We start from the raw sequence: 64,528 nt of genomic DNA on the forward strand, positions 1-64,528 counted from the left end.
GGAATGCTTTTTCAAAGGTTAATCGATGCATTCCCTATGATTCATAAGGAGAGGGGCGGTGCTAAGCGCTGGCTACAACTCTATCGATTACAACTCCAGGGCTTCCAAGCCCTAACTCTCCAGACGCCACAGGGCGGGTAGGCGGGGCTTGTGATTTCTCCGGCCCCTGCGCGCGGCCGCCTCGCCCCGCCCCTCGTGACTTTCGAACCCCCTCCTACGACGGCCCCTCCCCTCAAGCCAAGCCTCAGCTTGGCTTTCCCGCAATAAACTCGGGCTTCGCCGCTGCGAACTTCGCAGGCTCCGCCCCATCCCACCAACTCCATAGGCTCCGCCCCATTCCGCCACGGCCTCCCAGAGGGGAGGGAAGGGCTGGTCGAATCAGCTCCGCGCGAAGGTGTCGGGACTCCGCCTGCTGCCCGCGTCCGAGTGAACGTTACCTCTGGGAGACGAGCCAATCAGAGCCGTCGCCCTCAACTCCTCGCGAGAGGTGAGGCTGAAGCTGCCTCCGCCATCTTGGAGATGGGAGCAGACGGGCGATGGCTGTGGTCCTGTTAATGCAAACAACAATACAGGCGTATTAAAAGCGCCCTGGAGTGAGCCGAACTTCCTCCGCTCCGACCGGCTGGCGCTAAAGAGGGAAGCAGGGTGTCTAAGTCAGGTGCGTGGTGGCGGCGGCAGCAGCTGCTCCTGCCCGCCCCTACGGCCCAAAGCCGGAAGGATGGTGCAGTCCTGCTCAGCCTATGGCTGCAGAAACCGCTACGACAAGGATAAACCCGTTTCCTTTCACAAGTGAGTTTCCGGAGCGCGGCTCGGGAACGGGATCGGGATCGGGATCGGGATCAGCCTTAGCCCCACCGGGGGCTAGGGGGCGCGCGGAGGGTCAGGCAGGGGGGCGGAGCCGGGCGCGTGTCCTGGCGAGCGCGCGGCGGCGGCAGCAGCAGGGCGAGCGCGTGCGCCTATGAGGGGGCGGGCCCACCGAGGGGGCGGGGCGGGGTCGGCATGGCTCCGGGAGGCGCGACGCGCGATCCGTGAAGACACTATACCGGCTTGTTTTTGCTCTGCCGGAGTCTGCGCCAGTCGGGAGTTGAAGGGCTGGTGACCGCTTCACGCGTTAGAGGCTACAGCTCCGGCGAGCGGGGCAGGACGTACCCGTCCGACGGCTTCCGAGGCCGACGTCACCTCCCGAGAGGATGGAAGTAGTCGGCCCAGGGACCGTGGCCCCCCGGGTCTTCGACCCGGTTCTCCACGTCTTCCTCGCCTGTGAGGGCTTCCAGACGGCTCGGAGCCCCCCTCCGGGGAAATGACCTGAGCCGCCCGACCTATTCCAAACGAGCCCCAAGCTGGACCCTTGACCGGAAGGCGACGACGCAGATGATGCTGGGCCCTCGCGCCACGCAGGTGCCGATGTCCGTCGAGAGCACCGGGCCTGGAGTCAGCAAGACCCGAGTTCAAATGTGGCCCCAGACACTTACTGCCTGTGTGACTCGGGGCAAGTCACTTGTAGCCTCCGCTGGCCTAGGCTCCTTATCTGTAACATGGGGGTATGGTTAGCACCTACTTTCCAGGGTTGTCGTGAGCATCAGATGAGAGACTGTTTGTAAAGCGCTTTGCAGACCTTGAAGTGCCGTGTAAATCCTAGCTGGCCTTGTTATTGTTATTATTAGACTTAATAGGTGGCTGGTAAGGCCAGGCAAGCATTTATCAAGCGCTTCCAATGTGCTAAACACTGGGGTACAATAATAAATATTTTTCATTTGCTCTGTGTGACCTTGGTGACCCAGCCCAGGGTTGGAGCCGGTGGATTTCTTTTAAAGACCAGTGTGCATTCAGCCCTTTGCTTATAATTTATTGGGAGCCGGGAGTTAGGTTGGACTTTGAGTGGAAAACCTTGGTTTCCCTCCTGCCTCCACACTGGCTCTGAAGCCCTGGGTGTATTACTCTCTGTGAATCTCAGTATTTTCATCTGTAAAATGGTGCTATGAATGTAGACTTGTTTAACTGTTAGTTTCTCTTCACCTCCCCCCCCCCCCCCCCCCGCCCCCACCAAAGAAAAAAAAATATTTAGTATTCTAAAACCTCTGTGCCTGGTGCTTTGATAGGCCTTGGAGATAGACAGACAAAGAAACCACCCTTGCCTTGAAGGAGATTCCATCCTATTGGGGTGTCAACATGTACTTCTGTGTGCGTGTGTGTATAGATGTATGTATATACACACACACACAATCATTTGGAAGAGGGGTAGGCATTAGTAGCTTCTGGGATCTAGAAAGGCTTCGTGTGATCTGATTGAGGTTCATTTTAAAAGGAAACCAGGGATTCCAGGGGGTGGAGATGAAGGGCATTCCAGGAATTTGCCAATGCACAGGTTCTGAATAAGAAAACGGATTGTCATGTGTAAGGGACAGTCACAAAGCCCTTTCAGTCGAATCAGAGAGTGTGGGAAGGGGAGTGGTGTTTTGTAAGGCCGGAAAGGTAGATAGGTTGTGGCAGGTTTAAAAGCCCAGAGAGTTTCTATTTGGTCCTGGCAAAACCATGAGTTGACAAGGTGGTGACACAAAGTTAGGGATGTAGTAGGTCAGTGTGCTGGAACGGTGAGAGACTGGAGGCCAGGAGACCTATTTGTAGGTGATGCAACCCCAGAGTAGGGTGGTAGTACTGTAAATAGACCGAGATTGGCATGAAAGATGTGGTAGAGGTAGAGAGGACAAGATTTGGGAACTGATTTGAGTAGAGGATAGCATAGTTTGTGGATGATGGTGGTGCCCTCCACAAAGATAGGGAAGGGCCGATGTGAGAGGTTCAAATGAGATCATGTATTTTCCTTGCGAACCTTAAGTACTATATAAACTTCACCTGTTGTTATTATTGGGAGCGGAGGGGCTGAGGTAACGTAAGCAGCCTGCCAGGGGTCACTGAATATCACTGGGCAGCAGCCAGAGGTACATAGGCTGACAGTGTTTTGCTCAGGAATGCTGAGTGTTTTCCTGTAAAACAAGTCTTCTTAATTCTGAACCATTTTTTGTGTAGTGGACCTCTGTGGCAGTCTGGTGAAACCTGAAGACCCCTTTTTAGAATGTTTTTAAATGCATAAAGTACATAAGATTACAAAGGAAACCAATGATAGTGAAATACCATTACCTTCTTTCCACCTGGGAAAGTTTGCTTCCTTGAAAGGCATTTTCCCTAATGGTTGGGATTTTTTTATTTAGATTTTTATCCTCACTATATCAGAAAACTAAATTTGATTTGACCATTAAGTTCTAAAGAAGAGGAGTGTTGTCACAGGTGACTTCAAATAATTCAAAAGACTGTCCTGTGAAATGAGAATTAGGCTTATTATTGATTGGCCCAACTAGACAGAACTGGAAGCAGTGGTTGTGCAAGAGGGGAGGGGGAAATCCAGAGAGACAGGTTTCTAGATGGCAGAGTGGAAAGAGCTCCAGACCTGGAGTCCAAGGAGACCCAAGTTCAAATTTGACCTCAGACATTAGGTGTTTGACTCTGGGCAAATTACTTAACCTCTGTTTGCCTTGTCTGTTAAATGGGGATAATGATAGTACCTAACTCCCCTGGTTGTTGTCAAGAGCAGATTTTATAGTACTTGGCACAATAGTTGTCCAAAAGTACATTGGATATCTTGGGAAGTAGTGAGTTCCTCAAGATATCCAAAGAATGATAATAATAATAATAGCATTTATATTGTATTTTACATATATCATCTCATTTCATCCCTGGAGGCCTTCAAGAAAAGGTTAAATAATCACTTGTTGGAGTCATTGTAGAAGGGATTCTAGTTTACTGAGTGATTCCTCCAGTCCCTTCCAAGTGTGACTAACTTTCTGAGAATTATTAATAAAAATTTTCACTTGAAAAAAATGGATTGGAACCATTCTAGGTAGTCTTCATTTTTAAACAGCAACTGAAAAGCTGTCTATAGTCATATGAAAAAATATTCTAAATTATTATTGATTAGAGAAATGCAAATTAAAACAACTCTGAGGTACTACCTCACAGCTATCAGATTGGCTAATATGACAGAAAAGGAAAATGTTGGCTGTTGGAGAGGATGTGGGAAAACTGGGACACTAATGCACTGTTGGAGTTTTGAACTGATCCAGCCATTCTGGAGAGCAATTTGGAACTATGCCCAAAGGCTATAAAACTGTGCATACCCTTTGATCCAGCAATACCACTGCTAGGTCTATATCCCAAAGAGATCCCTGCCCCCTCCAAAAGGGAAAAGTACCTATTTGTACAAAAATATTTATAGCAGCTCTTTTTTATGGTGGCTAAGAATTGGAAATCAAAGGGATGCCCATCAATTGGAGAATGGCTAAACAAGCTTATGGTATGTGATTGTAATGAAATATTATTGTGCTATAAGAAATGACAAGCAGGGTGATTTCAGAAAAACTTAAGACTCACATGAACTAATGCATAGTGAAGTGAATAGAACCAGTAGAATGCCATACACAGTAGCAGCAATATTGTTCAATTAAGAACTGTGAGTGACTTAGCTATTCTCAGTAATACAATGGTCCAAGACCGTCCCAAAAGACTAATGATGAAGCGTATATTCTCTGCCTCCTGAGAAAGAACCGATACTGTTTGAATACAGACTGAAGCATGCTATTTTCCACTATCTTTCTTTCATTTTTTTCTTTTATTCTAGTCTTCTTGTACAAAATGACTAATATGGAAATGTTTTACATAATTGTACATGTATAACCTATATCTGATTGTTTACCATCTCAGGGAGGGGGGAGGGGAGAGAGAGAGGGAAAGACAGAATTTGGAACTCAAAACTTCAAATAAAAATGTTAAAGAATTACCTTAAAGTATTTCATTTTGCTATTTAAAAAATCAACTGAGAATTGTAAAATTAAAGAAGTGTAAGATTTAAAACTTGAAGAAGCCTGAGAATGCAGTAGCCCCCTCATTTTATAATTCACTTTAAAAGAACACCATATATACTTAAGAGTTTCAGAAGGGGGTCCTGCCCCCTATACCTTCCCTCCAAGGATGTGTTTTGGCTAGTGTTCAGAAATCAGTGGTTTCATTGCCTGTCCAAATTCACTAATTTGCAAAATTGCTGTTTGGCTAGGATTGCATACAAGTACATGTGCCACTTAGTTAAACAGTGGACACTCCATTAGTAAGAAAGTCCAAGTGATGAAATCAACCATCCAGCATGCATTGGTTGAACTCCTGCTATATGTTGAGCATTATGAAGGATATAGAGAAGTATAAGCTTTCAAGGGTTTTCAAATCTATTTGGAAAGGTGACTGACACTTGTGAAACAACAGTAAGACACTTTAAGGATGTAAATCATTGTGTATACTGACACTTCTGTAGAAATTTAGAGGTGAAGGTTAATGAGGTATTTATTGGAGTCATTGGGACTTCATGTGGGGAAAAGAACATGGTTTTCCTTGGCTATCAAGAGTGAAGGAAATTTGAGGCAGGCATTATTTGCTAAAGCTTTACTGATAGTTACCCCCATAAAGAGAGGAAAACAAGCATTACCAGAATTTCAGGGGACTCTTACAAACTTTTTGTTTTAAGGATTTTTCTTTTGTGATAGGGGTACAGCATACTATTACTGTTAATATTTTGAGTAATGTTATTGACAGTTTAATAAAATAAAATGAACTTTTCCTTTTGATTATGTAATTTCTAAAAGTTGACTAAAATTCTTAAGTGTAATTAAGTCAAAACATTTTTGTAGTAAATCACATAGCTGGTTTGGTATGGAGCTGCATGATAGTGAATGTTTACCTAACATCTAAAGGTTTGCAGAGTGTTTTATGTATATTACACATTTGATTCTCATCACAGTCCTAGGAAGTAGGTGCTATTATTATCCTTTATTTATTTATCCATCTGTTTATTTTTAAAGACTGGATCTCTCCATCTCACCCAAGCTGGAAGTGCACGTCCCACAATGATCAGCACAGGAGCTTTGGCCTCTATTTCCAACCGAATGGTTTGCCCTTCTTAGGCAACTTAGACCCTTCCTTTCTCTTCTCCTCTTCCCTTTCTCTCCACATTATTGCCAAACCTTACAGGTGTCTTAGCCTGGTGCAGCTTAGAACTCAGCTCAGGACACCCTCTCTTCCCCACCAAATCTTAAGCCTCCCTGGTAACTGGGATTACAGGTGTATGCCACCACACCAACCATATTATTTCCATTTTACAGATGAGGGAATTGAGACAGGCAATAAGTGACTTGCCCAGAATCACACATCTATTAAGTGTCTGAGGCAATACTTACATTCAAGGTCTTCCTGACTCTAATTCTGGCACTGTCCATTGGACAACCCAGCTAATCCTTATATACAATGGTAATTTAAGTTTTACAAAGCACTTTACATGATGCCATTTAGTCCTGACAACAGTCCACTGAGTTAGATATTAAAATTTAGGCTTAGAGTAGTGACGTGTCCCAAGCTGGATTTGAATTGGGTCCCAAGTGACTTCAGAATCCTGTTGGAAAGAACATGTGGAGGAGAGGCAGCCTGATGGAGTCAGTAATGGAGGCAGGAAGACTTAGGCTTGCTGGCTCTGTGACTGTGAGCAAATCCTTTTTTTGTGCCTGTTGTCTGTCAGATGGAGATGGTACTTATTACCTGTACTGCTTCTCTCACAGGAGTGGTTCAGGTGTCCAGCAACACTCAATGAAAATTGAAAGCATTAGATGGCGATCAGCTGTTACCTTGTTATCCAAGACTTAGGCTGTTCAGCCTTCTCATTTTGCATACAAGAACACTGAGGCTTGGGAAGGGGAATGGATTTGGCAGATAGAATGGCTGGACTTCCTCAGCCACATTCAGGGCTATTCCTGCCATCCTGGCAAGTGCCAGTCTTTGTCAAGATATGCCAATTATGTGCAAATTCACATGTGATACCCCTAATAGCCTAAAAGGAAGTTCTAATGGGGCTAATCCATGAGCACAGCAGAGAAGTCCAAAAATGTAGTCTGGGCAGTGCTGGTATTTTAGCAGATGATCTTGCTCTCCAGTTCTTTCACTGGGCCTCAGTGACCTCATCATTAAAATAAAGGTGATCTCCAAGATTGATTTCATTCTTTTCTTAGGAAGGATCATAAAATTATGAAACTTGATGGATTGAAGAGAACTTTAAAGGTTAATGGTATGCTAGAAATAATGCTGCATTTGGCAGAGGACCTGGATTTGAATCTTGACTTGACTGGATCTTCTCTGTAATCCTGGGCACATCACTTACCTCTCTGGCCTTCAGTCCTTCCTCTAAAATGGAAGGGCTCAGGGGCAGGTTTTGAACCCAAGTTTTTGGGTTAAACTCTAGGTCCAGGAGTTTATCTTCTCCACCAAAATGCCTCTCAAGTCCAGCCCCCCTCATTTTACACATGAGGAAATTGATTTGTCACTAGATGTTTTATTTTGGATCTAGACAATATTAAATTGTCAACAAATTGCCAGCTGAATAAAGTCTAATCTAAGGCTTTGTTGATAACATGCTGACATCAATGTCCAAAAAAACTTTGATACCCTTTAAATACCAGCATAGATTTCTAAAGCAAGCTCTTCCTTCACATAGACACAAACCTTTAGATTTTTGTGGGAAAATCTCTATTTCAAAAAACAAACTTTTAAATTTGAAAAAGCAAATAAGAGTAAAGAAACATTCTTCAGCCAATTTATATTCATTTTAAAGGACCGTTTCAACTTCTTTGTACTTCCCAAGAATGATTTTCTGGTTGGGGAAATAGAAACTAAACTGGAAGGGCCTCAGAAAAACAGGCAGTCTTAAAGTACCTTCCTAGGAGCCCTACTGGTAGCTAGGCCAGGAAGGAAGGAGAGAAGGGCATGGAGTGGGGGATGGGGAAGAGTTTCTTAGGCAAAGGAGTTGTGTTGACTTGGTTTAGTCCTACTCCTCTCCTGTTGGAGCAGCAGTAGGGCGCAAAATGATTCCAAAAGGCTTTCACTCTCTTCTTGTGGATTAGGAATTAATTAGGAGGCAAAACACCAGTGTTGTTCTTTTCCCATTTTAAAAATTTACATAATCAAGGAGAGAGCCTTAGATTGGTTCTAGTCATGCCTTACAGGGTGATGATCTTGAGCAAATCACTGCCTCTTGATTCAGTTTCATCATGTTTAAAAAGATCCCTCTCTACTCCAAAAAGAATGTTTGTTTGTTTTGTCTAGCTTTGGAATAGTCAGAGAGGCATCTGTTAATACATAGGCAGGCATTGTATGTTCATTTCCATAATTCCTTTCCATAAGATGTCTCCCAGCTTCGTCCTAATGTTGTCCTGGTTAGGTGGTAACTAGGGATGGTTGAAAGTTGACTAGCATAAATCCTTGTACAGAAACTTGTTAAGAAACGAGTTCTTTCTTATTTGTAGATCTTTTCCCTGCATCAGGAGTCCAAATATAAATTATTTTTAGTTCTCTGCATTCTTGAGTTCATGTTCTATAAGTCTTTAAAGAGTAACATGGAATATGAGTATTGAAAAATTATATAATTTGGGAATAATGTTGCATTATTTTCTTGGCTGCTGTGGGTCATTGTCCTGGGTGGAATGTAACTGAGCCAGAAAATTGTTTGCTACGTTGCCAATCTATGCATCTAATTACCAAGTTAAGTACAGTCAGTGATATCCTAAAATACTTACTTTTTAAGTTTTCAGTGCTTTTTCTGTGTTTATAATTTTTTTTTAATTAAACCAAATGTTTTACAATATGTTGTAGTCTAAGGGTTACTTTAGAATAAGATAAAAACCAATTTTTACGGTAATTTTGGTAAATGAAACTGCTGGTGGTTTCCTGCTTCATGGGTTATTTATTTTTTCCTGTTCTTTTACTAGGTTAGGCTCTATCACTAATAATTCCACATGTTTAGTTCTTTGGAGAAAGTTTAGTTTTTGAGTTGGGACTTTTTTAATCCTTGAAAAGGAGATTGTTAAATAATAATTCTTTTTTCCCTGAAAGGTGCTTTACTTCAGATTCTCACCTTTTCACCATCTGTAAGATAATTACATTCCTTCAGGAATGAAATTTAACTATGACTTATTCAAATGCAGTTTGATTCAGTTCTTATGCAAGATGTGTTTTGGGTGTCTTTCCTCTGTGAACCTTTTAGAATGTTGTTAAACAATAAAACCTAGCCTTTAAAAGGCCTCGTAGATAAATGGAGCTTTTCTCTATACAAAGTTGCATTCTGCATTTAGACTATCTACCTTCCAAGGTAATAGCTCTTGGCTTTGTGTAAGCTAGCTATTTTCTTCCTCCCTGAAACCCTACTCCTGTTGGCTTTCTCTTGGCTTGTAGGTGACTGACTCCTGGTACTTGTAGACTCTGATGGTGGAGCATAAACTAGGGTAGTTATGGCATTCAATAATAGACAATATATGTGTTCAAGGGCAGACCTAGATAAGTGCATACTAGATCATCTTGTTTTCAACTTTATGAAATGTTGGCGATCTCTATCAGTGGACAGAAAGTATCCTCAATGATGAAATCTTGGAGCTTTCAAAATTTAAAGGATAATAATTTTCATAATTACTTTAAAAATTTCACAGGCATGACAAGATGACAGAATTGAATTATTCTTTTGTAGGTTTCCTCTTACACGACCTGATCTTTGTAAAAAATGGGAAGCTGCTGTCAGAAGAAAAAACTTTAAACCCAGCAAATACAGCAGTATTTGTTCAGAACACTTTACTCCAGACTGCTTTAAGAGAGAGTGCAACAATAAACTACTGAAGGAGAATGCTGTGCCCACGATATTTTGTTTTACTGAACCACATGACAAGGTGATAATGATTTTTTAACTTAAAAAATGGTCTTATTAATTTTAAATGGTTTCATGCATAGTCACTCCACTTTTGTTTATTACTCCAAGGTTAGAGCCTAAACAAATATGATGCTACACTTTGTTTTTCTGTTAATCATCTGAAAGTTCAGTCTCTGTGTTTTTCTTCTTAAATGATTGCCACAAATCTTTATACTCCCCTTTACACAAAAACAAAGTTAAAATTTTTAGAACTTCAGTGCCTTTAAGAGTAAAGTCTTTTAACTATGCTTCATAATGGCATTTAGCTTATTCATGCCGGTTATTGAGGTCACTTTTATTTTGAATGACTAAATTACTTTGCTTTATTGTTTTAGAATGAGGACCTTCTGGAGCAACAGGAACAGCTCCCGCCCCCTCCTCTAACGCCTCCTGTTTCCCAAGTTGATGCTGCTCTTGGATTATTGATGCCACCTCTTCACACCCCTAATAATCTTGCAGTTTTCTGTGACCACAACTACACTGTAGAAGATACAGTGCATCAAAGGAAAAGGATTCAGCAGCTCGAAGAACAAGTGGAAAAACTTAGGAAGAAGCTCAAGACTGCGCAGCAGCGATGCCGAAGACAAGAACGGCAGCTTGAGAAGCTCAAGGAGGTCGTCCAGTTTCAGAAAGAAAAGGATGCATTATCTGGAAGGGGCTATGTCATTCTGCCCAATGACTACTATGAAATAGTAGAAGTTCCAGCATGAAGACATCTCCTCACTTTGTTGGGCCAGGATTACAAGGCCTTATCAGATGAACAGGAGATTCATTTGAAAAATTAAACATTCTTAATTCTTTATGTAAAAGCACTTCAGGACTTTAAAACAATAAAATTGATATGTAATGTTAAAATGTAAATTTTTTTGTCCATAGTAATTTTAGTTTTTTTACAATTTGACAAATTTTAAAAGTTATAGACTAACCTCAGAGTGACATAAGTTTATAATACCTGTTGTAAGATAGAGGATTTTTTTTTCTATTTTCAGTATTTATAGAAATAGTATAAAATCTGAAGTGAAAAAAAATTTAATACAGTAAAAATGATGTAAGTAAAATGAAAAATTATTGGAATCTGTTGGTTGCAAGAACTGGTGTGGATTTAAATGGAAAGTATGGGTCAGGTCATGGAACGTACCTTGTCAGCATAAATTGACAATATTTTAAAATTAGACAGTTTATTCATCCCTCTGCATCAATTGGTCAGGCTGTTTTTTTGTGTCAGAGATTTAGTCGTCTCTGGGAAGGAAAATATTAAAATGCTTTCAGATTTGACAGTTAATTCTGTTTTCCATTCTCTGCATCTTTTTGCCTAAAATGTTTTCATTGTAATTACTCAAGAATTTTTCAATATTGGTAACCTTTGCTCTACACAGTATATACATTATAGCTCTATAAAATGAATTTCTGTAAGGATTCTACTTACCTTCTCCATCCCTCAACCCCATTGCTGTTATAATACGTTTCCGCAACAGGAAAAAAAAAAACTTTAAGTGAATTGTTAATTTTTTGGCAGGGAAGGGATATAAAGATGATACCTACATACATGGCATACTCTTGGATCACTTCTCCTCATCCCTTTTGGGCTGAGTTTTATAATGTGTTAATAGTGCTGGTCAGTAATATCATACTTCAGTAAGTATTCCATCTTTATGGACTACAACCTAAAATTCCCTTAGGTTCTTTTCAAACAGAAGAAAAAATTAGTTTTTTAAATTCCCTACTTTATCATAATAATAGTAATAATAATAATAGCTCACTTTCTTACCTAGCACTTTAAGGTTTACAAAGCATATGTTTTCTCAGCTAAATTCTTTATACCAGATTTTCTAAATAAGTGAGGGGAAATAGATTTTTAAAATAATCTGATTAACACTTCATTTACCTTTTTGTCAAATGTGGTTTAACCACAAAGATTCTTAGTAGAACTTTTAACAATTGGATTCCAACTTAGGTTTGCCCGTAAAGGAGACTGGTGAAACAAGACAGTGCACCATTCCATAAGAAGAGTGGGACGTGCATTCCTGGACGGCGAGATCAGTCAGCAAGTATTTACCAAGTACCTGCTATGTGCCTGGCACTGTGCTGGCAATGTAAAAACAGAAATGAAATCTCCACCCTACAAGAGCTTACATTTTATTTGGGAAGGACTTAATACATGCTAAGCATATAAGAGACACAACGAAGTAAAAAAATTTGAGAATCCTTCCTCAACTTTACCATCCTTTCCCAGGGCTACCCACTTCCCTGACAGGTAAATTACAGCGATAATCTCTGGCATTTTATCTAGCTAGAGTATTACCTTATGCCAGATATGCCAATGTTTGAAACCAAAATGTTTTCCAAACTACTGCCCGTATGGAGAAGTTTAAGCATTAGACTTTCCATGTTTAACACACAAGAATATTTTCAAAGTACATTGAAAAATGACCCTATTATTGGTAGAGTTGGATTGGATAGAGGTTAAAGCTGTGAATCCATTAGCGTAGGGAACTTCGAAGTTGAGGGAACTACCTGTGCACCTTGGCACCTTCTCTACAACTTAAAGTCTAAGTTGTCCAGAGTACTGGGAAGTTAAATGACTTATCTAGGATCACACAGGCAGGCCAACTCTGTTCACTCAACCATACTACCCAGTTGAAATACAGGAATTGCAGGTTCTAAGTGACTTCCCCAGGCCTAGCCTTTTGGACTTGGATTCATGGTGGCTTAATTTTTCTAAGGAATTGTTGAAAAAACTAGAAGTATTAAAAATTAATTATTTGAACCACATTCATTCCTCGTTAATAGCTATGACCTCAGCACTAGTTTCGAATTGAAATTAGGAAACTATCTCTAGCCATGCCTGGACCTTAGGCCACTGATGAGGTAAAAACTATTGTTAAGCATTATTATGCTTTTGTGTGTTCCCCTCAGCACTTGTTAAGAATATGTATGGGTAAATGATTTCTTCTTTACATCATCAACTTGAGGTTGTTTCTATGCAAAAATCTGTCACTGTTTTCAATCAGTATTTTCTCTCAAACTTCACTTTGAATTAGGACTAAATATTCAACTTAAGATAGAGATAAAAATAATGACATAGCATTTTATTTTTAACTCTCTTGCCTTATCAGAAATAAGCACCAATTTAGAGAGAACTGAACCATTTACACCTACTTATCTTTAAAATCTGTTAATGCTTCATTGCAGGGATTCTTAACTTTTTTTTTAAAAATATGGACCCCTTTGGCAGTCTGGTGAAGCCTATGTACCTCTTCTCAGAATAACGTTTCTAAATGCATGAAATAAAATACATAGGATCACAGAGGAAACCAATTATATTGACACACTGTTATAAAAAACATTTTCTAGCCTAACAAGTTCATGGATCCCAGGTTAATCTCTGATTTATAGGATGAATTTGGAGTTCAGCTGATTGTTTCTGATTTGAGATACCTAACTTTTAAAATGCAAATTGTTGATTTAAACTTTGTTATATTGATGTCAAAAAGAATAGGTAAGAGTTTTAGTTTGAAAATGTTTCTGTAAAAGTACAGTAAAACTTCTGTAAAAATACAGTAAAACTTCATTAATTTGGACAATTTGAGGAGATCAATATGAATTGCAGAATGTTTTAAAAATAGATGCAGTTGCCCATAGTGGTAGAACATACCTGTAATCCAGGCTACCAGAGGAGGCTGATTCAGGTGGATCACTTGAGTCTGGGAGTTAAACTGCAGTGGGGCTAAAGTCAATCAGGTGTTCACACTAAGTCCAGTACCAGTACTGGGAGAGGAGGGGGTCCACCAGTCTGCCTAGGGTAGGCAGGCTTAGGTCAGGAATGAGTCAAAATTCTCATATTGATCAATAGGTGGATCAGCTCATCAGTGGACACTACCGTTCCATCTGGATGAGACAGGAGGACTCAGCCTCAAAAACTGTAGTCTTAAAAACTTTAAGTACACACTATTTCCGTTATGTTCCATGGGCCCTGTATCCTAGAAAGGGCCTATTGGATCTGTCTCATTGAACATATGGTTGATTTATGTCAATATCATTTGTAGGTAAACAGTTTAATGAAATTTTTAACAATTCATTTGAGTTAAACTTACCCTTTATAATCTTACATAACTTTTGCTAGTAGACCCTTTCATATTATAATGCAAAGCTCATATGAATATGTTCCAGATTAGTCCAAATCAAGGAGGTTTTACTGTACTGCAATTTAGAAAAGTATTTTAGCTCTTTACTTACTGAATTCATGTTATATGTACTAAAACTTAACTATAGGGAAGCATGATGTTTACAGATTGTCAGCTGATTGGCCAGTCCTTTTTATTTGATGGAAAAAAGGAAATTGTTTATGTTAAAAAAATTGTTTAACAAGGTACTTGTGTGATTCCTTTCCCCATGGTGCCATGAATGATGGTGAAGCCAGATTGAGATTTTATTTGGTTTGATAGTTTACATTTCTGGGAATATTTAATTAATTCCTTAGTTCCCCTCACCCCTATTCACTTTGCTGTAATTCTCATTTTGACATAAATCACACAAAAAGTGATTTACTTAAAAATGTGTAAGGCATTCCAGAATTTTTAAAGGAAAGATGTCATTAACTGGTAACATCAGCATTTATAAGACAAAACCCAAGCTGACTGCCCATCAGGCTTTTTCTAGGGGCCTTGTGAAAGTCAACAATTTTTGAAGGTTCCTGCCTTTAGTTAAACTGTATTGTTTCAGGTCAGTATTGTGTACAATGCTATGTTTAAATATTTTAAAATGTTCATGTGAAAATAAAAATGCCAAAGAACTTGTACAACGGTTTAAGAAGTGAAGATGGACTATACAAAAAGCAAAGATAATTGCACTTCAGTAATAAATATCCTTTTCTAGGACTATGTGGGATTTGACCATGAAAGATTTTATTCACGTGGAGGACTCATAAATATTTTAAAGCTGTAACAACCTGCTGACAATCTTAATTTTACTAATTATTCTACCATCTTGAAATTTTATACTTCCTGTCTTAGTTCTTAAGCCAAGATTTCATAATTAATAAACACTGTTAGAGTTGTGCCAGGATCAGTGATACTCGGTGAATAAAGGTGTTTTAGGTGGTAAAACAAATTGTTGCTGACAAATTTCAGACTTGATACTTACATTGTTCTCAAAAACAAAATTTCACCGAATGAAATACTTGCTTATACTCAAACTACTTTAATAGCAAATTAAATATTTTAATAAAAAAGTTTTAAAGTATTTGGCTACAAGTATTCACCTAGTCATTTCCTACGTAGGTTGAATTGCAGCACCATTACTCTCTGATAGTGCTTTATTTTTAGAACAGAAAACATCCCAAAGTGCCTTTGTACCAGGCACTAAAGAAACTTAATGATAGGAAAAGTATAAATGCATCAGGAAATCTGAATTCATTTGGCTGCTCTGTCACCTGCTAGCTCTATAAGCTTAAGCCAGTTATTAAACCTCTAAATCTATTACAGATGAGGAAACAGGCCTAAAAGAGGTTAGTGACTTCTAAGTTTCCTTCAAACTCTAAAGTGATACCAACAATTTCCCTGTGGCATCTAGAATTTGCATCTGTAAGAAGAAAGGAAAAATCAGAATGTGTGTGTGATGTTTATTTTGTTTCTGCCAGGGTACCCCAACTGTAAAAGAGGAATTATACTTTATGTAAGAGAGGGGGATATATATTTGAGGTGGAAGGATGGACCTGCCCCTGGGCGGGGAAGTGGCTAGTAAGAGTACCTATCCCAGCTGCAAAGAGGGAGGATGTTGTAGAGATATTAACTTAGTAGGGCTAGGCAGACAATAGCTCACACACAGCATGGGGTAGAAAACACTGGGCTGGGAAGAAGACCTTGCTCTTAATAACCTTGTTCACTAACCATCCCTCCCATATGCTCACTGCAGATTTTTGCTAAGCTTACTGGCCTGTGCGATTTGCAGACTATTGCTTATTCCCCCTTTTTTTAGAGAGACAACCTTTTTTCCAGCTCTGGAGTACCTCTCCTGTTCCAAGATCACTGACCCCATATCGTAGCTCAGGAGTCACTTCTGCCAGCTCTTTTAGAACCCTAGAACAGAATCTGGCTTGATCTGGTAACTAGAACTTAGTACAGATGAGTTCTCTCTTTATATCAAATTGATAGTTCTTCCTAAAACCCAGATAAGATACTCCCCTGTGTAAGAAACTTCTTTAGCTTATCCTCTAGGATAAAATAAGAAATGCTTTCAAAAGTATTTAAATTCATTTATTTCTGCCTTCAACCAGACTGCTCTCCCTCATTCCTCATGCATTCTATTCCAGCCAGCCTGGCCTGTTCTCTATTCTCCATTCAAGGTATTTTGACTCTCACTTCAGTGCCTTTGCTGGATGCACTGCCTCCTCACCTTTACCTCTTAGAATCCCTACCTCTCTTCTAGGCTCAACTCAAGCCTGGCAGCCTACAGAAGGACTTTCCAGATTTCCTCGTGTTAGTGCTCCAGCACTCCAAATTATTTTGTGTACATTTTGCATTACTTTCTCTGTACACGTCTTGGTTTTTTCCAGGAGGTTGGAAATTGTGTTATGTATTTTTAAAGTATTTTCCAATTACATTCTAATATGGTTCAGTGCTTACTGGGGAGTGTTGCAGGCAGCAATGCCCTTGTCTGACACTTCTCATACATACTTTAATTCTGCCCTACAAATGTTTCACTTCTATAATGCACAGATTTGAAGTTCCATTGTCTGGCCATAACCTCTTTAAAGTCCTAAAATAAATCAAAGTCATGAGTTGAGGAACAAAGCATCTTTAAGTGAGATAACACGGCAGCAAACCTGCCACCTGGGGGATGTCCTGTGAATTTCCCAACCAAAGAGACCCATGAAAAAGTTTTTATAATTTTAGGAGGAGACAGGGAGAAGATGGTATGAGGTAGCAAGACCTGGTCATGAGACCCCAGTTGGCAATTCGGGCAAGGAGAGTTACTTCATTCTGGCTGTTTGCCCTTCATACTATGAATCCGGGTGGAAGGGGGCAAGGACATCAAAGGCCTACAACCAGCTTGATCCAGGTTCCTTCACAGGGCAAGATCTTAGGATTGGGGGAACTAGGGTATGGGTTGGCTCTACCAATTCGAGAGTAAATATCTTCAGTAGGAATGCAAGGACATTACTGAAATTCTGACATTACAAAGAACATTTAAAGGAGTGGCAATCCATAGTACATTTAGTATTAATTTCTTTCATTAATGATTTTTTCACCTATCCTTTCATCTCTGCTGGTGCCTCAACCTTCCTAAACTTCTATATCCTCACCACAACCTCCAGGCACATCATTACTGCTTTTCCAGACTGGTATGTGGATAGAGAGCTGGCCTAGAATCTAGGAAGAACCAGGTTCAAGCCCTGCCTCTGACACCCACTCGCTGTGTGACACTTTGCAAATCACTTAACCTCTTCATCAAATCATCTAGCACTTATTAAACACTTACTATGTATTAGGCATTGTTCTGAGCACACAGGCAAAACAAAACAAATCCAGTCCTTGCTCTCAAGGAGATCACAGTCTAATGAGGGAGGCAACAGGCGAGCAACTACGTGCAAATGATATATGTATGTACGCTGGATAAATGGAGGGGTGGTCTCGAGGAAAGGCACTAAGATTAAGGAGAACTAGGAAAGGTTGCTTGGCCAAAGTAGGACTTTAGCTTGAACAAGCCAAGAGTCAAGAAACAGAGTTGATTTCAGTCATGGAGAACAGCCAGTGAAAATGTTCCAAGTAGGTTGTGAAGGTAGGAAGGGCAAGATTTGACAACAGATTTTACATGTAGGATGAGTGTAAGCAATCAGGGATGACACTGTGAGGTAAAAAAAAAAAGTGAAGACTTCACAGGGAAGATATGTATAAATATATATCTATACTTAGAAATGTTTAAAAGTCAAGAAATAGGGAAGTGGAAAAATTCTGTTGAGGCTGTGAGAGTCTGATTGCTTAGCCTCTGGGAAAGTTTACCCTGAAACTTTTTGTTCTTTCTTCTGGTTCTGGTTTAAAGATTTGCTTAGTAAGGGTAGGGTCACTGTGACCTGCTTTCCTTTACTGTAAAAGTACTGTAGAAGAATGGAGAGGGTCTCCCCCTCCCCTTATTCTATTCTCCTTCAGATTTATAGATGTCACCTCAGTTATAATCATTAACTAAGGGAATGGGAATTGGAGTTTCTGTGCCTTGATTTCCCAGTTCTTTGTCTAGTTTTTTATGCTCAGACTGTAAGCCCGCCTCCCAGCAATGGTGGGAAGGGTCAGAGGTGGGTGGGAATTCTCTTGTGTTAGGTATAATTATTGGTGCTTTGCCGCTTGCACTTTGCCTCCCTTGCTGGTTCTGTTCTGTGCTGGCAGAGGACGCCCTATTCTTGAGAGAATTGAATAAAATTCAATTTCTATTCCCACCTTGAGATGGCTCCTTATTAGTATTATTTGGGGAGGGTCAAATATTCCACACAACACCAAGATTTGGAGCCTGGGTGCCTACATAGATTTTCTGAAGAGTAATAGGAAAATTGAAGAGGGTCTAGGGGAAAAAATCTGACTTGGATTTAAGACCCACAGAGTTGAGTGACCTTGTCTGCATATGAAAAGGCCAGGAATAGACTGAACCATTAGCAGAGACAACTGTTTCCTAGAAATTGGTTACCTTTGGTCCACCCAGTATATATTTAGCTTAGAAACTTAAATACCTGGGGAATCCTGAACACTTGAACATAGAAGTTATTTTGTGATTATTGTGCTTTAAGAAGGTGGCCTTGTTTATTGTCTAACCTACAGAGATGCAAATTTATGTATTGATTTGGATTGACACCATTTGCCCTAATGAGGCCTCTTACCCTGGGGACCCAACCTGAACCAAGAAAGAAGATGGAGAGAAATGGGCATTGACTTTCTGCATCCTGTTCTTTGTTTCCAGAGAGGTTGACCCCGGGGCTGAAAATCTTTGCTTTGGAAGTAAAGAGCCAGCCAGGCTTCTACTGGGCCTTGAGTAAATTAGCTAACCAAAAGGATTGGGTGATACCCTAACTGAAGTCTAATGCCTTTCCCCGTTGATTTTTTTTTTCACTTTATCCTGTATGTTTTTTTTTTTTGGTACATAGTTATTTGCATATTGTCTCAATAAGACTGTGAATGAGCTCCTTGAAAACAAGGACTCTTTTGCCCAGTAACCCCAGTGCTTAGCACAGTGCCTGATGACTGTCTTGGGAGGGACTATCGTGATGGAGTCCAAAGGAGTACAACCAGGTAGGATATGCATGTTATTGAGAAAAGGCAGGAAGGCATTAGGTTGTAGACCCAGGGGTCACAAGTTTATTGCAAAAGAGTGGAAAACATTCAGCTTGCTTAACCAGAATTATTTGAAGTGGTGGATGGTCCCTGTCAATCCATTTTGGTAAAAATGGTGGTTCTTACTCACACAGAACATTTCTAAAATGCTGCTGTTCTCCCTCCACACAGAAAATCTAGGCATGATGAAAGCCTAGATCAGTTGTGCCAAATTCTTGTCATTTTCTCTTTGTCCTGTCATTATATACCATTTCTAGTGATTCTCCTATTAGATATTCTTTTATTACACAGAACAGATGAAACAATCAGAAACATCTAAAACCTTATTTATTATCTGGACACTCATCATCCTCTGAGATGGTGCTCACAACTCATCCTCTGTCCCTCTAATTAAAGGACTGTATCTTCAGAACTTAGCACAGTGCCTGGCTCCTTGTAGGCAAAAAAAAAAAAATGTTTATTGACTGACTAACCTTGTGACCACCAGGTTTTCAAGGTGCTTAGGTTCCAGTTATAACCCTTCCAAGTATGAGAACTTAACACATCATTGGTTAATTAAGCTTTACCTACCTGCCACGGGATGCTGCTCATTGGCTATGTACTTACTCGAAGTCGGCCTTAAAAGGTATATAAAGTGAATCTATACACTAGGAAGAGGGACTACCAGAAGGCAGTCTCCTTCTGGCATTGTAACGGGAATTTTTTATTTCCTTTATTAATGTTTATTATTTGGGGCTTAGGGCTATTCCTTCTGCAACTTTTGGTTAGCTGAAAGCCCATCTTCTGTTAATATTAACCTCACCTGACCAAAAACCTGTCCCTTGGGATGTGAACATTTACTTAAGGCCTTAAACATTCCTTAGAGAAGAAACCAGAGGAAGAATCTCAACTATCTCTGATTCTATGCTGACTTGTAAATCTTCTCCCTCAATCAGCCTCTTTATGAACCCTCTAAATGTAGTTTAATCTATAAACTTATAGCGTCTATTTAACTAGGTTTGTTAGTTATGAGATTATGACTCTTTAGGTTTGTTCAACTTTTACAACATTGGAGGAAGTATGGGATTGTCGATGTCTTTTCTTGAACTTTCATGGCCCAAGGGGAATGTATAAAATTGCAATATGTAAAATAATTATTTCTCTGTCACTCTGACATAATTCTGCCAATAAGTGGCCTTGATAGAATCCTATCTTGGTTGTTCAGGTTTCTTGTTTTCTCTGTGGCCCAAACCTACGCTTGAATGTTATATTAAAAATGTAAGTTTTTACCTCTATAATTTCTGCCTTGCGGTAAGTATATTTCTTTAGCAGTTGTAGGTAGATGTACCACATGAACTCGGAGAGGAGATATTTCTCTCTTAACAGCACTAACCAATTTCTTTCCTCATCAGTTTGACTGCTTACTTTGTTTGACCACCAGTCTTGGAGACCCACTGGTGAGTGAGGTTCTTCCTGTGTTCTCTAGGGATTCAGGCTAAAAATTTCTCTCCTCCCCTATCCATCTTGCTGTTGAATAGTGTTTGGCAAGCTGTCTTCATTCATAGTGTTACTTCCTCTGCTCTAACAGCTCTTGACTCCCTTTCCTACTGCATTGTCTAAACTCCTTTACTAGACGAAGAGTATTTATTAAGTGCTTACTGTGTGCCAGGTGTTGTGCCAAGCACTGGAGATACAAAAGCAAGCAAAAAGGCAGCGTCTGCTTTCAAAGGGCTTACTTACATTCTGGTTAGGGAAGATGACACAGCTATGTGCTGCCCCCAATGGAGAACCCTGGAAAGAACTCACCAGTAGAGTGGAGGGAAGAGACCATGATCTAGGGTTGCTATCAGGAGGTGGAGGGGGATCAAGAAATGGTCCAGGGAGCCTCCCTGAGGTCTACCTGGTCCAGGTGTTAGCAGAGAAGCTGTACAGAATGATGTGCCCGAGCTTGAGTTCAACTTCAGCTACGGGAAAAGCTTGATTCGAAGGTGCTGTTGTACTAGGAAGGGCAATGACAATGGATAATTATTTGGTTTGCTTAAAACTATGTTCAAATGCTAGAAGATAGATTTCTTTAAAAGGTGGTCCTAATGTTGACTGTGTATATAGCATGAGATATCCAGAACACATGGAGTTCATCTAGTAGGAGGAACAGTGTACACGGGAGTGCCAAACTTGGAAACCATGGAAAGAAATGTGGAAAATGCCTTATTATACTGTTCAGAAAATTTATTTTTATACTTTTAAAATCTAATTTTATGCGACTTTTCTTTGAACTTAGACTGTTATCCTGTCCTCAGGAATTCTTCAAGAATGTTAGAGATGGATACAGGGAATTTTGGGTTTCCTCAGGTCCTGGATCCACTCAAAACATCTGTGGTTTGGGCCCACTCACCCAGATCTCCCAGACCTTTGTTTTGGGTTCCCTTGTGTTTTGACTTTGCCTAAATTTTATTATATGTTTAACATTTACTGATATCCATCTCAATCTGTCTTGTTTTCAAGATGCCCTCTTCATAAAATTGCTTAACAGTGTATGTTTGATTCAGGTTTGGGTTCCCTTGTCTAAAGCCTATGAAATGTAAACTTTCCGAGCCTGGAAGAGAGGGAGTCACACCTTCTTCCAGCTCACTCTCCTCTACCAAACAACCTAATAAATTTCTTTCTAAAGCTATTTCAGATTTGGAGGTTCATTCTCATTGACTAACAGAAGGAAGGTAGGAAACAAGCATTGTGTCTACTATATGCACTGTGTTAAGCACTTTACAAATATTCTTTGGTCCTCACAACAGCTGTGGGAGGTAGGTGCTATTATCCCCATCTTACAGTTGAAGAAACTAAGGCACACAGAGGTTAAATCACTTGCTCTGGGTCACACAGCTAGTGAGCACCTATGACCAGATTTGAACCCCATTCTTCCTCACTCAAGCCCAGCGCTTCATCCGCTGAGCCACCTAGCCACTTCATGGGCAGCTCACGAGAATCTGATTGATTTTGAATCTCTGCTCTGATGCTTGCTACCTGTGTGACCTTGGGCAAGTCACTTAATTTGTCTAGGCTTTATTTCCTAATATATAAAATGAGGAGGTTGTATGAGAGGCCCTTCCTATAACCTGTCACTTTTCTGCTCAAGAAACTCAAATGGCTCTGGTAGCCCGGTGGAGTGGATAGGGATCTGGCCTTAGAGTCAAGGTCAAGTCTTGTCTTGGACGCACACAGGCTGTGTGACTCTGGGCCGATCATTTAACCTCTCAGCACCCCAGGCAGATCTGAGATATCCTTCTCTGTACTATGTGTGTACCTTGTATGTACATGTTGTTTCCTTACTTATTTACATGTTGTCCTCCACCCCCAGCCCCATTCGATTATGAACTCCTTGAGGGGAGGGACCATTTTTATTCTTAAAATGCCTGGTAGTTGTAAGTGCTTAATAAATAATATAATATAATAATAAATAATAATAAAATTTTTGATTGATTAAAGTAGAGACGATTCAATAAAACACAAACTCCTTTAGAACGTTGACCTTTCTACTTCCCACATACATTTTTGTCTTTTTCTCTTGAGTATCTTGTGCATAGCAGGTACTGAAAAAATGCTTATTGAACTTAATTGAACTGATGCTCTATAGTGGTGGCAAACCATTATGCTCAAAAACAGAGAAAGTTTAATACTATGGAGCAGCTTACAAAAATTGACACACCTAGTGATACCATAGAAAGGGTTGAGTTAGAGGGCAACTCATCAGGATGCTTAATGCCTGGTGCTTTCTGCTGGGAGCAATAATTCTAGGAAACAATCAATAAACATTTATTAAGCTCATCCACCTTCGGTGTCTACCTGGCACTCAGCTCTCACTCACGTGTGGTTCCAAGAAGCTGTAGCATGTGCAGCGGCCACACTCTAGTAAACCATTTTGGCTGATGGGCTAAACCAGGTTGAGGGTAACCTACCGGCTTCAGATCTGTTGGTGAGTTAGGGGGGTGTCTACCCCAACCGTATGAAGACTTTCCCTGGCAGGATGGGTAGATGAGAACAGTTTGTTCCAAAGGCCATCAAGGTGGCTGAAGCAGGCACTGTGGCATGCTTAGAGCTTGGTCCGACATCAATGATGCCAAAGTCATCCGCTGCATCCCAGGCCATCACCAGTCCTGTGACTTTTGTCTTGCTGTAGGACTTCGCTGACTCAGGGAGAGGGTGAGGCTGATGACTTTGTGTAATTCTGCCTCACTCTAATCTAGTTCACTCATGAGTCAAGATATCACCCAGTGGTCCTCTTCAAAAATGAAGGACAACAACTGAGTAGCTTCTATATGTCAAGGAGTTTGCTAGACACTGGAGATAAAAAACAAAAATTAAACAGTCTCTGCCCTCAAGGAGTTTATTTTCTAGTAGCGGAAAACTATATCCACATTCAAAGATAAGTAAATTCACAGATAAAAATGTAGGATATATATATGTGTGTGTATATAAATTAAACATATATATGTATGTATGTATATGTGTGTATATATGTACACATATATATACTTGTGTGTGTGTGTGTGTGCACAGACAGAGAGATAGAATCATCAGAGTTTTTAATCTCTTTTCTATTTGGCTCCAGCATGGCCATTTTAATTATAAGGAAAATCACATAGGCGACTGAGGCTTTCCTTATGGTATAATTTAGCTGAGACTTCCAGTTCTTTTAACCCAGTTAGGAAACTGGTCAGGGGTAAAAGATTTTCTGTCTTAGCTTCATAATAGCCATTTGCTAATTGTAAATCCTAGACTATTCCCCTCCATGTTTATTGACCAATTTATCTGATATAATTTTTCTTTCTATTATCTTTTGACATGTAAGCCCCCTTCCTCTCCATAAGTTTTCTATAAATTTTACAAGTTTATCTTTGAAATGTAAGATTTTATCTATTTTTTTTTGCAAATGTAAATCCTAATTGTATTTTTTTCCCTCTGAATTAACTAGAAACTACATAGGCCTTAGAAAAAACTTTGTCTATTATCTAAAGGACATTTAGAAACTCTGAGCCTATAATCTTTGGGTGGGGGCACGAGAAAAAAAGGGAAAAAAAGAAAGGTAGATGATAACTTTATTATATATTTAAAAGGAATATCAAGTTGTATGTAACAGATTTGCAGTTGTATGTACAATCAAAGCTATCTATCTTGTTTTGCTGACTTCCAAATTTGGATCTTGAACTAGATATCTAGTAGATATTTTTTCTTTGTAGGAGGGAAGGCAGGGCAATTGGGGTTAAGTGACTTGCCCAAGGTCACACAGCTAGTAAATGTGTCAAGTGTCTCAGGCTGGATTTGAACTCAGGTACTCTTGACTCCAGGGCAAGTGCTCTACTCACTGCGCCACCTAGCTGCCCCTCCAGTAGATATCTTAAACTCAACAGGTCCAAAATGGAATTCATTTTCTTTCCCCTAAATCCTCCCACTCCAAACTTCTCTACCATTGTAGGGAACACTATTCTCCCAGTCACCCAAACTCACAACCTAGGAATAACCCTAGTTTCCTCACTATCTCTCACCCCGTGCCCCCCACCCCAGCCCCTATATCCACACTGTTGCCAGGTCTGCCTGCCTCAAGTCTCTCCACATTTCACTCCATTCAGCCATTAAAGTGATTTTCCTAAAACACAAGTCTGATCATGTCACTGTCCCCCCAAATAAACTCCAGTGCCCTCCTACTTACTGCCTCCAGGAGCAAATACAAAATACTCTGTTTGGCATTCAGAGCCTTTCATAACCTCGCTCCCTCCTATCTCTCCAGTCTCCTTACTCTTTATTCTTTCAGTGTATTCTTCAACCTAGTGACGTTGGCCTTGTGGCTGCTCCATGAACTCCATCTCTTGTGTACTCCATCTCTTGGCTCTGAGCATTTTCTCTTGTCTCCCATCCTTGGAACGCTCTCCTTCCTCCTCTGGCTTCCTTTAAGTCCCAACTAAAATCTCATCTTCTTCAGGAAGTCTTTCCCAACCTCTCTTAACTCTAGCGCACCCCCTCTGTTAATTTTTTCCATTTATCCTGTATATGACTTGTTTGCGTATATTTGTTTCCTTGTCTCCCCATTAGATTGTGAGCTCCCTGAGTACAGGGACTACCTTTTGCCTCTTTTTGTATCTCCAGTATTTAGCACAGTGCCTGGCACATAGGAGGCAGTTAATTAAGACTTATTGACTTACTGTTACAGGAAAAAAAAAAAACAGAAGTGGTTGAGACTAATTTAGGACCAGAAGGGGCAGGGGGAGGAAGAAGGAAGAGGGTTCAGAGTTGGTAATTCTAGGTGGATATTTATGAAGATATTTACTCTATTCAAGCAGATCAACACTTTTACAATATATGTCTTATTTGCCTGGGATCACATTGACAGTTGGGCAGAGAAAGCACTTCAACTTAGATCCCCCTGACTCAAAGTCTGTCTACCTACTAGGCCAGGGCTTCATGGTTCTATTACAATTTCCATTTCACTTTTTATTTCTTAAAGTGGAATCCACTAAAACCTCCTCATACTTGGGATAAGGATAGGATTCAGAAGTTTGATTTTTCTCAGAAGAGTAAGCTATTTGGTGAAAAAACTCCCCCTACTGAGCCATGCTTGGACAGTCACCAATTCTAGGAGAAACTACAGTGAGTCCATGAAATTACAGTATCCAGCATGTAGATGGCAGTGAAAGCTTGTGAGTGAGTGGTACCCAAGGTCAGCAACAAAAACAAAACTGCATGAGAGTAATGTCTGGAGCAAAATCTTCTATGATGACCTGGTTTTCATGTTTAAGTCTCAAGTTTAGGGTGAATTAGCTAAAACAACTGAATGGTCTTGGTTCAAATACAGTTGCATCTTGATATTCACCATTCCTAATAATAGCCCTCTAGACTCTCAAATTATAAGCTTAATAACACTTTATCAATAAAAACAATCAAATAATGCACAAAACCTGTTGTTGCCTTTAAGAAGGCAGAATCAAATGAATTAAGAAATGACAAGCACAAACCTAGTTCAACTCCCCATTACCCGTCTCTTGCCTATACAACTGCAATAGCCTTCTGATAAATCTCCCTGCCTTTTGTGTCTCCCCACTCTGGTCCATTCTTTAGTCAGGTGCCAGGGTGATTATTCTAAACAGAAGTTCTTAACCTTGGGTCCTTGATCCCCCAAAAGTCCATGTACACATTTCAGGGGTCCATGGACTTCAATGGGGAAAATATATCTTTAGTTTTACTAACCGAAATTTAGTATTGCTTCCAATTATAAATACAGGCAACAAACATTATTCTGAGAAGTTATCCGTAGGCTTTTTATCAGACTGACAAAGGAGGCCATGACATTAAAAAAAAGGTAAAAAATCCCTCTTCTTAAGGCTTTTGAAAATAATATTCTATAGTTCAAAATCTGAATGATACAGATATCAGATTCTGAAACACTTTCCACATCTGAAACCAGCTTTTTTTTTATGATTTGGTGCTTGCCTCAACTTCTACCTTCTGTTTCTCTTTTTGAAAATGTTTGTGATGTACAGGTATGATTTTGAGGAGTCTACAAACCTTTGTCCTATTTCTTTTCATGATTTTGAAACACATTTTCTATTGTGGTAACATGGGCTGTTCTCTCCTACGCTGTCTTTTGCCTTCAAGTCCCCAGTGAGTATCAAAGTATTTATTGATTTGTGTTGGACAGTCTTATGAAGATGTTTCTAAAAATTACCCCCTTCTGCAAATAAGTACATTAATGCATTGTTGATGGAGCTGTGAATGGGTCTAACCATTCTGGATAGCAATTTGGAATCATGCCCAGAAAGTTACTAAATTATGCATACCCTTTGATGTAACTGTATAACTACTAGGCTTATACCCCAAAAGAAATCAAATAAAGAGCAAAAGGATTTATAGGTACAAAAATATTCATAGATTGTCTCAAATTGGAAACTAACATCCTATTAGGGAATGACTAAACCATATTGTGGTGTATGAATATAATGGAAAACTATTTTACCATAAGAAATGATGAAATGGACAATTTCAGAGGAAACAGAGGAAACTGAGTCTGTGAACTGATGCAAAACAAACTGAGCCAAAGTAGGAGAACAATTTATACAATGATAACATTAGAGAGAAAAACAATTTTGAAAGACACACTGGTAAGCCACAAGACCAAAAGAGTGGAGACTAAACATCTCTCTCGCCTCCTGATGGAGAGGTGAAAAACTTAAAATGCAGAAAGCAATAATACATTTTTGGATACTGACTAATATGTGAATTTGTTTTGCTGAGCTATGCAACAATGTATTGAGGGATTTCTTTTTCTTTTTAATTTGCTCATTGTGGGGAAGTGACTTTTTTTTACTCCTTGTTAATTGAAAAAAAATTTTTTTTCAAAAAGAAAAATTTGATTTCTTCACCTGCAACAGATGTTGACACACAAGCTGCAATTATCTCAACTATTTTCTTGATGTTTTTGTAAGCTGGCTGAGGAATTCTCAGAAAACGCAGCACTGGATATTTCAGTGAGGAATTCTAGGAGATGACACGTGTAGGCGACTAAGATTAGTTTGCAGAGATTTGGGGGAAGGTGAGGTGGATGATGAGAGAGACCACTTTTCTCCATCCTCTTTAATTTTAGTGCCTTCCTTCTAGGTGACTCAATGAATAGTACTGGGTTTAGAGTCAGAGAGACCTGAGTTCAAATGTGACTTCAAACTTACCTAGCTATCTGACTCTGAGCAAGCTACTTAACTTTTGTCTGCCTCAGTTTCCTTATCTGTCAAATTGAGATAATAATAGCACTTATCTTTGATGGTTGCTATGAGCATAAAATGAGATGATATTTTAAAGTGCTTTGTAAACCTTGAAGTGCTGTATAAATTCTAGTTATTAATATTATTATAATCTTCAATTTATCCTATATGCATCTTGTTTGTACATAGTTGTTTGCATGGCTGTGAGATCCTTAAGGACAGGAGCTAATTTTTGCCTCTCTGTATCTCCAGCACTTAGCACAGTGTTTGGCACATAGTAGGAGCTTAATAAATGCTTGTTGAAGTGACTTGAGAAGAATAACCTTAGTTTCAGTCTTGACAGCTTCTGACTTGTTTCCTCTCCAGAACTGTCTGTTGAAGGCTTGGTCATGGAGAATGTCACCACTATGGGGCAGACTAAATCCAGTTAGAGTGAGATCACCTCTCTTCTGGAAACTTTCTTCCTTCCCCTGAAGACCCTAAATAACTGTCTAGCTTCCACCCTTCTCACATAATTAGGAAACTCTCTCCTGCTTCTTGTATTCAGAGCCATTGACTGCTGTATTTCTACCCCTGCCTGTGCTGATCAGTTCTCCTCCCCTTTGAGGGTTCAATTTGCTTGTTTGCTTCCCCTTTCTGTTTCTATTTCGTTTTTCCCTGAGACATAAAATTAATTTAGCGTTCCAAGACTTCAACAGGTTGAGATGAGGACTGGGTACGTTCTGGGAGTGGTGGACAGCCTATGCAGATAGAATAGGTGGGAGAGAGTGTAGGACAAGATCAGGGAACAGTTAGTAACACAGCTTATATGGAAGAAAAAAGTGACTAAAAGGTACTCATATATTTTATTCTATAGGTAATAGAGCCAGTGAAGGTATGAGGAGTAAAACAGGGGACTGACATAATGTTAAGACACCAGCATCTATTCAGGTTCAATTGCAGAGGATACCATAAACTTTGGACCATTAACAAATGAAGCTTTACTTTGCCCTAACATAAAAGATACAGCAAGGACACAGTGGTACTTTCTTAGTTTTTCTTTCTTTCTTCCTTCCTCCCTTCCTTCCTTCCTTTCTTTCTTTCTTTCTTTCTTTCTTTCTTTCTTTCTTTCTTTCTTTCTTTCTTCCTTTCTTTTTTTGGAGACAGTCAAGGTTAAGTGACTTGCCTAGGATCACATAGCTACTAAGTGTCAAGTGTCTGAGGCCAAATTTGAACTCGGGTCCTCCTGACTCCAGGGCTGGTGCTCTGTTCACTGTACCACTTAGCTGTTCCAGATACTTAGTTTTTATAGACATGGTCCTCCAGGAGAGTGCTGGAGACAACTTAAACCAATTCTGGAGAGCTGATTATTAAATTTTCAGCCTGAGCATTTATACCTTGGAAACTGGGCAAACTATAAATAAAGACTTTATTGTTTTGTTGATTGTCTAGATCTGCGGCATCAAACTCAAATAGAAATGGGGCCACTAAACTGTATATAAATTCTCATGGGCTACATATTGACTTAAAACCAACATATCAATATTATCTAAATTCTATTGGATTTTTATTTATTTTGTTAAACATTTTCCAATTGCAGACTTCACTCCAGAGAGTTGTAGGCCAACGCTCAGTGGCTCTAAGTTTGATACCTCTGGTGTAGTACTAAAAAAAGTGATGGAGGAAATATAATAGTGCAGTCTAAAAAGTGTGTCTAATATGCATGGAACACCTGTTCTTAATCATTTACCAGCACATCCTGTCTCTTCCCCACTCTTTACATATGGAAACTTGTCAGGTCAACAGTCCAGGCTATGGTGACCTCAAGGTCTTCAGATACCCACCAAGTTGGAGGGAGGCCCTGACTCTAAGTAAGTGGAACTTTTTCTAACCTTACATAGACAGGAAGCATCTTCAGGAGAGAGGGGGGACGATCAGGTCTAGAGGTCAGCTTTGTTTACTTTTAGGAAGTACTTAGCACTGCCACATCGCTGTTGTGAGAGAAGGAAAAGACCCTGGTAGATAGTGGTCCTATCCCCACGTGGTCATATCTGCTGGACGTTAGGAAGATTAATTTGGCAGCTATGTGAGTGAATGCTGGATTAGCTAGGCAGAGCAGTAGATAGATTATTGGACCTGGTATCAGGAAGACTTGAGTTCAAATCCAGCTGCAGGCAGCTTACTCACTGTATGACCCTAGGCAGGTGATCTTATCTTTGCCTCAGTTTTCTTTATCTGCAAAATGAGGAGAATGATAGCATTTACTATTACCTTCCAGGGTTGTGGAAAGGATAAAATGAGATAATATTCATAAAGGACTTTGCCTCCTTTAAAGCATTATATAAATGCTAGCTAGCCATTGCAACAATCTGGGTTAGAGGTGATTGTCGCTTGCTTTTAGCTCTGAGAAATTTTCTTGAATAAATTTTCTCTTTCTCTGGTGTGGTATTATTAAAAGAGTGTTTTGCAGTCAAGAGAGCCCAGGGCTAAGAATTCCTGGTCTAATGCTAGCTGTGGGGTTATCAGCAAGTTACTTTACCCTCTCCAAGTCTCAGTATTGTCATCTGTAAAATGGGGATAATAACATTGATCCGTATTGACCATGTTTGTTATAAGGTGGAAATGAGAAGGTGTACGGAGCCACTTTATAAGAGTTTAAGTAAATGTCAGCTGTTATTATTAAAACGTCATATTTGGAAAGGTCTTCAGAGGTCATCTGGTCACAGCATTATAGGATTATACATTTAGAACTGTAAGGAGCCTCAGAAATATCTAGTCTGAGTCCTCATTTTACAAATGAAGAAACTGAGGCACAGGGAAGCTGTGACTTGTCTAAGGTCACACAGGAAATAAACATCAGAGGCTGCATTCATCTTACAGCTGAGGAAGCTGAAGTCACAGAAGGGTAATGACTTGCCCAGGGTTATATAGTGAGAGTATAGATGCAGATCTTAGCCTTTCGACCCTTACCTCCAGGCCAGGGTTCTTTTAACCACCCCATGGGTATTGTGCACTTTCTAGTTCCTTTGTTTCCATCATTTGTTTTTTACTCCCGTCTGACTTTAGATGGATTGTTTGGTTTAAATTTTACTTCCAAGATTAAACAAGAGCAGAAGTTGTCTTCTGCCAAAAATGAATTCTAGATCTAAGCTAACACTTTTGGCCAGGGGCACTAAAATTTTGTGGGCCATCTCTGCCCCAGAAATGTCCAACTCTATGATATTCACAAAATCATGCACTACCTGATCTTAGAACTTTCTAAAGCTCTTGGGAGCCATTATATAAACAAACTTCAAGTTGTCCTATGAGAGAGAGACAGAGACAGACAGACACACATACACACACACACACACACACACACACACACACACACACACAGACAGCCAGACATTCAGAGGGAGACAGACAAACAAACACACATACAGAGAGTGAGAGAGAGAGAGAATGAATGGATAACTTCACATTAATGGATGGCCAAATTCTTTCTTTTATGAACTTATACTCTATTTTCTTGTATATTTACTTGTGTACATATCTCATTTCCCCTACTAGATTGAGAGCTCCATAAGAGCGGGCAGAGATCATGGCCTTATTTGTTCTTGCATCTCTTCTCAGAGATTATCACAGAGTTTTAGCCTATGATGGTAATACATTTTTATTTCACATACCATCATCCATCTCTTCTTCCCCCTTAGGGTTTGCTTTCATGTATGCCACAATCCTGCTTGAAGGAGATACTTTATTGAAAAAAGTAACTTGAAGCGTATAAACCATTTTTATATATGCGTAACTGTTCATTGAATCATATAGTATTGAAAGTTGGAAGAGATCTCAGGTGTCATCTGTTTTAGCAGCATGTTGTTGTTTGGTCATTTCATTTGTGTCCGACTCTTCATGACCCCATTTGTGGTTTTCTTGGCAAAGATACTGGAGTGATTTGCCATTTCCTTCTCCATCTTATTTGACAGATGAGGAAACTGAGGCAAGCAAGGTTGAGTGACTCGTCCAGGGTTACACGGCTGGTACGTGCCAGAGGCATATTTGAATTCAGGAAGGTGAGTTTTCCTGACTCCGGGCCCAGTACTCTGTGTACTATGGTGCCACCTAGCTACCCCCTGGTGCCATTGAAAAGGACCGTGGACTCAGAGTTCATGGGTCCACAGCCCTACCTCAGATACCTACTACCAAGATCACCTTAGACAAGTCATGGCTATGATTCCTCTAGAAAGTCCTCAACAGGAAGCCATTTGGTCTCTATTAAAGACTTCCAGTGACAGAGAACTTAGTATTTTCCAAGGTAGATCTCATTGCTTGGCCGCTTCTTTACTAGGAAGTTTTTCCTCATGCTGAGCCAAAACGTTCTTTCAGGTAGCTTCTACCCATTGCTCCTATTTCTGCCCTCCTAGACCAAGAAAAACAAATTGAATCCCTCTTCCAAACCATAGCATAACCCTTAAAATATTTGAAGGCAGCTATCATGTCCCCTTAAGTATTTTCTTTTGGCTAAACATCCTAGTTTCTTCACCAACTGTGGTACAGTCTCATGTGATACGGTCTCCAATCCTTTTACCATCTTGGTTCTTCTACATATGTTCTAGTTTGTCAATATTCCTTCTAAAATATAGTACCTTCTCTGGAGGTGACACTGTAGTTATGTGCAGAATTTAGTTAGATGAAAGTCTTCCTAATTCTGTTTCTGTTAATTCTTCTATTTCTATTTGTAATAATGCAATTCCAATTTGATTTACCTTTCTGGAACGCCATGTGACACTGTTGACTCACTGACCTTGTAATCAACTGAAACTCCCAGATCACTTTTCTTTTCTTTTCTTTTCTTTTCTTTCTTTCTTTCTTTCCTTTTTTCCTTCCTTTTTTCTTTCTTTCTTCCTTCCTTCCTTCCTTCTTTCCTTTCTTTTTTGATGGCAAGTGACTTACCCAGGGTCACACAGCAAGTAAGCTGGATTTGAACTCAGGTCTTCCTAACTCCAGGGCGGGTCCTGTACCCACTGTACTACCTAGCTGTCTCCAGTTCACTTTTCAAATGATGTGTTCTCTGTCCACATTCCCTCATACAGTTGATTTTTTAAGCCCATAAAAATTTTCCTCACTTGTAAAATAAGTTTGTTGGATTAGGTGATCTCTAAATTTCTTTATAGATTTAAATCCTATGATCCTCAAGGCAAGACCTGATTTTTCCAATGCCCCTTCCCAGCTAGCCTGACTCCTGCCCAACTAGGCAGCCCAGGCTCACCAGCAATATTTGGCTGGTATCTATATTCTTCCTGCAGTAAAAGGAACCTTACTACTTCTTGTTAAGGCCACTGATGGGGAGCTTCCTTTGCATTTACATAGCACTGCAAAGCACTGTAAAATATTATCTCGTTTAATCCTCACAGCAACCCTGGAAAGTAGTTGCTCTTATTATCCCTATTCTACAGATAAGGAAACCTGAGGTAGACAAAAGTGGCTTGCCCAGGCTCACACGTCTAGTAATTGTCTGAGGCTGGATTTGAACTCAGGTTCAACTTCTTCCTAACTTCAGGTCCAACATTCTATTCACTATACTAGCTACCTCTCACAATAATTAGTCAATGATAATACCTTGGTTGTATATGATGTCCATGTATATGATGAGGTGAAATGAGAATTAGTATTGGTATTGGAAACCTGAGTTCAAATCATCACCCTGCTACTTATTGTACAACCTTGAGTAAGTTACTTCCTCTCTCTCTGTGCCTCAGTTTTCTTATCTGTAAAATCCTTTCTAGCAATAAGCTGTGTTATCTCCTATAGTATCAGTACAATTCTGCCTTTATATTTCAGTGTGTAACAACATAACAACCCCTTGTGCGCTATGATGGGCCCTGTATGATTAACCTGAGCTTCTGCCATAATTAGCTAGCTATTCATTAAATGTCACCTTGCATTTTATTTGCATATTTAACCTACTGCTGTTTTGTTTTTCCTGTGTGGGAAATGTCAAATGTGGTAGGTGTGAGATATGAGTGATGGGAGATGTTGAACATGTGAGGGTTAAAGGAAGTAGTTATTCAAAAAAAATTAAGCATATGGGGTCATTAAATTATTGATATTGGTTTTTTTTGCTATAGCAGATTTATAAATAATACATGTTTTCAAGGTTATTTCCATTACATTTCTTTAGGGACAACTAAAAAGTCTTCTCCTTTTGAGCCTGAAGAGAACTGACAGTTACGGAAAGGTCACCAAAATGTTCATTCATGTAGGAAAAAGAGTTCCTGTTAAAAAAAAAAAGTAATTATGACCCAAAGCAATTCTTATGTAACAAGACACTCAGCTCGGTTTTATGGAAGCTGGAGCTGCAAATAGAGTAGGCATGACCAGGGCTCTGTCCCAGGGTCCTGAACTCAGAAGGTGCTGAAAACATTTATACTCCTTCTGAGGCACAGCTTAGCACCTAGTTAGCAAGACTAATTAATAAAAGAAGACCACTCCAAGTCTCCTCCTTCTACCCTGGGCTGATGGCAACCTCTTTGGGAGAAGCCTTACAATGTCCCAGGGACTCTTTCTTAAAAGGCGATTGGAGGGTATCTTTTTGACTGCTTGCTCCAGGTGTCACATTGGCCAGTAATAGCTCTGACATGATTCATTTGTCTTATTCTTTCTGGAAAAGAATATTAACTGAAAATTAACTTTTCCTCCAGAAAAGAAATTAACTGAATGTAACAAGTAGAGTTTCTAATTAAACATAACCCAATATTCTTCAAATGAGAACAACTTAACTAAATATTCTCCTGGGAACCAGATATGTGATTGAACTTAATTTACGAAATGGTTTCAACAATGAAAACTGGATAATAAACCATCACCACATCTTAGAGAAATGTGAGTTATTGTTATTATCTCTGAATTTAGGAAAATCCAGACTCTGCGTGGTTGTCAAGGCACTGGCCTGCTGTCTTAAAAACATTTAAACAAAACATCATGGTTCCCTGTGCCACCCACAAGGTGTCATGTGCCCTTGTCATCTTTATAGAATGAAATATTTTAAAAGGTGACAGATAGCAGATGAGTGACCAATGCTGGCCCTAAAGAGAATGGGTAGTAGGTAAGAAGTACCCCTCTGTCACTCCTTTCCTTCCTCTATCCCCTCCTTAGAGGGCCAAACACCTTCCAAGGCCGCCCTACCCCTCATGCCCTGTTTAGCTCTGCCCTCCCCCAGAAGCACTCCCCCCCTCTTCCCACCCCAGGTCTAGACAGAGCCCTATGTTCTTAACCTCCTAAGCAAAACTTGGGATCACAGAACTCAGACTTAAAGAAACCTTAGAGGCAAGTCCAATTTCCTTTCCCATGTAAAAATCCTTCCAATAGCATCCAATAACCCTACTAACGGTCATTTGTTTCACTTTAAAGACCTCCGGCCACAGGGAAGGGCATTCTTTAAAGGCAGTCTATTTCATTTTGAGAATCTCCTATTCCTTTCTTTCAGGACAAGGCTACTTGGTAATAAGTAATCAAAAGGTGAAACTAATTCCTGCAGAATGCAGATGTGATTACAAACACATTGCCTTAATCTTTAAGGAGTAAGAGAAGATCGATAATGTCAGGTATCCAGCATGCCAGTAGGGGAGATATTTTTGGTTGTGGGAAGTCATCAGATCTTACCAGGGAGGAATGAACAATAGACAAATAAACATTTAACAAAGTAACTACCTGGGAGAAAAACCAAGATCATGGACCAGAACAAATTTAGGAATATAGGAAATTGATGGAATCAGAAAATGCTGCTCAAATATGGCTAACTCTTTGATTCTATGCTTTATTACTCTGAGATGCAAAAAGTGTAGTTGCAACATTAATTTACAAATTTTTCACCCATTTCTCTAAATTTAAGGTCAATTGTTAACAATGTTATACAAAATGATCCCTTTAGATAAGTAACCTCCATTTCTAAGTCTTCTAGATTTACTTACTAGCCCCACTACTTGGAGATGAAAAAATTGTCTATTTAGTGGAGGTGAGAAGGATAAGGGAAGGGGAGCTGATCAGATTTTAAAAAAATCGGTAAAGCATTATTAAATGGAACAAGCCACGTTACTTCTATGGGCCTCAGTTTCCCTATATGTCAAGTGGGTCATTTGGATTAGATGATCCCTAGAATAAGGAGCTCTAATATTCTGTCTTCAGAATGATAACCTTGAGGCACAGCAAGACTTTGAAACATCAAAGAAAAATCAAACCATATTTATTATACTGTGCTTCTTCACTAAGCAGCCAGGGATGAGACACTTTGGTGTCTTTGGGTCTCATGTCCTTATCTGTAAAATTTTGAACTTTAATGTCCCTTCCAGCTCTAAATCTATGGGCTTCTTCTAGCACTCATCATGGTGTGATGACCCTGGGTTTATTATGCATTACAATTTTCTTAGATTGTTAGGGCCATCTCAGTCCTTGTTATGACATGCCCAACAAGTCGCCATCCAGACTCCACTTAGTGACTAAACTCTAACAGGTAGAAAGAATATAAATGCTTCAAATATGCCCCCAGCAATGAACTGGATTTTGTTTGTCCTGTAAAGACAATTTAACATGGAAAAGTTCATGACCAGTTGGGCATAGAATATTGAATGATTTGACTATGGAACTCTCTGGGACCACCGACCAAGTTGTAGGTGTATAGAGGTTACTAGTGGAGGGATTACCCACACCAATGGAATTATGAATTTATATTTGCCAAAGCATTTGAGAAAGGCTTTCAAAAATGCATGTTGAAAAAATAGAAGGTTTCCTGTTAAGTTTTAGTTAAACCTTCTTCAGGGAAGCTTGTGAAAGCATTAACTGAAAAAACTGTTTCCTATTTCAGACTTGTACACACAATATATGGTCAGTAAATATCGATTGATTGATCAACTCCCCAGATGATTCAGAAAATGGAAGTTTGGCCATATAAAATCATATCGAGCAGCTAGCAGCCAGCTTCCTCCTCTAACCTTGCCTGCTTTGTTCTGGTAGTTCAGGCACTAGAAAGAGAGCCAGGGTGACTGGAAACATGATGAGTCATCTGACATCAGTTTGATGCACTCACTGAGAGCTTCACTCTCTGAAATCAGAGACAACCGTGTGTGTGTGTGTGTGTGTGTGTGTGTGTGTTTTGTAAATGTTATTATTTCACAGAAGGCAGTGGGGATTTAGAGGCTGCACGGAGTAGGGCTGTTGGCTGATTTGGTACAAGTAGCTGTCTGACATTCCTTGGTCATAGATCTTTATCTAGAGAGATAATTCAGAGGGTATTTTGATAATGCTGATGGATACGTGGCAGAAATGCCTGCACTCTGGTCTGTATCTCTGGTTGTACGTATTCATATCTTTCTCTAAAGGTAGGTTCTGATTAACCTGCTTTGTTTCATGACCCTGGCTTCAATGAAATGCATTTAATCTCTCCTCTCTCTAGCTATTTTATTTAAACACAGATGAGTGAAGCATTTAAAAATTTAGTATGTTACAGTTTAAGCAAAAGAGTTACCATTGCTGGATCTATTACCTAATATGTATAAATTTCTATTAATTAGTCAAATGTCAGGTGTAGGGGACAGAATTGGAGAAAATTGTAATGCGTAACGTATGCTTTATCACTTTTTTAGTTTTATTTCTCTCTTTAAAAAGCTTCATCTCCTGGGAATATAGCACCGAGAGGACGGTTAATTCCAGGAGTTAAAAATCACTGGCTAGGAATGATGCTTCCTATTCGTGTCTCTCGTGGGATGTATTTGCTGCTGGTTTCATTCGAGTTCTTGTTGAAAACCATTATCCAGTTATCACTCAATCAGTTTTGTGGATAATCATCTGTGTCCAAACCCTTCATTATGCTGATATCTCCCCTATAAGGTGAAATGTTCGTTTTTTAGAGTCAAAAATCAGGAAAGAAAATTAATAGGATGCAATGAGCCCAGCTGTAATTTTGCATGCTGCTGGATTTCCTGGGGAATGTCTGTTTCATACCAATGGAGGTTTCCTGTATCATGTTGTAGGGAAAAAGATGTGTTTGCTCTAAGGAATTACTAGTTTACCTTTTCTTCTAGTTTCCAATTTGGAAACTTCATCCTCATTATTACTTGTGATGACAATAGTGAGAAAGTGTATTATAGATCTCTTCCCTGTTTGGAAGCTCCTGACACTTCACAGGCAGAATTTATCAGCTAGCTAGATTGTGGTTTTTATTCATTTTATCAACAAACTTTATGAGCTTAAAGGAAAGGTCCCTTTTGAGCTGCTTAATTTATACACACACACACACACATCGATAAATTCATAGAATAACAACTTCAGTGTAAAAACTGCAGTCTATAAGGATATCTTAAATGAGATTACTGAAAATTAATTATCTCAAGCCAAGAGAAGCGCTAAGAGGACCATTTGACTGATTCTTTTGCATATAATCTTTCATGTGGAGTAATGGACTCATCATGTTTCTAGCTCCATCCATTAGCCAGCTTCAGAGTCAGGAATCCCTGGGTTCAATGCCTCTGACATAGAGTGGCTATGGAACCCTTAACTTCTTCATATAGGAGGAGAGGAGAGGAGGTGAAAATTGGGGAAGGGACAGGAGGGGAAGGGAGAGAAAGCGAAAGGAGGGGAGATGAGAGGAGGAGAGGGGAAAAAAGAGAGGAGAGGGGAAAGGAGGGGATGTGAAAAGAGGTGAAAGGAGGGGAAGGGAGGGGATGTGAGAAGAAGTGACAGGAGGAGGAGGTGAAAAGAAGGGAGAGGGAGGAAGTGAGAGAAGAGGGGAGAGGGGGAAAGGGAGGTGAGATGAGGGGAAGGGAGGGGAGGGGAAAGGAAGAGAAAGGAGGGGAGGGGAGAGGAGAGGAGAAGAGGTGCTTAGCTTCTCAATACCTACACCTCTCAGCATCAGTACTCAATAAGTTTCAGAGCAGGTACCAGATCTGCATTGGTAGAAGTGGTTTCCTCACTGGGAATTTCTCATACCAATGAAATTGTAGATCCATACCGCACCCTACCCTCATCATGAAGAAAGTAACTGAGAAGTGTGATATATTTTGAAAAAGTGACTCTAGAAATGAGTTATTGAAAGTATTGCACAAATAAGTACTGATGTAAGTTTTTTTAACCCTCTTTAGAAAATGGAGGTTTTTTTTAAAAAAGCAATAAATCCCTCTATATTTCCTATCTTTTATCAACCTTGCAAAACTCCAAATTAATTGGATTTCAAAGTTGATTGTACAAGAAATGACATTTTAAGGTTTGGGTGAAATCACTGTGCCATTCTCTTTGCTTTATGACACTATTGGACTGCTTTGCTAAGCTCCTGGTTTATTTTAAAAGCAAGTCAGCCTAAAGGCAAGCAAGGGCAGGACTTTTCCATGAATAATAGAAATCTTTGCCATTAGAACTTTTGTGAGCTATATATAGTGTCTCAACTAGAAAATCTGAGTCCTATCTCTTACCCTCCCTTTCTTCTCTCTTCTCTTAATTCCTCCCCCACCCCCAAAATTCAGGCCACAACTAGCCAGACTGGGTAAGAGAAATGGATGATAGAGTGGGAGGTATGGGTGATGAGAAGGGTCCAGTTAGAAATATGGGAAACCAAAGTGAAATTCTGAGCTAAACTTTGTACCTGGCCCCAAATGCCCACTGGAGTTTCAGTCTATTTGAATGCCTTACAAGAGTTACCCATTCCAAAGCAGAAAATCCTCAGTTCACCTCCTCAGCCTTTTAGGCCCCAAGTCTTTCATTAACACCATAATCATCAGCAAACATTTAAAGAGCATTTCCTCTGGGTGCGGCACTAAACTGGGTGTTGGAATTTTAAAATCTAAACTGTGGAGTGATCATTAAAAGACTTCATTACATTGTATACTATATCTTGTCCATGTTCTACATCAGCTGATCAGTCAGCCCACAAATCTTTATTTTTTCCTTGCTCTGTGCCTAGCATGTTTCAATTCTCCTGGGTTCCATTTCTCTATGAGTTAGTAGTAGTTGGTCTTCATAGTTACCCTGGACAAAATACTTATTACCTTGTGATGGAGCCAGGATGATGATGAGGTTCTCCAAACACGGTTAGGTAGGCTGATCTTGATATGAAAGTCATACGGTGTCACTGGGTCCAAACTCAAAGCCTTTCCATCTTAGAACCTTAGAGAGCTTCTGTTCCACAGGTACAATCTTCAAGAACCCAGTTTTACCTCCATGCCATCCGAGGGTACCACAATTAATCATTGGAGAAGTGAGTGGAACATGAGTGGAGATTGCATGCTAAGCAATAAGGATACATAGTCTGACAAAAGAGATTTCCTGCTTTAAAAAGATTAGGATGTATGGTTACCTCGATAACCTCTGTTGGCTTCAGTTACTCCATCTGTAAAATGGAGATCATAACAGTACCTGCCTCCAGGGTTGTTGTGAGGAGCAGATGAGGCAATGATTTTAAAGTGCTTAGCACAGTGTCTGGCACATGGTAAGCCCTGCATAAATGTTAGCTACTATTGTTACTGAGACACTAATCTTGTCTTCAATGTTCTTATTATCTAGTTATGGAATCAAGACATAGGTGCATAAAAAGATAATTAATAACATAATTTTGTTGTTCTTATTGAGTTGTTTCAGTTGTGTCTGACTCTTCATGACCCCATTTGGGGTTTTTTTGGCAAAGATACTGGAGTGGTTTGCCATTTCCTTCTCCAGCTCATTTTACAGATGAGGAAACTGAGGCAAACAAGGTTAAGTGACTCACCCAGGGTCACACAGCTAGGAAGTGTCTGAGGCCAGATTTGAACTTAGGTCCTCCTGACTCCAGGGCCAGCACTCTGTCCACTAGAATTAGCGGCCCTAATAACTTAAAGCGATATATAATTTTTGACTATATATTATTAATGCCAAATGAGTGGTATAGATGATGAGTGCTACTTTTATTTAGAGAAAACAAAGATTGCTTGGGGTCAAGGAAGATTTCTCAGAATATGAAGGACTTGAACATGGCCCTGAGAGATGGTTAGGATTCAGATTCAGAGTGGGTAGGGGCATTCTAAAAGTGAACAGCGGCATAGGCAATAGAAAGTACATGACTTTGGGCAAGTTATTGAACCTTCCTGGGTCTCAGCTTCCTCCTCTCTAAAATGAGGTATTTGAACTAGATGAGATCCCTTTCAGTTTGAAATCTATGTGATGCTATGTTTGAGGGAAGTGAGTAAATCATATTGGCTAGAGTGGCAAGTTTGTGTACAGTAGTAGAAGGATAGAGATTGGAAAGGCAAATTGGACATAGATTATGGAGGGCCTTGAATGCCAGGGAGTTTAATAAATGCATAACATCTGACATTAATATGTTGTTTTGTTGTTTATATAAATTTTCAAATTTCAACGAGTCACAATCCATCATCACAGAAGATCAAAGTTAGAAGAGGCCTCAGAGATCATGTAGCTCAACCTATCCATGAGCATGAATTCCCTTCTGCAACATAGGATTGTGGGATGATAGATTTAGAGTTGGAAGAGACCTAGAAGTCATCCATTCATTTTATAGATGAGGAAATTGAGAGAGACCCAGAGAGATTATGTGACTTGCCAAGATCACAGCGGTAGGAAGTAGCAGAAACAGGATTTTAACCCAGGTCCTCTGATTCCAAATCCAACGGTCTTCTGCATCATAAATGGTCATCCAGCTTTTGCTTGAAATACTCCATTGAGGGAGAACTCAGTACTTCCTGAGAGAGCCAATTACACTTGTGGAGAGCTCTAATTGTCAGGAAGTTTTGCCTTACATTGAGTCTGAATTTGTCTATTTGTGGCTTTAACTCTGTTCTCCCAGTTATGTCTTCTAGACAAAGCAGAAGCAATCTCTTCCATGAGATGACTCTTCACACTCCCTCTCAAACGACTTTTCTTTTGATTAAACATCCCAGTTCTTTATTGATCCTTACATGACATGATCCTGAGGACCTTCCCTATCCTGGTTACTGCACTCTGGACGTTTTCTAGCTCACCCATGTCCTCCCTAAAATATGGTTCTGAACCTGATGCTCCAGAAGCAGTCTGGCCAAGTAAATGGATTGTCCCATCACTTCTCTAGTTTTGGATGCCATGCCTCTCTTACTCCTCTGCAGAATGTCATTACCTTCCTTGACTGCCCTATCATACTATTGATTCCTATTAGGTTTGTAGTCCACTGAAATACCCAGATCATTTTCAGATCGATTGCTGTCTGGCCACCTCTCCCATATGGCATGTTTGTAAAGTTGAATTTCTGAACTCATGTTGGGTAAGATTTCATCTCATTTAATTTGGTCTAGGGTTCTAACCTGTCAGAGGTTTTTTTGGATGCTGACTCATTATCCATTGAGTTTACTACTCAGTTTTCTATATTCTACTGAAAGAATAAATACATACACCCATAAGTAAATACAAAATCTTTGTAAGATGTATACAATATAATGGGGGAAGGTACTAATAGCTGAGGGAATCAGGAAGGCCTTTTTTAGGAGGCAAGATTGAAGATGAGCCTTGAAGGGAGTCCTAGAAGGCCCGTACAAAGAGGAAGAGCATCAAAGCCAAGGGAAATAGTTTTTTCAAAGGAAGGAGATGGGAGATGGAATGTCTTGTAGATGCAACGTCAAGTATACCTTTTTGGCCAAAATAGAACACTCATGAGGATAATATGTAATTGGCTTAGAAAGATAGGTTAAAGCTGAATTGTAATGGGCTTTAAATGTCAAATAAAGGGCTTTATATTTTATGTCAAACATGATAATGAGATAATGAGGAGTCGCTGAAGCTTATTGAGGGCAGGTAGGTGGCCCAGTGGATAGAGTGCTGCTCCTGGAGTCAGGAGGACCTGAGTTCAAATCTGGACTTAGACACTTACTAGCTATGTGACACTGGGCAAGTCACTTAACCCTGTTTGCCTCAGTTTCCTCATCTGTAAAATAAGCTGGAGAAGGAAATCACAAACCACTCCAGTATCTTTGCTAAGAAAACCCCAAATGGGGTCACAAAGAGTCAGACATGACTAAAACTACTCCAACAACAACAACAATAGAGAAGCTTATTGAGGAATGGAGTGACATCATTAGTCTAGGGGTTGTGTCTGGGCTCTAATCAAATATCACAGCTCTTAGGATCCTCATCCCATTGGCTCTTCCCAGTCATTTTGTCCCTGACTATATACTTCACTGAGCCACCTTTCTCAAGGTCACAGATATATGAAGGATTTATCAGATAAGGCAAAAGTGAAAACATCACTTATAGGTAAAATAGACTGTAGACCCAGCCCCTCCCTAAGACAGAAACCCTTTTGAGGCTGGAGGTAAACCTTCTCTTTCCCATTGGTGGAGGAAGATGAAACTCAGTTACTGACAAATAACACTTCCTGGATCCTAGACGTCTCAGTTATCCCACTATGGGCTATAGCGGCTGCGATCCTGATCCGTGACCTCCTCAACTCATCAGTAAACTCCACAAGTCCCTTGCTGGAGGAGTAATGTAGACATGCCTATTGCATTGATAAAAATGTTTGATCCTCACAGGAATTCTACAAGGCAGGTGGCATGGGCATCATTATTCCTACTTTATAGATGAAGAAAATGAAACTCAGAAGGATTAAGTGACTTTTCCCAGATAGCACTCTCAATAAATGTCAGACTTGAAACTGATCTTTTGCTTTGAGGTCTAGTGTATTTTTTCCACTACAGAATTTTTTCCTATACCCTAAATAATGGTTCACTGACATCTTCCTAACCTGACATCATACTTTAGCAGTTAACTGATCATCAAATGTTCCCTTTCTTAAGAGTACAGTTCCATCACCTCTCTGACTAACGGCGGGTAGTACATTTCATCTTTGGTCTCTGGAATTGTGGCTTGTCATTGTATTGATCTAACCTGGTGGCGTTTTGAAAAAGAAAATTATGCTGTGAGTTCTTGAGTATTAAGGAGTGACTGAGCATTTCAGAGATATCAAAGAGGGGATTTCTGCACTGAGTGGGAAAGTGACTTAGATGATCTCTAACAAAGCCCAAGTTCCCTTCTAACACTAAGGTTCTATAAGATACTTTTCATTCACTTGCATGGTAAAATTTTAGCCTTGGCTTAGTAGCCCATAAGGGGGCAGAATATGTGGCCAAGAAACTTTAACTATGAAAAAATACCCATCATTTTGAAAAATACTGTAGACAGAGACATTCTGAGATAAATTTGTATACTGCTTCCTTTGAATTAACAGATTCGGACAAGCAGATACTGAAAAACCAAACTCATCAACACACTTAAACTCCAGTCAATCAGCACCAAGATGGCAGCTATTCTTAAGATGGGATCATAACGATCCTTCTGCTGCAGATGCGCCCTTCCCACCTCTGACATCTTCAGGAAAAAGCAGGCTGCTTCAGAAGCCACTTTGGAAAACTTTGCATTAATTGGTCTTTTAACCACAAAAGCTTTATGCAATGCCTCACTTAAGTTAGCCTCCATTTCCTAAGAACCTCTGAGGTCTTCTGTTTACTCATGGGGCCATTTTGCTTTGAAAGCCTGTGAAATACCACATTTCCTTTTGTTTGGGCCAATGCAGGTTGTACCGCTTGTGAGTCAGAAGAACGCCTGTTTGATAAGCTGTTTTCTCGTTACAACCAGTTCATCAGACCTGTGGAGAATGTGTCTGATCCTGTCACGGTATATTTTGAAGTGGCAATTACCCAGTTGGCCAATGTGGTAAGTGACACTGAATAAAAGAAACATTTGTTTAGAACTTGGATCTATTCTAGCCTCTTATCACTAAAGAGCTTAAAGTACTTTCTAGATGTTATCATGATTTATTTAAGAGGTGTGACTATCAATACTTATTCCCCTTTCCTTAAGCTTACTTTATTTTACTCCCCTGCTTTAAAGCTTTACCATAGCACCTTCCTCACAACCTACCTACAAATATTATTATTGCCATCTTATAGATGAAGAAGTGGAGCTTTAGAGAAAGGGAGTGACTTATGGTCACACAGCTTACAAATAGAGGAATTAGGATTCAAACCCAGATTCCAAGATCGGTGCTCATTGCACTATATCAAACCAGAAAGTAATGAGACACATTTTCTACTAGATGCACATACGAGTTGCTGTCCTTCAAAATCATCACCTTGGGACTCTGTAAAACTGTTCTAACAAGACAACAGTGTACAGTGGAGAGAGTGCTAGATTTGGAGTCAGGGAACCTGGGTTCCAATGTAGCCTCAGATCCTTACTAGCTGTGTATCCCTGGGCAAGTCACTTCACCCTCTTTGCCTCAGTTTCCTTATCTGTAGAATTCTCTGGAGAAATAAATGACAAATCACTCTAGTCTGTTTGCCAAGAAAACCCCCAATGGGGTCATGAAGAGTCGGAGGTGACTGAACAGCAACAACAAACATGGGTCTGAATCCCACTTCTGCCACTTGTGACATGGCGTGGGCCATTGTCTGTACCTGTCAAGACCTCAGGTCCCCCATCTGTAAGATAAGGGAGATGGACTAGATCAGTGGCATCATACTCAAATAAAAACAGGGCCACTAATCTGTACATAAGGATCCCTAAGTCATGTTGACACAGAAAACTACATATTAACATCATCTGCATTCTATTGTATTTTTATTGATTTTGTTGATTATTTCTCAATTACATTTTAATCCAGCTCACAATACTTGGGAATGTTGTGGGCCATGCATTTGACACCTGTGGACTGGACAACCTCGGAGGTCCCTTCCAGCTCTAAATAGATATGATCTTATGTTGCCACGCTTCAAAAAATGTCTGGTATTACTTCTTCCTTTGTATTGGCTTCAGAACCACTTTATATGCCATGCAAGAATACAGGCTCAGTCTCATTTTTTATGTATAGCCAAACCTAGTTTTTTATTTAAAATTGTATTATGCCACGTGATCACCCACTTTATTCACCAGACCTAATTGTAACTAAGCGTTGGCTATTTTCAAAGAGCAAATACACTCTTCAAGAATAAATCTGTCAAATGTGGGTATATTAAAAAAAAACCCAATAAGACAAATCTGCAAGGCTCTTTCTTTCCACCATCTTGCAGCACCACCACTGTGGTGCATGTGAATGTCCTGACAGAGGCTTTAAAAAGCGCCAACTTCTGGGAGAAGCAAGGAAATGACAGGTTCTCATTAAGCCATCTTCTAAAGTAATTGGTTCTTAACTGTGATGATGAATCGACTGGAGATCATTGATGATCACAGAGCAAGAAAAATTTCTATGAACCCATGGGCAGATTAAACAAGTGTGGTGTAATCAGCCCCAGAATTTATATTCAATGGAAAACTCTGCAAAAGTGGCAGAATCATCTACTACCATCCTATCAATATGGGTTCATTGTGTTTATAACCTCAGCTGGCATCATGGACCATAAGGAAGCAACTCAAAAACATGCAGGTGGAAAAATCCTAGGATATTCTTTTTTAATAAAATACTCCAATGGAAAAAAATTAAAATTAAAAATCCTGTATGATCTGAGAAGAATTTAAAAAAGATGTTCCAAGCCTGTTTTGAGCAATAGAAAATCACTGGAATAAGTGTGCAGGCTCTCCAACGTGAGTACTTTGAACAAGGCAATAGTTGTTTAGATATAAGTTCTATCATGTTAGTTTAAAAGTCAATCATGTTACCTTAGCAGGAGTTCTTTTTTGTGAAAGAAAACACAGACCAAAAAAAAAAAAAACAAACAAACCAAAAACTAAGAACAACCCACAAAAAATAAAGTGAAAAGTAATCACTTTTATCTGGATTCAGACTCCATCAGTTCTTTCTCTGGAGGAAGATAGTATTTTTCTTCATGAGTCCTTTGGAATTGTCTTGGATCATTGTATTCTTAGCAAGAGTTAACTTTTTTGTGTCCTGGAGCCTTTTGATAGCCTGTTGAAGCCTATGGACTCCTTCTCAGAATGTTCCTGTCAGTCAGTCAACAAGCACACACCTGTAGTATCTCCCTCATAGGGTTGTTGTGAGACTCAGATTCAAAGTGCTTTGTAAACTTTAAAGCAAGATACAGGGTGTCCCAAAGGTCTTAGTGCAGGTGCACCAAGTAGCCTTTTGGGACACCCTATGGAAGTGTTAGTCGTTGACCTATTGGGTAGTACAGAAAAGATCAGTCAGCTTCAGAGATATCTCATCCAGCCTAACAAAGCAAATCAGACTCATCCATTCAAGAAAAAACCCATTCATTTTTAAGGGTGTAAAGCCCTGTAAGTAAGTCATGGTTTTTGTTTGTTTGTTTGTTTCTGTTTTGTTTTTTGTTTTCCCTTCTACAAGCCGATAGTTTCACGGGGGAGCTAAGACTTCTATGCAAATAACTTTGACACAAAGTGAGAAGGGGTCAGTGTCTTATGAGTGAGAGGGAAATTAAGTAATGAAACAAATTCAATGTCTATAGACATGAACCAATTCCCTTTGACCCTAGAGACATTGTCTGATCTTCACTTAGCTGCAGGTAGGGCAGTAGGGTGGAAAGGGTGCTGGATCTGGAAGCACAGCATTCAAACCCAGGCTCAGCTATACCTGCGGCTAACTTACTTTTCTCCGGGTCTTGGTCCCCTCCTCTATAAATGAGCAAATTGGGCTAAGTGAGTTGGTGACGTCTACCCCAGGCCTGTGAAGACTTCCCCTAGTGGAATGGGTGGATGAGAACAATCTGTTCCAATGGCCGTGGAGGTGGCTGAAGCAGGCTCTGTGGAGCCCTTAGAGCTGGGTCAGACATTGAAGATGCCAAGGTCATCCATCCACTGTGTCCTGGGTCTTTGCCAGTCGTCTTGACTTTTGTCACACCGCTGGACGTAGATGACTCTGGAAGAGAGAGTGAGGCTAATGACTTTGAGTCAAGACATCACCCTATGACATCACTGGTCCTCTTCTAAAACAAAGGACAAATAAGTCAGACCAGAAGTTCTCTAAGGTTCCTTCCAGCTCTAAATCTATGATCTGTGATGTCTTCGTGCCAAATGTTCATATCAAGTAATGTTATCTATTCCTTGGAGGAATTTTAGTTTTTAAACTAGGTGGTACAGTAGACAGAGAGACCCGGAGTCAGGAAGACCTGAGTTCAAATCCAGCATCTGCCACTTACTAGCTATGTGACCCTGGGCAAGGCACTTAACTGTTGTCTGCCTTGGTGTCCTTATCTGAAAAGTGGGAATAATAATATTTCCCAGGGTCGTTGTGAGGATAAAAGGAAAACCTTCAAGCGCTATATAAATGCTCGTTATTGTTGTTGCTGAGTCATTTCAGTCGTGTCCAACTCTTTGTGACCCCATTTGGGGTTTACTTGGCAACGATGCTGGAGCGGTTTGCCATTTCCTTCTCCAGCTCATTTTACAGATGAGGAAACTGAGGCAGAGTAAAGTGACTTGCCCAGGGTCACACAGCTAGGAAATGTCTGAGGCCAAATTTGAACTTAGGAAGATGAGTCTTCCTGACTCCAGGTCTAGCACTGCACCACCTAACTGCCCCCAAGTTATTATTATTATTATCATTGATGGTAGTAGTAGTAGTAGTAGGAGGAGGAGGAGTATTTTGAGTATGGAATTTTTAGCTTTTGCCACTAAAGTTAGTTGCTTTTTCTAAATAATTAAAAAAAATTTGGGCCCCTTCAGGAGCAACTTGTTCCTTTTTTTTTGTTAGGGTAGGGGAGGATGTTTACTCTTTCCACTCTGAGTCCAATCCACCAATGGAAAGAAGAACCTTTTCTACCTTGACGGCTTGAATTGAATACTCAACAAACATTCATTTTATGTTAACTGTGTGCAGCCCATTGTACTAAGTGCTATAGGGGATACAAGTAACCTGTGACAAGGTCCCTGTCTTCAAGAAACTTACAGTTTACTTGGAGTTGAGACAAAGAACATAAAGAAGCTACTACTAATATATGGCAGTATATGACAAATAATAATGATAAAGGATTTTAAAATAGTACTTTACATTTTCCAAAGCATTTTGAGCACATCTTATTTGGCCCTCACAACAACTCTGTGAGGTAGGCAGGGCAGGGATCATTATCATCGTTTGACAGGTGGTGAAAGGTTGGCGACAGCTTTAAGTTAAATGTCTTGCTCTAAGATCACATGATTACCCAATGGCAGAACCGGAATTAAAACCCATTTTCATCCTAGCCCAACACTCTCTCCATAACTCTAATAAGTAGTTAGGTAGGTGAAACATCTGTTACGTGCTTACTTTGTGTCAGTTATTGCGCAATATAGAGACAATGAATGTTAGAGAAATGCACAGAAGGGAGAGAGCCCTCTGGGCTGGGCTGGCCAAGGAAAGCACCACAGAGGATCTGGGATTTGAGTCCAATGTACCCTCATGTTCCCTTTCAAAGCCAGTGGGACTAGGGCTACACTTAGAGGGAGGCTAATGGGAAGGAGTCTAAGAAGCTCTGACCATGTATGTGCCTTTTCTCTGACTGCATACCAAAGCGCAATATGAAGGGTTTTTGTACTATTTTTTATTTCATTCATGACTCTGCCCTCCATTTACTATGGATAATCCAGGGTTGACTGTTTATGGGTCCTAATTCTTATGCTAACATGCATCTGTGTTCCATGGCATTTGTGATGATGTGGAGGTTATTCTTATTTTTCCCCTAGGATGAAGTTAATCAGATCATGGAAACCAATCTGTGGCTGCGCCATGTAAGTATCTGGGTTGCTCATCTATCTTGTTTCTCCCTGGATCAGTAATGTCTGCTATCTGAAATCCACTGACACTCTCTCTTCCTGTCTTTCTACACCAACAAAATACTCTGCTGCCCAAAATTTCACCTTAAAAAAACCCCCTAAATATCGCATATGGTGATATCAGACTTAATATGAAGCAAACTCATGCTTGCAGAAGTGGAGTATTAAAGGTCTCTGTGAACTCTAGTTCTAGGGCCCCAGTCTACATAAGTCCTTTCTTGATCCTTGCAGTCCTGACCCCTCTCCCCACTCCAAATTACATTGTGTATGTTTTCTATTTGAGCTGCTAGGTGGTGCAGGGAATAGAGGATTAAGCCTGGAGTCAGGAAGACTTGAGTTCAAATTTGACCCCAGATGCTTACTAGCTATGTGACCCTGAGCAAGTCACTTCAACTTGTTTGCCTCAGTTTCCTCATCTGCAAAATAAGCTGGAGAAGGAAACGACAAACCACTATAGTATCTTTGCCAAGAAAACCCCAAATGGGGTCATAAAGAGCCAGAAGTAACTGGAATGACTGAACAGCAAATGTTTTATATTTATTTATCTTATGTATCTGTTATTACTCTCCTACTCCTCAAGAGAATGTAAACACTTTGAGGAAAAAAACTTTTTTTTCTTTATTATCCTTCCTGAATAGTCTAAGACACCAACACGCATATGTGGTTGACCTTTTTCATTGGCCTAAATACAGGTCACTCCCAAATTTAGACTCTACCTAGATTTCTTGGAAAGGGCAATATATATATAATGTACATATATATATATATATATATATAATGTACATATATATATATATATATATAATTTTATAGATGAGGAAACTGAGGCAGGCAGAATTTAAGTGAGGTGCCCAGGGTCACACAGCTAGTAAGTGTTTGAGGCTGGATTTGAACTCATGGAGGTGAGTCTTCCTGACTACAGGCTCGGCAGTCTATCCATCGTGCTACCCAGTTGCCCCAAGGTTGAATGATCACCTGTCAGGGATGTTGAGGAGATTCCTGTTCAACATACCCCCAGGTAATTGAGATCATGGCAGTGTAATAGAGATGAACTTTCCTTCCAAGAACTCACTTGAACCTATTAGCATCCAGACCCAAACAAATACTATTTGTATTAATACTTCCAGAACATGGAGGAGGTAAAAATGAATTGAACAGTGGAGGAAAGTTCTTGAACACCCGATATGAAAATGACCATTTTCTCTTTTAGATCTGGAATGATTACAAATTGCGTTGGAATCCAGCAGAATATGATGGAATTGAATTGCTTCGGGTCCCTGCCGATAAAATTTGGAAGCCCGATATTGTTCTCTATAACAAGTAAGACGTGGGTCTCTTTCCCTTTCAGAAGGTTCCTCTGTACATTGTCTTCAAACTAGTCCCACATATCCATAGGCCTCATTCTTAATGTTGCCTGGTTTCATTTTCAGTGCTGTTGGGGATTTCCAAGTTGAAGGCAAGACAAAAGCCCTTCTTAAATATGATGGCATGATAAGCTGGACCCCACCAGCTATTTTCAAGAGCTCTTGTCCTATGGATATCACCTTTTTCCCTTTTGATCATCAGAATTGTTCCTTGAAGTTTGGCTCCTGGACATACGACAAAGCGAAAATTGACCTTTTAATCATTGGCTCAAAAGTGGACATGAATGATTTTTGGGAAAATAGTGAATGGGAGATAGTTGATGCTTCTGGCTATAAGCATGACATAAAATACAACTGTTGTGAAGAGATCTACACAGATATAACCTATTCTTTTTACATTAGGAGACTACCAATGTTTTACACAATTAACTTGATAATCCCTTGTCTCTTCATTTCATTTCTGACAGTTTTAGTCTTTTACCTGCCATCTGACTGTGGAGAAAAGGTGACACTTTGCATTTCAGTTCTGCTCTCTCTGACCGTGTTTTTGCTTGTAATCACAGAAACTATACCTTCTACCTCCCTTGTCATTCCTCTGGTGGGTGAATACCTGTTGTTCACAATGATTTTTGTGACGCTGTCCATTGTAGTGACGGTGTTTGTGCTAAACATTCACTATCGGACTCCCACAACACACACCATGCCCAAGTGGGTCAAAACTGTTTTCCTCCAGATGTTACCCAAAATCCTAATGATGAGGAGACCTCTGGAAAAGCAAAGAGAGAAACATTCTGATAAAAACTCTGAAGGGTTTGCCAGGAAGTCTGCCAAGATCAAATTTCCTGAATGTGAAGATCCTAAGTTATTCGAAGAACAGGAATGTTGCCATTGTAACAAGTCCAATGAGTTAGCTACCAGCAAGGAGAGATCAAGTTATCAGTCTTTAAAATGGATGACAGAACATTTGGAGTATTCATCTGAAGTCAAAGATGTGATTGATAGCGTCCAGTTTATAGCAGCAAACATGAGGAACCAAAATGAAACAAAGGAGGTAAATGCATGACTTTCTTTTTTAAAAAATTCAATTTTATTTTATTTTCAGGTCTGCAATCTCCCCCACCCCCTTGAGGAAGCAAGAAAATCAATCTGTTATAAACATATATAGTCAAGCAAAACAAATTCCTGAGTCAGTCATTTGTTTCCCCCTACCCCTCATCCCCAACACTTCAATCTGCACTCTAAGTCTATCATCATTTCTCTGGAGTTGGGTAGCAAATGCAAGACTTTCTTAGCTGATAGAACTCACTCAAAGCATCACTGTTAGCACAGCAAGAAAGTCAGTGCAGCTGAGCTATGAGGGCAAGAAGACAGCAATTAGGTCAATAACCTCAAGGAGTGTATTAATCTCTCCTACACTGGGGCTTCCTGCAATCAGCATGTATGTATGCATGCACATACATATGTGTATACATGTATGTATACACATATACGTATATGTGTTATCATATGTATATATTTTATATATACCCACACACATACATACACATATACATGTACATATATGTATATAAAAATAAAAGGGCTTCCACTGTTGGGGTTTTGAAATTAGCCCTCATCATACCGTGTGTAGAACAGTATAATGCTCGGAGGGGGGAAAGAGAAGGGACCTCTTCACAGTGAAGCAGTGAGATTCTTGGGAGGTAGGTAACCCTGGGTGTCATCCACTTTATGCCTGGAGGATTGCTAAAAGTAATGTTCCAGGGGAGGTTGTGCGTACCCGATAGTATAGTCGTGTCACCCAGGGGCTAGGGCACAGAGAAACTCAAAAGTATTGGCTGTGATGAATCTGCTGACGTAGATTCCCAAAGTCCAACAACAAAAGCCTGCTATGGAGCTGTCATCTTTCCCTTAGATCATGTTGGTGTCGGAGATCGGGGACTCTGATAATAACTATTTATTTATTTTTTATTAGTCAGAAGAAGCTTTTAAGTATGAGATATTCAGAGTCATTCTGGAGCCCTTGGACATACAACGCCACTGAGGAAAGGCAGTAAAGCAGATCACATCCTCTAAGTTGTCTTTTGTAAAGAAAACTCATTTTTCTTTGTTTGGATTTCAGGTGGAGGATGACTGGAAATATGTGGCCATGGTAGTAGACCGAGTGTTTCTTTGGGTGTTTATAATCGTCTGTGTATTTGGAACAGCGGGGTTATTTCTACAACCACTTACTGGGAATACAGTAAAATTCTAACTTTATCCACTTTCCTTTTTCTTTTGCCTTCTGAAATTTAGAGTCTAGATTTGGTCAATATTACTCCGCACAAGGAAATGGAGATGAGGCCATCCCCAGAGCCCCAAAATTGCACTTATCATCTTCTCCACAGCCTCATTCCCTGCCCTGCATTAATTAGGGAAAACCATTAGCCTGAGGGAGAGGACTGTCCTAGCTGGAAGGTCCTTTTGTGACATAGTAAAACTCCTTTGTGGCAGTGGTGCCGAAAGACGGGACTCTGACCTGCTGTGATCTATGCTCTAATGGATTTCTGCTCCTTCTCAATGTTCTGTTTCAGGGACTAGATTTGACCCTGTGGTATGTCTGAACTATGTCACATCAAGTTGTGTTCTTTCGAGGTTCTATCATAGGCTTACTGCTGTCTGTCAATGGTGTAACACCGTCTGGTGTTGAAATCACCTGTTTGCCCTTCCTGAAGATTATAAGACTTGTGAAATATCATCAACTATGTCATTCTGTGCATGTTCCTACAATATGGTTCAAATAACTTAGTAGTATACAGTAAAACTAACAGGCCAAACCCAGGGGTGGACAGATTTCTTTTCTGAGTTTATTATTCATTCATTCAACAAATATATATTGAACACCTCTCTAGGTGAAATACTGTGTTAGGCCCTAATTTGGGATAGCAAGAGAAATAATCAACCTATCATATGCCAGGAACTTTGCTAGGTGCCTGGGATAGAAAGACAAAGATAAAATAGTCCCTGCCCCCAAGGAACTTACATTCTATTAAGGGAGACATGTATACAAATAAGCGTAGCTAGATACATGTATATACATACATATGCTTACACACGTGTATATGTATTATGTGTGTATATATATTATATACATACAGGGTAATTAGCAGGGAACACTAACAGCTTAAAGAATAGTTCCTATATGGCATCCTACCATTAGAAACCCTTTTCATATGTATTATTTCACTTCACAATCACTCTGTGAGGCAGGTGATACAGGCATCTCCTTTTTGGCGGATAGGAAGAATGAAGGTGATGGTAGTTGAAGTTGTTTGCTCAAGGCAGAGACAGAATTCAATTCCAGGACTTCTAACTCTCAAGTCCTGTGTTATTTGCATGCTTGGCGTATAGTATTTAATATAGTGTTTAATAGCATATAGTGGTTAATAAATACTTGTCGATTGACTATACCAACGATGCCACCCAATCCAGGCAGGCTTTGTCTCTATAGACAGGGGATGTTGTTTGGTCAATGTCACTGTACAGAAATTTCCACAAAGTCAATATGAAATTATGATTCTGGGGTTGAGGGGGTGGGTAGGCAAGCCCCATTGGAATCACCCCAGGTCTGATACTGTGCTTGTAGAGTGACTGACCCTGGAAGTGCAGGGGTACAATTCTATTGTGCTGGATATCCCTGAAGTAACATTTGATTAAGTCAAGACAGAGGAGTTTTGTAGCATTTCCACTTAGAAGTTTTTAATTACTTGTTGTATTTGGTCTTTAGAATAAAAGTACCTATGTAAGAAGTTATGACTTGGTGCCTATTTGGAAAAGCAGCTTCCTGGGGCCAGTGCTGGGTATCTTCATTCTGATGAACAAATCCTGGAGCTTATGATGTGAAGCACTGCTTTTTACACACACACACACACACACACACACACACACACACACATGCGCGCGCACATAAAATATGTAATATATATATATATATTTCTTCTTGCTGTTATGGTGCTGACTGTGAGACATACATTTTAAAACGTTAAAGTTGGGGAGCAGGACTTTGTACTTTATAATGATCTTTGATAAAAATGTTTACAGTAAAACTGAATGAGAGGGACTGAGCTGCGGTATAACTAGCTTATAGGTGTCAGAGACTATACAAGTATGTATGCAATTCAATCCATTCTAGTGCCAGGAGGGACCTAAGCGATCATCTGAGCCAACCCCTCCATTTTACAGATGAAGGAGAAATGGAGGCACAGAAGAGTTATGTCTGGACAGGAAGGTGGTGCGATGGAAAGAGCACTGGGCTTGGACTCAGGAAGTTCTTAGTTCAAATCCAGCCCCAGACTCTTAGCCATGTCACCCTGGGCAAGTCACTTAACCCATTGCCTGCCTCAGTTTCCTCATATGTAGAATGGAGATAATAATAGCACTTATCTCCCAGAATTGTTTTAAGGATCAAATGAGATATTTTTTCTACTTTCCTTCCTACCTTCTTCCCTCCCTCCCTCCCTTCCTCCCTCCCTTTCTTCCTTCCCTCCCTCCTCCCTTTCTTCCTTCCCTCCCTCCTTCCTTTCTTCCTTCCTTCCTCCCTCCCTTCCTTCCTCCCTTCCTTCCTCCCTCCCTTCCTTCCTTCCTTTCCTCCCTCCCTTCCTTCCTCCCTCCCTCCCTCCTTTCCTCCCTCTCTTCCTCCCTCCCTCCTTTCCTCCCTCTCTCCCTCCCTCCCTCCTTTCCTCCCTCTCTTCCTCCCTCCCTTTCTTCCTTCCCTCCCCCCTCCCTTCCTTCCTTCCTTTCCTCCCTCCCTTCCTTCCCCCCTCCCTCCTTCCTTTCCTCCCTCCCTCCCTCCCTTCCTTCCCTCCCTCCCTCCTTTCCTCCCTCTCTTCCTCCCTCCCTCCTTTCCTCCCTCTCTTCCTCCCTTCCTTCCCTCCCTTTTTCCCTCCCTCCTTCCCTTCCTCCCTCCCTTCCTTCCTTCCTTCCTTCCTTCCTTCCTTCCTTCCTTCCTTCCCCATATTCCTAGAAAAAGCTGGCGGTACTTGTTGCCTCTAATTCCACTCCTTTCATTTCTCAACCTTCTGTATTTTGGCTTGGGGGAACTGGTTTCTCTTCCTGGTGAGATAGTCTGCTTCCCCAAGTCTCCGTTTCTTCCTTTCTAAATATGAAGAAGTTGGAGTAGATGCCTCTAAGGTCCCTTGTAGCTCTGACATTTGAGGGTGCTGCTCTTCTCCCCTTTGGGCCATGTGAATGCAACTCCCCCGGAAGAGAGAGGAGGGAGAACATGAAGTCATTTACTTGGCTTTCTTGTGAGGATCCCTTTTCTGGAGATGAGTAGCTTAGGGAGGTGAATGGAGGAGAACCTTATGGAATGACATCAGAAATAAAACTCCTACTAACCAGTTCACCCACAAAAAAGATGTATAGCCAGTGCAAGCTACTGTCTTTTGTGTTTTGGGGTGGCTTGTGGTGCCTCTGCTGGAGCCTTTCCCCCTCACCCCCACTCCATGGCAGTGACTCATCCTGAACCTTCTAGATCCCAGGAGATGGAGAAAATATTGATTCTGTCCAGCTGTATGAAGGAAAGAGAGTGCAGCTGTGCAAATGGGAGGAATGGGGAGAGGGAAGAGGAGGAAGAGAAGATTAGTCAATATTGATGACACTGGCTAGAAAAAGACTTCTTTCTGGGCCATGGTTAAGGAGACTAGAAACCTAGCTGGAATCATTGACTTCCTTGTGGCCCCCTACATCACCTCACTTCAAGGAGGTGCTTAGTATAGTGAGGTGCATGCCTCAGCACTAGAAGGAACGAGGACCAAACAGTGAAGGGGAAAGTCAGAAATAAGAAAAAGGCTGAAAGGGGCAGCTAGGTGGTGCAGTGAATAGAGCACTGACCCTGGAGTCAGGAGGACCTGAGTTCAAATCCAGCCCCAGACACTTGACACTTACTAGCTGTGTGACCTTGGGCAAGTCACTTGACCCTAATTGCCTTGAAAAAAAAGAAAGGAAAAGTCTGAAAGACGAAAAATCCAAAAGAGAAAGGCTGTGCCTATGCCTAACTACCAAGAAGGTAAGCCTCTAGTGAAATTCATGAAGACAGAAGGAAAATTGAATAAAAAGTATATGACATATTGAATAAGTATTATTCTTTGAAAGAAAGTGAACCATGTTCCCTGAAGTTTCTACTTTCTATTAATAATAATAATATTATCATAATAAAATTATATATACATATACATGTACAGAGAGAGAGGGAGAGAGAGAGAGAGTATTTACTATATGTCAGGCACCGTACTAAGCACCTTACACAATTATTATCTCCTTTTCTCCTCACAACAACCCTGGGAGGTAGAACTCATTTTACAGATGAGGAAACTGAGGCAAACCATTTAACCAAGGTTAAGAGACTTGCCCAGGGTAATGTAGTCAGTAAATGTCTGAGGCTAGATTTGAACTCGGGTCTTCCTGATTCCAAGCCTAGACCTCTACCCACCACCCCTCCTGGCTGCCCCTGGGGTAAATGAAGCTCGTGAGTGATCCCATGTAGTGGGAAGCATTTATGTGTGTTGTGATCCATCTTCCATATTTGTATTGTGCCTTCCATTCTCGTGAAGAAAAGAATTCTGCGGATTCCCCAGGGATCAAGGCACAATCATGAGAAATTCCAGGATGATTCAGAAGAGAAATACAGCTTAAAAGAAGATGGATGAAAAGTAGGTAAGAAACCAGGAAAGGTGCGTACCATAACGCTGGAAGGGAGATCAGGGAGGAAGGAAGCCAGAGACGAGGTACTGGGAACAAGAAAGAGTGTGGAGGGAATTGGAGGGAGGGTTTCTCCTCATCCTGGAGCAGGTCAGACTATCTCAATTCAATCTAACAATGGCTTTTTTTTTAAATTTTTCTGGAGTGGAAAGAAGCCACAGGGACCTCAAACCCTAGCTCTCCTGCCTGGTATTCTGGAACAATGGAGATTTTACTTAGCCACATCTGGGGAAATATTCCCACCTTGGCTCTGATATAGCCACACACACACACACACACACACACACACACAGAAATAACATGATATAATATATACATGCATGTAATCTGTGTCTATAGTTATGTACACATCTGTATCTTTCTATCTATAGACAGATAAATCTCATTTACATAATGCTTAAAGATTTATAAGATATTTTCCTCACAATAACTCTGTGAGGTATGGGGGCAAGTTTTTACAAATGAGGAAACCATGATCTTATAAGCTGCTGGTCCCCTGGTTCTGTGATTTATTTCTCTTATACCCCAGAGTCCTACAGTAACACAACTTATTATTGCCTTGGAATTCAGTACAGCCTCTCATAGGTAATATCCCTGGGAAGAGCACTTGTTGTTGTTCGGTCGTATCCTACTTTTTGTGACCCCATTTTGGGGTTCTCTTGGCAAACATACCAGTGTGGTTTGCCATTTCCTTCTCCAGCTCATTTTACAGATGAGGAAACTGAGGCAAACAGGGTTAAGGGACTTGCCCAGGGTCATACAGCTAATAAATGTGTGAGGCTAGATTTGAACTCAGATCTGACTCCAAGAGCCCTAGGTTACTTTGTTTCTTTCCAACTCTCCTATAAGAATATTTGTTAGGAGACATTTTTAAAAAGCTAAATATCTCAGAGCGTAACTTTTTCTGCTTCTTCTGACTCTGATCACCATATGTGAGTGCGGTAGGTAAAAGAGATTGGGGTAAATTATGTACTGAGTCTAGGACAAAACCTGGAAATTGGTCCATAGACCAATTTGCAGCATAGACCTCCTCGCAGCAAGGAAAGAAGGAGGAGAACTTGGAAGTATCAATAGGGAGCAAAGACTGTTCCATCTCCCCTGCCTGGAGCTGTGAGCTGAGGAGAATGAATAAATTTGTAGCCAGTGTTAGAAAGGGTGGCCAGGGAAGCTTTGTCATCAGGGGTAAATAAGGTTTCGGTAAAAGTCAGGAGTGGGAGAAGGATAGATTTAAGATGAAGTAAAGCTTGTTGCTCATGGAACAGGCATTCCAGAGGGCACAGTGGGAGAGCTGGGTAGAATTAGGGTGAAACTTAGGGGTAGGACGATTGGGGGGTAGGAATGAGCAATCAGGGGGTGGGGTGGGGAATGGGGTTTGGATGATGATCTACAGGAATTGAGGGTCATTGGGAAGTGAAGGATGTGACCAGGGTGCCACTTCTCTTCCCTCAGAGGTCAGATGCAGCAGGAAAAGGGAAACTGAAGTGGAAGGGAAGGTTGCTCTTTTTTTGCACATGACTCAGTAGAAGATACCATATCTATCTAGCAGGAGACATAGTTTGAGAAAAGGAGTAAATACAAACACTTTTTAAATGACACAGAAGAAAGTCAGCATTCAAGGCAGAAAATAGCTTTAATGAGTGAGCCCTCTGTCAGTGGAGAACTTACTAAAGAGAAATTCTTAAAAAAAAACCCAATCCTGACAGTTGAGAGTCAAAATACTCAAGGAACAAGCATTTATTAAACACCTACTGTGTGCCAGGAACACTGGGGATATAAATACAATGAATGAAACACTCCTTACTCTCAAAGAATTTAGATTTCTAGCAAAGCTATAACGACTCTGTGCTTCTAAAATGAGAAAAGTATAGCATTAGAGGCAGAAGAGACATTAACAATCACTTAGTACAACTGCTCCATTTTACAGAAGGGAGACTGAGTCTCAGTGAGGTTAAGTGACTTGCTCTAAAGACCCCAGGAGCCTCTCTATCCTGATAAATGAAGAAAGTGCCAAAGAAACTCAAAACTCTTGGGTTCCCCTGTCACAATAAGATCTGTAGTAAAGGGCAAAGGCCCCTTTCCCTAAGGGTGGAGAGTGTGTGTGAGGGTGGGAGTGGGGAAGCAGAGTCTGAATATCCACTAGTCATCAAATGCCCATGAGACTTCCCTCTCCACAGCCACCCACATAAAAATCAGCACTAGTCTCCAGGTCTAGGCTCCTCACTCCCTTCTCCCACTTCCTAGTTTTAGTCATGTCTGACTCTCCATGACCCCTTTTGGGGTTTACTTGGCAAAGACACCTGAGTGGTTTGCCATTTCCTTCTCCAGCTCATTTTACAGATGAGGAAACTGAGGCAAACAGGGTTAAGTGGATTGCCCAGGGTCACACAGCTAGGAAGTCTCTGAGGCCAGATTTGAACTAAGGAAGATGAGTCTTTCTGACCCCGGACCTGGCACTCTATCCACTGCACCACCTAAGAATCCTATAAAAATTCAACAGACTTTGCTGGTTTGGGGAGAAAGGGTATCCCAGTCCCTCTTAGACTCCAACGGGATGCCCAATTCCACCTAGGTCTCAGAAGGTCTGACCTGCTTCCAACATCCTACCTGATTGCTCTTCATATTGTGAGTATGTCCACTCATTAAAGCTGGCTTCTTTTACTGCCTTATCGTGTGTTTCTTTCCCCTATATTAGACTGCTGTTACTTGGAATTTTCCCAAGTCTGCACTAATGCACTTATGCAAGGTCACACAAATAATTAGTAGCCAAACCAAGACTAGAACCTAGGTTTCTATACTCTTATCCATATAAAAGAGCTATCAAATTGATTCTATAAGGGATCCCAATACATGATTTAATATAAGTACAACTCTCTTGCAGACTATGTGCAGTTTGCCTAAAATTATTAATAGACAACAAGGAAGCATTTAATTAATAATAGTTTCATGAATTTTTTAATAAGCATTTACAAGAGATTTGGGGGCGTGATGATTTGTACAGCTCTAGTCTTATGAAGTCTATCCAGGAAAGTTTGAATACTTTCTTTTCTTCATGATAAATTTCACTGTAACAAGCGATATTCAAAATGACCTGATTCATTATTCTTTTCAAAAGTAGCCATTGGGAAATCTACCAACTTAAAGGCCTTAGTGAGGAATTTAGTTGTGAGGGTTTAGAGAAGGGAAACCATTGGTATCAGTTTCTCCTGTTTATTTTTTCTTTTCTGATTCTTTCTTCTTTACAGCCTTCTTTCCTGCCCTGGACATTAATAGCAGGCTATAATTTAAAAAAAAAAAAAGAAACCTTAATGGGACAGCTTGAGGCGTATATAAATGGAAGGCAGTCTAGGGAAGCTGTACTTCTTTGTTCCCGTGTTTGGCTCACTGAATAACTTCCTCCTGCCTCCTCTATATCTTTGCCCTGTGGGAACCCAGAAGCAGAAAACAGTTAATGCCTTAGAACCCCAGAAGGGAATAACAGATGTTAATTAGGTAGCCCAGGGGTGAAAGGTCTATGTCTTCTTTTTTTGTGTGCTTTGTGCACGTGTGCATAATCGAGGTTAAGTACTTTGCCCAGGATCAGACAGCTAAGAGTTTGAGGTTGTATTTGAACTCAGTTCTGTCTGACTCTAGAGTGGGTTCTTGTCCATTGCATCACTTAGCTGCCCCCATCTATGTTCTCCTTGAACAAATCAAGTGAAAGAATTCCTTTTGACAAAATAATAAAATTCAGAAAAAATGAAGGCAGCCCATTTTATTTTAATGCTCAATAATAAACACACCTTAATTTTGTTTTTATAAATGAATCAAGTTTACATGTTTTTAAATATGTTAAATTTACAGTACACACATGGTCAAATGCACACATAGTCAAACATGGAAGTTAACATCCATGCACAGGAGCTAACACATATGCAGGTACATGAAAGCTAGCACGGGTACTTAAACACATACACGGGAGCTAACACAAGTCATTAGGTACAACATATGTGTTTTACTACTTGTGTTCAGTGGCAACAGATCTATTAGCTCTGTCTTATGGACATCAAAATCAAGTTTTCTAAAGTCTCAGCTCTATTAACACATCTGAAAAAATTACCTTGGCAGTCCCTTTTTGGTTTCACACAGGGCAGCTGTCCCCTTGGCACCCTCTATTATATCACCTATTTTTCAGTCTCTTCACTCAAGTCTTCCTGAGGGTTTGTAGATGACCTTGGGCTCTCCAAGGAGAATACCAATTTTGGCAGGTCCCACCCAGCTGGAAAGGCTCCCAAGACAGGCCCAGAGGAATGTAGGTCTGTCTTGCCAAGAACCAGGCTATCTCAATTCAGAGAGGCTTATCACCAGACTGGCTATGGATGATGATTTTTTTTTTAGTACCAGTAACTCTCCACGACTGTTTACTAAATCATGTAAGGATTATAGTTTTTTGTTGTTGTTGTTTTGGTTTTTTTGGGTGATTGGGGTTAAGTGACTTGCCCAAGGTCACACAGCTAGTAAGTGTGTCAAGTGTCTGATGTAGAATTTGAACTCAGGTCCTCCTGACTCCAGGGCCAGTGCTCTACTCACTGCGCCACCTAGATGCCCCCAGGGATTGTAGTTCTGCTCAATATTAAAGATTTTATAAACAATCTTCAAGAAAAATTAAAGTAACTGAAGAAAACTCTTCAAGTAGAGATTCCTATGTGCTATCTGCCTAGGTTCCTCAGGTACCCAGGGTAAAGCTTGTGTATGTGTGAATTTTCTGTAGAACAGTTTTGAGTCTCTATTAGTATTTGAAAGATTTTTGTTCCCTTTCCTAAGACTTGTTTTCATTGACCTAAATCTCCATATTGATCCTATCTTTTTTGTGTTTAAGTCAGCATCATCTTCATCATCCTTTTGTCTGATCAGGCCTTTAGGTAATGGGTAGTCAAGCCTCTTTAAGAGCATCAGTGTTAACTTGAATTAAACTGTGTTTACAGGCAAATTAAAAGAGAAAAATTGTCCAGAACCACAGACTCCCAGATCATATTAACATCTATTACACAACTAGTAAGTGAAGTTCATTCTTGTTTAAGGATACTGGAATGTGAATGCCTTTGAGTAAACAACATCCCCTTCCCTTTGGATGCTGCTCGTACATTCTGACAGGTGCCAGTGCCCCTCAAAGCATTTTAAAAACTTCTGTGGGAATTCCTTTAGAGAGCTTTTCATGGCACAGTGGAAAGAACACTGGACTTAGAGACCAGGGTTCAAATCTCACCTCTGTCATTTTCTACCTGTGTGTTGTGGAGGGAACCGGAGAAAATTTGTGTGCTGTGAGTTTGGGAGAAACATCTCCCCAGTAAAAATTACTAGAGGTTAAAGAAAGACTGCTACAAGGCAGTGTAAATAGACCTTCGTTCTGTATTATTTTCAACAACAGTATAAGTTGGGAGGAGAGATGATATCTCAAATGGGGTCTCCACTACTGCCCACCCCCCTCTCCATCTGCAGCTCTATCTGATTTCAACTCCACTGAACAGGATGTCCCTTGCTGGGCCTCCCTGGCGTCCCTCTCCCTTTCCAGCTTCTCTTGGTATGTTGTCTTCCCCTATTAAATTATAAGCTCCTTGAGGGCAGAGACTGACTTCTTGTTCTTATTTGTATCTTCAGCGCTTAACACGGTGCCTGGCACATAGCAGGCACTTAATAAAAGTTTATTGAATTGAATTCCTCATTGGTAAACTATGGTGGTGTAAGGAGAGAGCTTTGCAAACTCTAACTTGGATCTGTAGGTATGAATGTGTATATATATATATATATATGTAATATGTATACATATATGTGTGTATATTCATACATACATATATATATTTGTGTGTGTGTATATATATGTGTGTATATATATATATATATAAATATATATAAATATATATGTGGAGGGGGTGAGAGAGGGATTCTTTTTAATTTTACCTATATCATCAGCGATCTCAGGGTAAGGAACTTTTCTTTATCAAGGTAAACCATCTATTGCCTTCTCTGCAATGTATAGCCTTAGAGAGTTGGATGGAGGAAGGAGAGGACAGGTCACTCACTTATACAGGGTTATATAACCGGTATGTGTCGGAGGCAGGATTTGAACCCAGATCTTCCTGGCTCCCAGCCTGGCTTTCTATTCACTACTCCAAGCTGCCTCTGAGTCAGAGTAGTTTAAAAATCGATCTGATTGTGATATAGTCACAATTCATCTTTTTTGCCTACAAAAGGTAAATATCTCTTTCCCTACCAGGTATTGGAGAAATGAGAAGCCTAGCCCAAAGCCCCAATTCTGTTACTGTTTCCTGCTTAAAACTGCTCTAGGAAAAGCCAATGGACGCAGGTGGTCCTGCTCTTAGACCTTGAGGTCTCCCCATCCTCCCCGGTGCTTCATCAGGTGCCTACTCTTTGGGTACCTGTATTCCTAATCTGTCTCTAAGACCAAACTGTCTCTGGATAAGATAAATAACTTAGAAGCGGACGCAGAGAGGTGACTGGCAGTTTTTGTGTCTGGGGCAAGCAGAGTCAAGTCTACTCTGAAAATGCCTTCAATGCAGTCAGTAGGAGGTGATAGACAAGAGAAGACCACAAGATTGCTACTTCTGGAGAAGCTGCTGATTAAGGAAGAGAGAACAGACAAGGGAGGGCTGAACTGGAGAGGAGTTCACCGTGGGGAAGAATTTGGTCATTTGGTAGCTTGTTATTTTAATTAATTCTTCCTACTAGCTAGGCGTTCAGCTCAGTTATTTCTATGCTACTGAAAAACTAAAAGCCCTATTAGTACTCCTTCTAAATCTTTCCACCCTTGGCCAAAGCTGTGGCCACTCAACCTTAGTTATAGCTTTGAATGGAGCTTGAGGAAACTTCCTCCTTTTGTGCATACTTCACTCC

At 40.3% G+C, this 64,528-nt stretch overlaps 2 protein-coding genes across 2 annotated transcripts; both read left to right on the forward strand.

Moving 5' to 3' along the window:
• The first annotated feature begins 454 nt into the window (after positions 1-454).
• Positions 455-15,058, forward strand: THAP1 (THAP domain containing 1). The gene is made up of 3 exons (XM_036752460.1): positions 455-789; positions 9,602-9,797; positions 10,153-15,058. The coding sequence occupies exons 1-3, from the start codon at positions 719-721 to the stop codon at positions 10,525-10,527; spliced, it is 642 nt and encodes a 213-aa protein (XP_036608355.1). The 5' UTR covers positions 455-718; the 3' UTR covers positions 10,528-15,058.
• A 22,055-nt stretch (positions 15,059-37,113) lies between these two features.
• CHRNA6 (cholinergic receptor nicotinic alpha 6 subunit) lies at positions 37,114-53,156 on the forward strand. The gene is made up of 6 exons (XM_036749992.1): positions 37,114-37,192; positions 44,395-44,534; positions 49,452-49,496; positions 50,752-50,861; positions 50,972-51,956; positions 53,025-53,156. Exons 1-6 carry the CDS (start codon positions 37,114-37,116, stop codon positions 53,154-53,156), a joined length of 1,491 nt encoding a protein of 496 aa, XP_036605887.1.
• Positions 53,157-64,528: the final 11,372 nt, after the last annotated feature.

Source organism: Trichosurus vulpecula, chromosome 3 (assembly GCF_011100635.1).
Source record: "Trichosurus vulpecula isolate mTriVul1 chromosome 3, mTriVul1.pri, whole genome shotgun sequence".
NCBI lineage: Eukaryota > Metazoa > Chordata > Mammalia > Diprotodontia > Phalangeridae > Trichosurus > Trichosurus vulpecula.

What these genes read in the sequence shown, in the direction of transcription:
- THAP1 (XM_036752460.1), top strand. Translation starts at nt 719, where the DNA reads ATGGTGCAGTCCTGCTCAGCCTATGGCTGCAGAAACCGCTACGACAAG. An exon ending in AAACCCGTTTCCTTTCACAA is followed by an intron (nt 790 to 9,601) that starts GTGAGTTTCCGG and finishes ATTCTTTTGTAG; the next exon opens with GTTTCCTCTTACACGACCTG. An exon ending in TTACTGAACCACATGACAAG is followed by an intron (nt 9,798 to 10,152) that starts GTGATAATGATT and finishes TTATTGTTTTAG; the next exon opens with AATGAGGACCTTCTGGAGCA.
- CHRNA6 (XM_036749992.1), top strand. Translation starts at nt 37,114, where the DNA reads ATGCTGATGGATACGTGGCAGAAATGCCTGCACTCTGGTCTGTATCTC. An exon ending in TTACCCAGTTGGCCAATGTG is followed by an intron (nt 44,535 to 49,451) that starts GTAAGTGACACT and finishes TTTTTCCCCTAG; the next exon opens with GATGAAGTTAATCAGATCAT. An exon ending in ACCAAAATGAAACAAAGGAG is followed by an intron (nt 51,957 to 53,024) that starts GTAAATGCATGA and finishes TTTGGATTTCAG; the next exon opens with GTGGAGGATGACTGGAAATA.